This window comes from Callithrix jacchus, chromosome 1 (genome assembly GCF_049354715.1).
Source record: "Callithrix jacchus isolate 240 chromosome 1, calJac240_pri, whole genome shotgun sequence".
Taxonomy (NCBI): domain Eukaryota; kingdom Metazoa; phylum Chordata; class Mammalia; order Primates; family Cebidae; genus Callithrix; species Callithrix jacchus.
This window is the reverse complement of record NC_133502.1, coordinates 142,847,557-142,919,645: the sequence shown is the minus strand read 5'-3', so window position 1 is coordinate 142,919,645 and position 72,089 is coordinate 142,847,557. Positions and strand designations below refer to the sequence as shown.

Genomic DNA, 72,089 nt, shown 5'->3' with positions numbered 1-72,089 from the left:
TTATATTAGCCCAAACCGAAAATAGCCCAGATGTTTATTAAAAGGAAAATGGATAAACAAACTGGATGTTCAAACAATGGAATACTACTTAGTAATAAAAAGGAATTGCAGTGAATTCTTATAATTTTATGTTGTCTCAGCATCTATTTTAAATATATGTTTATCTTTCCCATACCAGAAACAGGGCTTAGCTTCTCATAACACAGTTTCCAATTCTCTGCCTACTCCTAGTTCTTTAATATGGTCAATCCAGATATCTTCTTTATACAGCTGCCTCCTGGTGACCACCTTCCCATGGGATAACTAGATATAATTGACTTGACTTTCTCTGCTTCCCCCCACACCCTGCATGGACTGCACAGAAATGCCACAGTAACCACATCTGTCACAGTGTGACTCCTAGAACTTGTGCTTGCTTTCTCTAAACCCATCAACTAGAACACCCCATTGAGGGACAGGCACGATGGCTCACACTTGTAATCCCAGCACTTTGGGAGGCCAAAGTGGGCAAATCACAAGGTCAGAAGATCAAGACCATGCTGGCCAACATGGTGAAACCTTGTCTCTACTAAAAATACAAAAGTTAGCTGCATGTGGTGGCACGTGCCTGTAATCCCAGCTACTCAGGAAGCTGAGGCAGGAGAATCTCTTGATCCAGGGAGTCAGAGGTTGCTGTGAGCTGAAACCAGCATGGGAATGACCTGGATACCAACAGGTCCCTCACTTGCCCTCTCTTGCTTTCCACCCACTGGTTCAGTGTGCATGTCCTGGATGGCTGCCTCTCTTCCTGTTGGCCTTATGAGGCTTGCTGCCCTCTCCTCTCTAGATCTGCAGTACACTGCTTCTGTTATTTCCTGTGCCTCCTCTGTGTCTCACTTGACTAACATACCCGAACGTAACTTCTTTCTAGGTCAGTGCCCTCCTAGAAAATTGCCATCTTGGTGGGAACAAGCTGGACACAGGTAAGACAAAACCCATAAAAATCTGCCAGTATAAACAAGTTTCCTGTGAGAGGGACACTTGGTTGTCACAGGTTGGACACAGGTTTTGGACCATCGGCTAGGATAAAGAAGTATCCCATGAAAGGCGCACTGTAAACATTCATGACTAAATTCCTAGAGCTAGGGCTACCGTTTATACGCACACTCCCAAGAGAGATCTCAAGACCAAACTAGGGGAAAATAAAACAGGGATATTCTGCTAAATCATGTAACAACATGGATGAATCTCAGAAACATTCTGAATCAAGACTTGCATGAAAGAATATGAATAATCCTATTAATATGATGTTTCTGAAAGGGTAGATATAAATGAAAGTGAAAAATATTGTAACAGTGGGGGTGCTCTGGGCAGAGTGGTATTGGGGATTGACTGGGAAGGGGCATGAGAAAACCCTTTGTGTTGACAGAAATGTTCTACAGCTGGATTGGGTTTGGATTAGGTGGGTCTGTACATTTGTCTAAACTCATTGGATGATGCACTTAAGAATTGAGCAATATGGGATCCAAGATGGCCGACCACTAACAGCTCAGGATTGTAGCTCCCAGTGAAAGCCCAGAGAACGAGACGACGCCACACTTTTAGACGAATTTTCGTCACTCACCGATTAGCCGATTCCCAGTGGAGGAGCCCCACGGGTCGCCAGCACGACTCTTGTGGCCGCCGCAGCGGTTTTGCTGGCGTCTCGGTGCAGCAGCTCTTCACGCAGAGCCAACGGGACTGCTTCCCCTACTGACCGGAGTGTGGAGCTCCGGGAAGTCAGAGCCGCTTGTTGCGGACTCAAGAGGGAAGCCAGACCAGAGATTCCCGGGCAGAAGAGCACCATCAGTCTTACCGCTGCTATTTAGGCTGCCACAGTGGGTTGCTCGGATCCCAGCACTGGGAATCAATAAGTCGGATGTCGACTCAGAAAACTAATTAGAAAGGCGGGTCATCTACAATGAAGGGAAGAAAACAGCCTAAGAAGGCCGAGTATACTCAAAATCAGAACCCATCAGCAACGGAACAAGCCCTGATGGAAAAGGACTCATTAGCAACCGAACAAGCCCTGATGGAAAAGGACTCATCAGTAACGGAACAAGCCCTGATGGAAAAGGACTGTGTTCCATTATCTGAAGTAGGCTTTAAAAGGTGGATGATAAGAAACTTCTGGGAGTTAAAGGAACTTGTTCTAACCCAATGTAAAGAAACTAAGAACTTGGAAAAAAGGTTCGATGAAATGTTGAAAAGAATAGACAATATAGAGAGGAATACAAATGAACTTATGGAGTTGAAAAATACAACACGAGAACTTAGTGAAATATGTACAAGCTTAAACAGCCGAATGGATCAAGCAGAAGAAAGGATATCAGAGGTCGAAGACCAACTTAATGAAACAAAACGACAAGACAAGAATAGAGAAAAAAGGATAAAAAGGAATGAGCAAAGTCTCCAAGCAATATGGGACTATGTGAAAAGACCTAATATACGCTTGATTGGTGTACCTGAATGTGACGGAGAGAATGAATTCAAGCTGGAAAATACTCTCCAGGACATTATCCAGGAAAATTTTCCTAATTTAGCAAAGCAGGTCACTATTCAACCCCAGGCAATACAGAGAACACCACAAAGATATTCCTCAAGAAGACCAACCCCAAGGCACATAATCGTTAGATTCACCAAGATCGAAATGAAGGAGAAAATATTAAGGGCAGCCAGAGAGAAAGATCAAGTTGCCCATAAAGGCAAGCCTATTAGGCTTACAGCAGATCTCTCAATGGAAACCCTACAAGCTAGAAGAGAGTGGGGGCCAATATTCAATATACTTAATCAACAGAACTTTCAGCCCAGAATTTTATATCCTGCCAATTTAAGCTTTACATTTGAAGGAAAAATAAAAATTTTTAGGAACAAGCAAGTACTCAGAGATTTTATTACCACCAGGCCTGCTTTACAAGAACTTCTAAAAGAAGCACTATACACAGAAAGGAACAACCAGTATGACCCTTTCTAAAAATACACCAAAAAGTAAAGAGCATTAACATAAAGAAGAATTTTTATCAACGAAAGGACAAAATAGCCAGTTAATATCAAACGGCAGCAACCCTAAATTTAAATCGGCCAAATCTCCCAATCAAAAGAGACAGACAAAATCTAACGGTATATCCAAAGATATACATAGACTCAAAATAAAGGGTTGGAAAAAAAATGTACCAACCAAATGGAGAGCAAAAATAAATAAGTAAGAAGCAGGAGTTGCAATTTTCACATTTGACAAAATAGATTTCAAAGCTACAAGGATACAAGGATAAAAGGATTAATGTAATAATAAGAGATCTTAACACTCAGATACATAAGACCCATAATGAGATTTAGATTCAACGAGACAGAAAATTGATAACAATATCCGGGACTGGAACTAAGATCCAGAACAAATAAACTCAATAGGGCTCTCCATTTTAAACACACAAAATACACATTATCCACAAAATCTAACGATATATCTAAAGATATACAAAGACTCAAAACAAGGGGATGGAAAAAAACTCACCAACCAAATGGAGAGCAAAAATAAATAAATAAAAAGCAGGAGTTGCAATTCTCACACTTAATAAAATAGATTTCAAAGCTACAAGGATGCAAGGGTAAAAGGATTAATGTGACAATAAGAGATTTTAACACCCAGATACATAAGACACATAATGAGATTTAGATTCAACGAGACAACAAATTGATAACGATATCCAGGACTTGAACTCAGAGCCAGAACAAATAAACACAATAGAGGTCTCCATTTTAAACACATAAAATATGCATTAACCACTTTAAACACTCAAAATATTGATCGGCCATTATTGAAACCCATTTTAGGAATGAAGTAATATTCCTTTTTCCCTCTTTTTCTTTTTTTCCCCTTCTTTTTCTCTTTTAAAAAAAAAAATAAGTGAAAATGACACTTACCTTAAGTTTCAACAAGGTAGAACTTAAAAAAAAAAAAAAAAAAAGAATTGAGCATTTCACTGTAAGTAAATTTTACCCCAAAAGTGAGTATATATCTATCTAAATGCACAAACTTGTTATAATGACTGCCATTGGCAAGCCACACATTTGTCTAATAAGTTTTCTAGAAGTCTCAATACAAAAGGACTTTATTTTTGCTTGTTGCCTGTTCTTATGTATGGTTACCTTGCTCCTAAATAGTAAACATCTCCTCTCTCCAGTAGGTCATCTGAGGGCCCGAGATTCTTTGTGCCTCTTGGACCCAGGGCAGAGATTGTTTTTCCTGGATGCCTTTCAGTCATAATTTTATCATATATTTATTAAGTTACTATCTATATGTGCTGCTGTCTCAATTGCTTTGGCAATTGATTAGCAACCATGACAGACAGTCTAAAACTAGTACACAAGGGTAAATAATATTTCACAACATGTTTGGTCCTTGGGATGTCCTTGAGTGGTGACATGGAGAACTTGGAGGACCCTTCATACTGCCTGGTGTATACCAGGCAGATGTCAAAGACTGAATAGATGGTAGGAGGGAAGTCAATGAACATGATATCCTGAAGGAAATGTTTCAGAGCTGGTAGTTCTAAGATTTCTGAGACCAAAAAAAAAAAAAAAAAAAAAGGTAGAGATCTAAAATTTCTTTCTATAAAAGATAAGCAAAACTCCAGCTGATCTGTCAATATCTGACATATTTGTCCTAATTGGAACAAGCTTTTTACCAACTCAGGAAGCTTGCAGGGAACAATGATCTCTATCACTGTAGCTCCTAAGTGGAGAGAGAGAACAGAAGGATGTTTTTCAAAGCTCCATTATTTTACAGGGATCATCCAAGATATTAGAATTTACTGTGAACCCAAGGGGTATGATTCTAGAGCCTCCCAACAGTACTCACAGGATGAAAAAAGGAAGTGAGGAAGAAGCTAACCATGACAACAATTTGTTTTCAGTTCAAGAATGACCTATGGAGTACATGAAACTGAGCTCACTAGTCATCATTTTGATTCCTGCTCTTCCACCATGATCATAAATACTAACTCTACTATGGAAAAATGAGGGACAGGGTTGAAAGAACTATTGACAAATAATTCCACCACTGAGTTCCCAGAAAGAATGAAAATAATGAATGCAGGTGAATTCTGGAGCATCGTTTAGACAAACTAAGGAAGATTTGAACATCAAGATTCAAGTTCATGATTCACCAGGAAGCTTATTGGCATTTCGTCTTGGAAATGAATACCACCAGATCCTTGAGGCTGAAGAGAAAAAGAATTACAAACCACCTATATGTGCACACACACATTATGCATATGGATGTGTGAATAGAACTATGCACATGGATACATCCAGAGAAAATAAATTATACAAGTTAATTTCCAGAGTATAGAACAAAGCTGGACATCCCAGGAAAGGAACCTTTTAAAGTTTAGAGGAAAGAATTCTGTGGGCAGGAATTGCTTTGGGAAATTTCCTAGAGGAGATGATTTTTTGCCAGGTAAGCCAAAGGGATCTCTGACACATTCACAGAAACACAGTGTTCACAGCAGGCAGTAGGAGTGATGTGCCTAGTTCAGGGCCATATCTTCAGTGAAGCTGCACATATCTGCAGTGATTTATTGTTCTCCTAACTCTAAAGATCTGATACACAAAAGAGGAAATGATCATGTTCCATGTAGCCAAAGGCTAAGCTAACACCCAGGATATAGGTGTAGTGAAATAAATAGACTGACCCAGAATGAGAAAAAAGCTGCTGACTACTGTCCTCTGGCAATAGGAAAGACTTTTGAGGAAATAGAGGAATCCCTTTCACTGACCACTGTTTTCTAGATATTTTCTAGATATTTCACCTCTTTCTTGCCCTGGATTCTTCCTCATAGTTTATAATCATCCTTCACATATTATTTATTTATTGTTGCATAACAAACTACTTCAAAACTAAGTGGCTTAAAATAACACACGTGTTGTCTCACAATTTCTGTGTGTCAAGATCTAATTACAGATTAACTGGATCCTTTGCTTCAGGGTCTTTCACAAGGCTGCAACTAAGGTTTTGACTAGGGGTGGGATCTCATCTGAAGGTTCAATTGGGGAAAGGTTTACTTCCAAGCTTACTTAGGTGGTTGGTAAGATTCAGTGCCTTGAGAGTTGTTGGGCTGAGGTCCTGAGTAAGTTGACCAGAGACCTCTCTCAGTTCCTTGTCACATTTGTCTCTCCAATCTGGAAGTTTGTTTCACTAAAGTCAGTAAGTGAGTGTATTCTCTTGGGTAAATGCAAGTTACTCAAGGAGAGAGGATGACACAAAGCCATGAATACCAGGAGGCAAGAATCACTAGGGCCATCTTAGACGCTGCCTATCATACTCCAGATTCCACTAACATAGAATATCTTCCCTGAACTCTGTGCTATCCCTCATATTCCATGATGCTGTTCAAACGCCTTGTTGAGGTTGTGGAAGAAACACACAAGCCCAAGAGCTGTGCCAAGCTTAGGGATGGTCTTCTCCTTCCTCCCATCCCTTGCCTGTCTCTTCATGTGTTAATTTTCCCCCATTGTTCAAGGACTTGCCAGAAACTGACTCCCCATTGAAGTCTCCCCAGGGTTTTACATGGAAGTTCCTCCAAAATGTCCACAGCCATGCCCCTGAGCACTTGATTTGGAATTATTGTGCCCACAGCTACTGGTCCCATAGTGCATGGATGGAGGGCATTCCAAAATAACATTTAGCTCTCCAGCTTCTTTTTGAGAATTTTTAGCATTTTGAAGTTTGCAGAAGTTCAAAAAGGACATGCAAATGCTTTCCCTAATGTCCCTCAATGGTCTAAGTGTGGAAAGTTCCAACAGGAACAAAGGAAGAAGGAAAAGAAGTCTTCCTGGAGTATTTTAGGCATAATTGGATCTTGGGGACATTGTCTCAGAAGGACAAAAAGTTTCCTGACTTTGTACAATTCTACTTCTAAACTTTTAATCACTTCAGGGAGCATAATAGTCCCAATGGCATCACTGATTTCAAATTGCCTTTTACATGTTCTGGTTATTCATTCGGAAATTTTGCTTAAAACATAAAACCAAGACTGAGTAGGAAGAACTAGCTTTCACTCTTTTCTTCAAATCATAGGTGGCCATCTCAACCTGAGTCTTTCAAGCTAGTGCTGCTATTTCTGGCCCACACACCATTCCTAAGCTATGGGCACATTTTCTCAGTAGGCTCCTGACAAAGGTAAGTTAGGGTTCTTATAGAGTAATACTTAACGTTTTTATTAGCACAGTCACATTCCTAACTTCTGACTTGATTTTCCAACTGGGTTGGGACTTGAGAAGGGAAGGAATGAAGCATTTTCAGTGCTATCACAAAGATCGAGGCCCATGTGAAACTCCTTGGGTCAGAAAATCTAGATGGCAAGAAGCCTATGAAACTTTTCAGTCTTAGGTCATGGACTCACCTAACTTCAGAGACTCCCCAGAAATAACATGGTCATACAGTTTCAGAGCCTCTTCTGTTGACTTTTTACAAACTCAGGAAATTCCACAAGAAGGTGAAACCACCATCACATGAATGAGAGAAAATTAGAAGGCTGCTGGCTTGGTTTAGAATAAAGAATGTTCTGATACTTGGGAGCTCTGTAAATAGGAAGCAGGCCGTTTGGGAATGTAGTGAGCTCTTCATCACTAGAAGAGATCAAGCTGAAAGCCCACGTATCAGTGTTCTGCAGAAGAGGGCAGAGGTTGGGACCAGATTTATTTGGGGGGCATAATCAGTGTGGCGGTCTACATCTGGGTGACATACTTAGGTTCAAGAACTCTTAATTCCTGTATGGACACTCACCTCAGTAGAATGATAAGAAACAAAGCACTGCATTAGTTACCAAAGAGAACTAGAGCCCCAGAAATGGTGAGCCACTATAGGTTTCTGGGGCCAGCCTTCTATTTACCTTAATGAAACATCAGATTCAAATACTAGGGACATATTGAAAATTCCAGAGCATGAAGTTACCTTGGAACCCTCTCCCCTTTCCCTTGCATCTCTCTTTTCCTGAAAGACCCAGCTGGGGCTGGTGTTGCCCATGAGAAAGATCTTGGACAACGACAGGAGTTTGCTTCATACAAAAATTGTCTAAAGAGAATAAATAGTTATAAGGTGAGGATTCACAACTAATTAAGTCACTAGTATCTGGTACAAACTTGAGGGACCATGGAAACTTTAAGTCACTTTTCTGATCAAAGTTTAATGAGGTCAATTGCCATGTAGGATGTAGCACCCTAAATGAATGTGCTGTGTGTCTTTGTCACTGATCACATGAGTTACATTATCAGAGTCATTTTAAACCTTGTGCATTTGGTGTCCTGTGGCCCCAAAATAATTTTTTATTTTGTTGTCTCTTTTTCTTGGAAATACATAAATATTGTAGACTTTCAAAACTGTTTTTTAATCTCTTAGTCAGACTGAAACTCTAGACCAGATGCACTGCTCCTATGCAAGGCAAAGAATGTTGAGTTTGGACCTTCAAGTATTTCCTTCAGTTGACAGAGGAGATACACCATGGGAAATGCCAACCAGACAGCCTCTGTGACAGAGTTTGTTCTCCTGGGCCTCTCTGCTCACCCAAAGCTGGAGAAAACGTTCTTCGTGCTCATCCTGCTGATGTACATGGTGATCCTGCTGGGCAACGGGGTCCTCATCCTGGTGACTGTGTCCAATTCTCACCTGCACACACCCATGTACTTCTTTCTGAGGAACCTCTCCTTCCTGGACATCTGCTACACAACCTCCTCAGTCCCCCTCATCCTTAACAGCTTCCTGACCCCCCGGAAAACCATCCCTTTCTCAGCCTGTGCAGTGCAGATGTTCCTCTCCTTTGCCATGGGAGCCACAGAGTGTGTGCTCCTGAGCATGATGGCATTTGATCGCTATGTGGCCATCTGCAACCCCCTTAGGTACCCTGTGATCATGAGCAAGGCTGCCTACATGCCCATGGCTGCCAGCTCCTTGGCAGCTGGAAGCACTGCCTCCATGGTGCAGACATCCCTTGCAATGAGGCTGCCCTTCTGTGGAGACAACATCATCAACCACTTCACCTGTGAGATTCTGGCTGTCCTGAAGTTGGCCTGTGCTGATATCTCTGTCAATGTGATCAGTATGGGAGTGACCAATGTGATCTTCCTGGGGGTCCCAGTTCTGTTCATCTCTTTCTCCTATGTCTTCATCCTTGCCACCATCCTGAGGATCCCCTCAGCAGAGGGGAGAAAAAAGGCCTTCTCCACCTGCTCTGCCCACCTCACAGTCGTGGTCATCTTCTATGGGACCATCCTCTTCATGTATGGGAAGCCCAAGTCTAAGGACCCGCTGGGGGCCGACAAGCAAGACATTGCAGACAAACTCATCTCCCTCTTCTACGGGGTGGTGACTCCCATGCTCAACCCCATCATCTACAGCCTGAGGAACAAGGATGTGAAGGCTGCTGTGAGGAACCTGGTATTTCAGAAATGCTTTCCCCAATGATGTCTGGGGGAACAGATTTCCACTAGCTCTTTGCTTCTTGGCTGCTTTCACCCACAAATCTCAGAAGAGAATGTTTTCCAAAGAAGAGACATGTGAAGAGTGATTACCAGAAAATTGAAGTACTCATGTAATAGATCACTTTAGCTGTGATTGAACCCAATGAAAAGGCCGAAACCTAGAACCCAGGGGGAGTGTGGCTTGAGGGGATGGAAGCAGGATGCTGCTGGTTACACAAGGAATGATTTTTTTTGTTTCTCCACTGTTCAAGTCTGAATTCAACCTTTCGTGAGCAGGTGGTTTCTCTGTTTTGGGAAAAACGCCCTAGTGCACCTTTGTGTTACAAAAATGTAAAGCCAAGATCCTACTCTTGAAAGGAGGCACTGAAGACACCATGGGACAGAACTTCATGACCCTGCCCACTTCCCTAGCACAGTGCTTCCCAATCTTTGTCTTGCCATGGAGCACACAGAAAATAATGGGATGCATATGGCACCCCAGGGTGAGTGGATGAATCTATTCATGGCTGAAGGCAATTCACCTGGGGGCTTAGGTCACTACAGGTTCTTCTTAGTAATCCCAGGAAGACTCTGAGCTTGGCACATCTGTAGCCTATAGCACATTAGCTGGAATATTCTGCCTGAAGCAGAATGTGTCTTCCCTTAGCCCCTACTGAGAGGACAGTCGTGCTCTCTCCTTTGGCTACAGATAATTGGAGAGTTGACCCAAACTGGGCTAGTCATATTTTCTCTCCAAGGCATTTGGAATTTGGACATAGAGTCACCTCTCAGTTGGCCCAAGGCTCTTGAACTGAGAGACCATGTAAAGCTGCGATGAATGTGACCCTGTATCTAGCAAGGAAGAGAAAGCTGTTCTGCAGAGAGAGAGATGATGAAGCAAATGTGCAAAGAGGACCAGAGCTACATGAAACAGAAATAAAGGCTGCAATACTTAGGCTAGGTACTTTTTTTTTTGCGGGAAATTTTAATCCTGTAGAAAGAATAAAACTTAGGTATTCATCTTCCAAATCCAAAGATGATCTGCTCATGGCAGATCGTGTGTGTGTGTGTGTGTGTGTGTGTGTGTGTGTGTAAAATCTTTAATTTTCAAAATTTTCCTGGGTACATAGCAGGTATATATATTTATGGAGTATATGGGATATTGCGATACAGTCATACAATGTATAATAATAACATCAGGATAAATGGGGTTCCATCACCTCAAGCATTTATCCTTTGTGTTACAAACAATCCAATTATACTCTTTAGTTATTTTAAAATGTACAGTTAAATTGTTTGTTACTATAGTCACCCTGCTATGCTATCAAATACCAGATCTTACTCATTCTGTTTTTTGTACCCATAAGCCATCTCTTCCCCTCTACTCTCTCATCACCATTCCCAGCCTCCGACAACTATCATTCTACTTTCCATCTCCATGGGTTCAATTGTGTTAAAATTTAGCTTCCACAAATAAGTGAGAACATGCAAAATTTGTCTTTCTGTGCTGCTTATGGCCAGTCTTGTTCTTCTGTAGCCCTGTGGATTATTTCTCCTTCTTCTTAATCATTCTAAAGCAAATCCCAAATGATAATAGCATTCCATCTTGAAAGATTTTAGTATTTATATCCAAAAAAGATTAGTACTCTTGTAAAAATATAGTCCCATTTAATATCTAACATACAAATAAATCACCTAAAACTCAATAATTCCTTGATATCATCAATTATCCAACGTTTATATTTCCAGAAATGTCTTATAAATTATTTATTTTAATTTTTAAATTCAATGAGGATCCAAATAACAGCATTATTGTGATTTGTCTCTGATATGGTTTGGCTGTGTCCTTACCCACATCTCATTTTGAATTGTAGTTCCTGTAATCTCCACGTGTTGTGGGATGTCGTGAGAGGGACGTGGTTGGAAGTAATTTAATCATGGGAGTGGTTACCCTCATGCTGTTCTCATGATAGTGAATGAGTTCTCATGAGATCTGATGGTTTTATAAGGGCTTTTCCCCTCTTTTGCTTGACACTTCTCCTTGTTGCTACCATGTGAAGAAGAACATGTTTGCTTCCCCTTCTGCCATGATTGTAAGTTTCCTGAAGCCTCTTCATCTATGCTGAACTGCGAGTCAATTAAACCTCTTTCCTTTATAAATTATGCAGTCTCAGGTATACCTTTACCAGCAGTGTGAGAATGGACTAACACAGCCTCTTTCAGTCTGTATTTCCCCCTCCCTTTTTCTATCTTTCCCTCTGCCTCTGTTCCTCCCACCACCACCCTGCTTTTAGGCTAGATTTTTTTTTTTTTGGAAAAAATAGTTTCCCTTAATGGTAAAGTATAAAGTTTACCACAGTCTGATTTTGCTGATTGCAGTTTTGTGGTGTCTGTCTTTGTGTTTCCCATAAATTGGTAATTATATCTAGTTATTAAGTTTTGTGTGTGTGTGTGTGTGTGTGTGTGTGTGTGTGTGTGTGTGTGGTGTTATGAGCTCATGGCTCCTGACACCTTCTGCATGAGAGTCAGTTGAGAGCAAGGCCCTATTTTTTGCTAAGGAAGCATCTGTGGACAACACAGAAAAAAACATGTGCCTGTGAAACTTATATTCTAACAGGAGAGGAATAAGCAATAAACAATTAGAAAAATAAACAGGATGTTAGAAATTTTATGGAATCAAGACTAAGGCATAAAGGATGACTGAATACATGCATCTAATTTCATTCCTCCTAAAAGCCATGAAAACTATAGTCTTTCTTTCTTTCTGATAAACTCCACAAGGTTAAGGAGAAGTAAGATAACAACAGCAAGAACACTGTGAAAGTTAGGAAGCAGATTAACTCGCGATGATTGCCATGGCAGATCTGACAGAGCCAAATCCCAAGCCAGAAACTTGGAAAGCTAGGTGTCTTACTCCATTTTCTGCTGCTTTAACAGAATATCTGAGACTAGGTAATTTATAAACAGTAGAAGTTTATTTGGCTCCCAGTTATGGAGGCTGTGAAGTCCAAGAGCATGGCGCTGGCATCTGGTGAAGGCCTTTGTGTTGTATCATCCCACGGCAGAAGGTGAAAGAGCAAGGAAGAACATAAAACAAGGAGAGAGAGGAGGCCAAACTCCTGCAATAACTCTCTTCTGCAATAGTGGCATTAATTCATTCATGAAGGCTGAGCCCTCTAGGCCTAATCACTTCTTGTAGGTTCCGCCTCTCAGCACTGTTATGATGGGAATTAAATTTCACCATGAATTTTTGAGGGGACATTTAAACCACAGTTATAGGCAACAACTAGATTTGTAGCACAGAGAAACTCACTGTACCAAGTACCTCTAGGACTGGGGCGTAAGAAGTACTGCTTAAAAGGAAGACTAGGTGACAAATGTATAAGAAACAGAGTCCCTATACCCCTTCATTCATTCCATGACATTAGTCAACTATTTCTTGCCCACCCCAACCAAAGTTTTATTCTCTGTAGAGGGAAAATCATGGCTCTCTGGACTGGCAGACAACAGCCACAGCAGAGAGCATGGGTACTTTATTCTTTCATGGAGGAAAAAAACAATTAGCATAAAAGATCAACAATCAAAATGGCTTCTGATTGTACCAGAATTACCTTCTAATTCCGAAGGAAGATGATTTCCAATAAGTTCCTAGAGTTCCACATACTATTACGATGATTGATTAATTTTATGTGTTAACTTGACTGGGTGATGGGGTACCCAGATATTTGGCCAAATATTATTCTGGAGATGTCTGTGAGGGAGTACCTTTTGAATGCATAGATTGAGGAAAGCATATTCTCCCTAATGTACTAAGCCTCATTCAATCAGTGAAAGGCTTGAATAGAACAAAAAGGATGAGTAAGAGGAAACTCCTCCTGCCTTTGAGCTGGGAAATTAGTTTTTCAGCAGCTCTCCTGGGCCACCAGCCTGCTGAGTATAAATCTTGTGACTTGTTAGCCTTCATAATCACATAAGCCGGTTCCTATGACACACACACATACATGATTAGTAATATTCCTCTGGAGAACCCTGGCAAATTCATCCACCAAATTATCGGTCATTTACGGAGGTTAAATAAAAATATGTTCAGACACATAAGATCTCAAAAATGTATATACAATACACTCTTTCTCAAGAAATTATTCAAGGCTGAGGGCCATGGCTCATGCACTTGAGGAGGCCGAGGTGGGTGCATCACCTGAGGTCAGGAGTTCGAGACCAGCCTGGCCAACATGGCAAAACCCCATCTCTACTAAAAATACAAAAATTAGCTGGATTATGGTGGTGTGTTCCTGTAATCTCAGCTACTCAGAAGGCTGAGGCAGGAGAGTCACTTGAACCCAGGAGGTGGAGGTTGCAGTGAGCCAATATTATGCCACTGTGCTCCAGGCTGGGCGACAAGAGTAAGATTCAATCTCAAAAGAAAAAAATAAAGGAACTTATTCAAGAATGTGCTCTATCAAAATAAGAGATTAAACCAAGAAATAGAAAGAAATTGACAAAAGAAACAGAAGTTCCAACGCATAAGAGAGGTGTAAGGAGTCCCCAGGATAGTAAAGGAGATCCTGGCATGACAGTTGTACATTCCACAGAGAAGGCAGCCAGCCCAGAGGGCAGCCCTGTGACTCCAGAGACAGGCATGTCAAGGGCTCTCATTCATAGACCCCTGCTGCCTATGGTGATTAACTTGAGGACAGAATGCCCCCCACAGCCTGGCCCACATTCTTTCCTGCACTGGCCTTATCTTGGCCATGCATGTATAAAATACCCTCTTATCTCTCCATGTCTTGCTGACTGGATTAGCAGAGGACACTCATTCCACTCCAGAGAGCGTTCTGCTTTGATCTGTTCCCAAGAGTGGGAAGAGGGCCATAGTCAGAGCTTAGAAGCAGAAAACATAAAACAATCCACTCTCTCTGATGATATTTCCGCCGGATGTCTGGTACCTGGCCACACTACAGCACTGTCTGACTTACCCAGAAGGGACTATTAAAACTGAGAGCTTAGATTCTCGGGTGAGTCTTCCCCAACATAGTGGCAATATTTTCTTTTCACCCGAAAGCTAGGTTTGCCAGTCAGAATGACTATTATTAAAAAGTCAAAAAATAGCAGATGTTAGTGAGGATGTGAAAAAGGGAAACATTTATATATTGTTTGTGGGAAGGCAAGTCAGTAAAACCTCAAGGGAAAACAGTATTGAGATTTCTCAGAGAACTAAAACTAGAACTACCAATCTACTTTTTTACATAATTAATTTTTTTTGAGACAGAATTTTGCTCTTGTTGCCCAGGCCAGAGTGCAATGGTGCGATCTCAACTCACTGCAACCTCTCCCTCCCAGGTTCAAGTAATTCTCCTGCCTCAGCCACCCAAGTAGCTGGGATTATAGGCATGTGCCGCCACACCAGGCTAATTTTTGTACTTTTAGTAGAGACTAAAAATGGGGTTTTGCCATTATATAATTCTTTTCCTTTATGTAGATACCCAGTAGTTGTATGTACATAAAGGAAAAGAATTAATTATGTAAAAAAGATACATTCATTGTCACATTTATCACAGCATTATTCACAATAGCAAAGATGGAATCAATCTAAGCATACATAGGCAGATGTCTATATACACAATGGAGTACTCTTTCAACATAGAAAAGAAGGAATTTTAGAGCAACATGGATGGAACTGGCCACGTTGGATGGCCAGTATCTTAAGTTATGCAACACAGAAACAGAAAGTCAAATACTGATGTGTCCACATGGACACAAAGTGTGGACTAATCGACACTGGAGACTTGGAAGTGTGGGATGTGAGGGGGGCTGAGGGCTGAGAAATTACTTAATTGGCATGATGTACATTATTTTGGGTAATGCTTGCACTAAAAACCTAGACTTCACCACAACTCCATATATCTGTGTAACAAAACTTCTCTTGTACCCCGTAAATGTATTGTTTTAAAAAGCTAGGTTTGCAATTGTTACTCCATTTTTCAAAGTGGAACAATACATTATAGACTAATACATTGCAGAAGGTAAAACTATGAAGGAAATAAAGGGAATACATATTAGCTTTCTCTTTCTGCATAATAAACCACCCCACCATCAGCAGGTTAAAACAACACCTAATTATTAGCTCACAGTTCCAGAAGTGAGAAGGCTGGGTGAGTTGTGCTGGACTCAGAAAAGGTCAGCTTTCAAGCTCATTGGTACTGGTGGCAGGATTCAATTCCTTGTGTTTTTTAGACTATGGTCCCAGTTTCCCGGCTAGCCACTGCCAGGGATCATGCTTAGCTCCTCGTGGCAGCTCTCTGGTTCTTGTTTGTGGCTCCCTCCAACTTATAAGAAAGAGCATGTGGAATTCTTCCCATACTTTGAATCTGGCTTCTTCTTCTGCTACTAACCAAAGAAAACTGTTTTTAAAGGGCTCACTTGATTAGGTCAGACCTCACTGGATAATCTTGTAATCTTAAAGCCAACTGATTTGGAACTTTAGCGACATTGACGAACTCCCTTCACAGCAGTACCTAGGTGAGTGTTTGATCACCATGGGAAGGGAGTTGTGCGATGATGTGGGGATCGTTAAGATTCTGCCTACCACAAAATTATTTCCACAGAAGTCAAAATGGTGGTCATTTCTTGGAAGGGAGGGAATAAGGAAATATAATTGGATAGGGAAATAAGAGGGGCTTCTAAGGTTCTGGAACATCCTACTTTTAACCTGGTTAGAGGGGGGGACATGGAAGTGTATTTTCTTTTTTTTCTTGAATGCTGTACATATACTTTTTATGCTCTTTTGTATGTATAATATATCTCACAAAAAGAAAAACACTTAACACAAGACAAAATGGCTTATGACTATTAATGTGGATGTATTTGATTCTTGGATTTTTAGAACCAGGCAGGCATGTTCATTTGTGAAAGAGGTGGGCAAGATTGCCCAAGTGTTTTTGCTGACACTGGGCAGGCTCTTCTTGCATACCAAGAACATCTGTGGAATAGAGCTCCTCACATGTGCCACCTACCATCGCTGGTGTTAGGATTACATGGGAGAGGGAAAACTGGAGCGTGATTAAGAAACTATAGTGTGGAGCCCAGAGAGGACTCAAGATGGCGCTGTGAGAACAACCCAGGATTGAAGCTCTCGCTGGATGCGCGAAGAGGGTGAGTCGGGGATGCATTTCCAGACGGATCTTAGTTGCCCACAGAACGGGGAAATTCCCAGGTATAAAAGAGACGTGGGACGCCAGGCAGAGGTTTTAGCTGGTGTAGCCAGCAGCTGGTGCGGCTGCAGCCTGCGCCAGAGTGCAGAGGCGCTCCACAGCGCTCCATACAAAAGCACACTGTTACGGGTGCCCTGTTGAACCGGCAAACTGAGACCTGAGAGGGCTGAACTTGAGACTGAACAGGACTTGGACAGTGAGCCAGCCCAAGAAATCCCAGGGACACAGAGTTTGGGGTAGCGCAGTGCGACAAACAAAACAGCCATTCCAAATGCTCCCGGTGAGGAGGTTCCCTTAAAATGCAGCTCCGTGGGGAAGGGGCATCCGCCATTACCGAGGCAATCAGCCCCTACTGAGGTACATGCCCATTGCTGACGCAGCCTGCCATTGCTGAGGCAACCCGGTACAACAGAGAGACTCTGCTGCAGGGCATAGCCCATGGCAGCAGGGCGGAGACCAGAGCAGAAGGGCAGAGCCTGCAGCAACAGGACGAACCTCACACCAGCAGGGCAAAGCCTCGGCAGGCAAATAGTGACTAGACTGCCGCCTAGCTGGGCAGGACAGCACAGCAGACACTCAAAAATAAAGCCCCAACCCCTTCAGAAAGAGCAGCTGGGAAAAAAAGGGTTTTTTAAAGAGTTCTGTTGCACCAGAATTGAACATAGCAGCCTAACAGCCCTGAATGAACAATAGAGCTCACAGCTCAGCAATTGAGCTCCTATAAAGTACAGACTGTCTCCTCAAGCAGCTCCCTGACCCCTCTATATCCAAAAGACTGACATTTGGCAGGCATCATTCTAGGACAAAGATAGCAGAAAAAGAAACTGGTAGCACCCCTCACTGTTCCGCAGCTGCTATAGGTGCACCCCAGACAAGCAGGGCCTGGAGTGGACTTCAGCAGTCATACAGTGAAGGGGCTAGACTGGTAGAAGGAAAACCAAGCAACAGAAATACTTCATCATCAACAATCTGGGTGTCCATTCAGAGACCCAATCAAAAAGTCAGCAACTACACAGACGACAGGTGGATAAATCCACAAAGATGGGAAGAAACCAGCGCAAAAAGGAGCAAAACACCCGAAACCAGAAAACCTCGCCTCCTAGAAAGGACCACAACTCCTCACCAGCAAGGGAACAAAGCTGGATGGAGAATGACTGTGATGAAATGATGAAATTAGACTTCAGAAGGTGGATAATGAGAAACTTTTGTGAGCTAAAAGAACATGTTTCAAATCAATGCAAAGAAACTAAGAACCTTGAAAAAAGATATGAAAAAAGATTCGAGGAAATGATAACAAAAATGGATAACTTAGAGAGGAATATGAATGAATTAAAGGAGCTGAAAAACACAATACGAGAACTTCGCGAAGCATGCACAAGTTTCAATAGCCGAATTGACCAAGCAGAAGAAAGAATATCAGAAGTCGAAGATCAACTCAATGAAATAAAACGAGAAACCAGGATCAGAGAAAAAAGCACAAAAAGGAATGAACAAAGTCTCCAAGAAATGCGGGACTATGTGAAGAGACCTAACCTACGTTTGATAGGTGTACCAGAATGTGACAAAGAGAATGAATCCCAGCTGGAAAATACTCTTCAGGACATTATCCAGGAAAATTTCCCCCACCTAGCAAGACAGGCCAACACTCAATTACAGGAAATACAGAGAACACCACAAAGATATTCCACAAGAAGAGCAACCCCAAGGCACATAATCGTCAGATTCAACAAGGTTGAAATAAAGGAGAAAATACTAAGGGCAGCCAGGGAGAAAGGTCGGGTCACCCACAAAGAGAAGCCCATCAGACTCACAGCAGATCTCTCGGCAGAAACTCTACAAGCCAGAAGAGAGTGGGGGCCAATATTCAACATCCTTAAAGAAAAGAACTTTCAACCCAGAATTTCATATCCAGCCAAACTGAGCTTCATCAGTGAAGAAAAAATAAAATCCTTTGTGAACAAGCAAGTACTCAGAGATTTTGTCACCACCAGGCCTGCTTTACAAGAGCTCCCGAAAGAGGCACTACACATAGAAAGGAATAACCAGTACCAGCCATTCCAAAATCACACTAAACGCTAAAGAGCATCAACATAATGAAGAATCTACAACAACTAACGGGCAAAACAGCCAGCTAGCAGCAAAATGGCAGTATCAAATTCACACATAACAATATTAACCCTAAATGTAAATGGACTAAATGCACCAATCAAAAGACACCGACTGGCAAATTGGATAAAAAGCCAAAACCCATCAGTGTGCTGTATCCAGGAAACCCATCTCACATGCAAGGATACACAAAGGCTCAAAATAAAGGGATGGAGGAAGATTTACCAAGCAAATGGAGAGCAAAAAAAAACAGGAGTTGCAATTCTCGTCTCTGATAAAGTAGACTTTAAAGCAACAAAGATCAAAAGAGACAAAGAAGGCCATTACATAATGGTAAAAGGATCGATACAACAAGAAGAGCTAATGATCCTAAACATATATGGACCCAATACAGGAGCACCCAGATACATAAGGCAAGTTCTTAACGACTTACAAAGAGACTTAGACTCCCACACAATAATAGTGGGAGACTTTAACACTCCACTGTCAATATTAGACAGATCAACCAGACAGAAAATCAACAAGGATATTCAGGGCTTGAACTCAGACCTGGAGCAAGCAAACCTGATAGACATTTACAGAACTCTCCACCCCAAATCCACAGAATATACATTCTTCTCAGCACCACATCACACCTACTCTAAAATTGACCACATAATTGGAAGTAAAGCACTGCTCAGCAAATGCAAAACAACTGAAATCATAACAAACAGCCTCTCAGACCATAGTGCAATCAAGTTAGAACTCAGAATTCAGAAACCGACCCAGAACCGCACAGCTTCATGGAAACTGAACAACTGGCTCTTGAATGTTGACTGGATAAACAACGAATTGAAGGCAGAAATAAAGAAGTTCTTCGAAACCAATGAGAACGAAGACACAACATGCCAGAATCTCTGGGACACATTTAAAGCAGTCTCTAGAGGAAAGTATATAGCAATAAGTGCCCACATGAGAAGAATGGAGAGATCCAAAATTGACACCCTATCGTCAAAATTGAAAGAGCTAGAGAAGCAAGACCAAAAAAACTCAAAACCCAGCAGAAGACAAGAAATAACTAAGATCAGAGCTGAACTGAAGGAGATTGAGACACGAAAAACCCTTCAAAAAATCAATAAATCCAAGAGCTGGTTTTTTGAAAAGATCAACAAAATAGAGAGACCACTAGCCAGATTGATTAAAAAGAAAAGAGAGAACAACCAAATAGATGCAATAAAAAATGATAAAGGGGAAATCATCACAGATTCCACAGAAATTCAAACCATCATCAGAGAATATTACAAACAACTCTATGCACATAACCTAATAAACCTGGAAGAAATGGATAAATTCCTGGACTCCTGTGTCCTCCCCAGCCTAAACCAGGAGGAAGCTGAAACTATGAATAGACCAATAACAAGGTCAGAAGTCGAGGCAGCAATTAAGAGCCTACCACACAAAAAAAGCCCAGGTCCAGACGGGTTCACAGCCAAATTCTACCAGACACACAAAGAGGAGCTGGTACCATTTCTTCTGAAACTATTTCAAATAATCCAAAAAGAAGGAATCCTTCCCAAATCATTTTATGAGACCAATATCATCCTGATACCAAAACCCGGCAGAGACCCAACAAGAAAAGAAAACTTCAGGCCAATATCCATGATGAACATAGATGCAAAAATCTTCAATAAAATATTGGCAAGCCGATTGCAACAGCAAATCAAAAAACTTATTCATCATGATCAAGGAGGATTCATCCCGGGGATGCAAGGCTGGTTCAGCATATGCAAGTCTATAAACATAATTCACCACATAAACAGAACCAAAAACAAAAACCACATGATTATCTCAATTGATGCAGAGAAGGTATTTGACAAAATTCAACAGCCCTTAATGCTAAAAACCCTCAATAAACTCGGTATCGATGGAACGTATCTCAAAGTAATAAAAGCTATTTATGACAAACCAACAGCCAATATCATACTGAATGGGCAAAAACTGGAAGCATTCCCTTTGAAATCCGGCACTAGACAAGGATGCCCTCTGTCACCACTCCTATTCAATATAGTACTGGAAGTTCTAGCCACAGCAATCAGGCAAGAAAAAGAAATAAAGGGTATTCAAATAGGAAAGGTGGAAGCCAAATTGTCTCTATTTGCAGACGACATGATAGTATACCTAGAAGACTCCATCACCTAAGCCCCAAAACTCCTGAAACTGATAAGCAACTTCAGCAAAGTCTCAGGATATAAAATCAATGTGCAAAAATCACAAGCCTTCCTCTACACCAATAACAGACTTAAAGAGAGCCAAATCAAGAACAAACTGCCATTCACAATTGCTACAAAAAGAATAAAATACCTTGGAATACAACTCACAAGGAACGTAAGGGACCTCTTCAAGGAAAACTACAAACCACTGCTCAACGAAATCAGAGAGGACACAAACAGATGGAGAAACATTCCATGTTCATGGTTAGGAAGAATTAATATCGTGAAAATGGCTATACTGCCCAAAGTAATTTACAGAATCAATGCTATCCCCATCAAGCTACCATTGACTTTCTTCACAGAACTGGAAAAAACCACCATGAACTTCATATGGAACCAAAAGAGAGCCCACATAGCCAAGTCAATTCTAAGCAAAAAGAACACAGCGGGGGGCATCACACTACCGGATTTTAAACTATACTACAAGGCTACAGTAATCAAAACAGCATGGTACTGGTACCAAAACAGAGATATAGACCAATGGAACAGAACAGAGGCATCAGAGGCAACACAACATATCTACAACCATACAATCTTTGATAAACCCAACAAAAACAAGCAATGGGGAAAGGATTCCCTGTTCAACAAATGGTGCTGGGAAAACTGGCTAGCCATGTGCAGAAAGCAGAAACTGGAGCCCTTCCTGACACCTTACACCAAAATTAACTCCAGATGGATTAAAGACTTAAACATAAGACCCGGCACGACAAAAACCCTAGAAGGAAATCTAGGCAAAACCATCCAGGACATAGGAGTAGGCAAGGACTTCAAGAACAAAACACCAAAAGCATTGGCAACAAAAGCCAAAATAGACAAATGGGGCCTAATGAAACTCCACAGCTTCTGCACAGCAAAAGAAACAGTCTCTAGAGTGAATCGGCAACCAACAGAATGGGAAAAAATTTTTGCAGTTTACCCATCTGACAAAGGGCTGATATCCAGAATTTACAAAGAACTCAAACAGATTTACAGGAAAAAAACAAGCCCATTCAAAAGTGGGCAAAGATATGAACAGACACTTTACAAAAGAAGACATATATGAGGCCAACAATCATATGAAAAAATGCTCATCGTCACTGGTCATCAGAGAGATGCAAATCAAAACCACATTGAGATACCATCTCACGCCAGTTAGAATGGCGATCATTAAAAAATCTGGAGACAACAGATGCTGGAGAGGATGTGGAGAAAAAGGAACACTTTTACACTGTTGGTGGGAGTGTAAATTAGTTCAACCATTGTGGAAGACAGTGTGGCGATTCCTCAAGGCCTTAGAAATAGAAATTCCATTTGACCCAGCAATCCCATTACTGGGTATATATCCAAAGGACTATAAATCGTTCTACTATAAGGACACATGCACACGAATGTTCATTGCAGCACTGTTTACAATAGCAAAGACCTGGAATCAACCCAAATGCCCATTGATGATAGACTGGATTGGGAAAATGTGGCACATATACACCATGGAATATTATGCAGCAATCAGAAATGATGAGTTTGTGTCGTTTGTAGGGACATGGATGAATCTGGAGAACGTCATTCTCAGCAAACTGACACAAGAACAGAAAATGAAACACCGCATATTCTCACTCATAGGCGGGTGATGAAAAATAAAAACACATGGACACAGGGAGGGGAGTACTAAACACTGGGGTCTATTGGGGGAAAAGGGGAGGGCCAGTGGGAGGGGGAGGAGGGGAGGGATAGCCTGGGGAGAAATGCCAAATGCGGGTGAAGGGGAGAAAGCAAACAAAACACACTGCCATGTGTGTACCTATGCAACTGTATTGCATGCTCTGCACATGTACCCCAAAACCTAAAATGCAATAAAAAATAAAAATAAATAAAAAAAAAAAGAAACTATAGTGTGTCAGAAAACAGCAGTCCATGTTGAAGATGCTTCTGGCTGCTGCCTGGGCAGTCATGGCTCTCAGTTTTGGATCTTAGAAGTGGAGGTTACCAGATCCCCATGGTAAACCAGCAGTGCTCTCACAACTGCACCGATATAGGATTCTCATGCACCTATACACAGGAAAAGACTCAGCCGAACACAACAGGACACCACTCTGTGAGCAGCTGCTCTTTTTCAAGTTCATAGCTGCCTTGCCTCTGAGACTCTCCGGTAGAAGTCATGACCAGATTCAATTATGATCCTTTAAAGGCCTGGTCTGGTCAGAGGTGCCTAGCAGAACCTATTTGGTGAGATATAGACAAGAGATCTAGGTCATTGACTTTCACTCAAACCTGAGATCCTCAATTCTGAATTTATAAATGGCCAAGGGGACTAACCCACAAGGATTTGTCCTGTTGGTTTCATATTCCCCAAGATCTATCATGGACTTTGGTGAGAGTTATCATTGACTGGGGATTCTTGTTAATTTGGAGAGGACCAAGATAATCCTTCCTCTCTAATACTTTCCAGTAGCCCAGCAGGATGGGTAGGAAGAGGGAAGGAGGGAAGAAAGTATTTCTGGAGAGACTTCAGAATAATTGGATCATGGGGACTTAATCCCAGATGTATAAAAAGTTTCTTGACTTTGTACCTTGAATTTCTAAACTTTAAATTACTTCGGGGACTAGAATAATCCCAGTAGCAGGGTGGGATTTAAGTGGCTTTGTATGAGCAACAAATGGTCTTTTGTAGGCCTTACCAAAACACAGAACAAAGACAAGAAAAATTCCACCCATTTCAGGCACTAACTCATCTGACTGCTGCTTTCCGACCAGATTGGCTATTTTTGACTTCTGGACCATTCCCAGATCCCAGAGAAGTGATTTGAATCAACACATTTGTTGTAAAGGTAAGAGAGCACTTTAAAAAGAATATAGAAACTCTTGTGGGCCCAGCTCTATCCCCAGTGGCATACCTGGTGACCAAGTGGCATTGGGGGAATGTTGAATGACATAGAAAAGGATGTCTCTGTGGTCCAACAGTCCAAGAACGAGAAATTCATGAGATCATTTAGTCCCTGGGATTGAATATCTCTGATAATAATCTATTCCAAAGTAATCATCTGGGAAATGAAGTTCCAGAGAAGAAAAGGGACTTCATGATTCCCATGCACTGATTGGTTGGTGAATGCCAGTCCTGTTAGTACATGTTCCAGAAGAGTCTGGCAAGTGAGTGAATGAATTCATAAGTGGACAAATAGCCCAAGGTTCTGTGATCTCGGGAGCGAGCTAGAAAAGAGGAGGCAGAGAGCATCTGAAAGTGCTCACAGGCCAGGTGCCATGGCTCATGCCTGTAATCCCAGCACTTTGGGAGGCCAGGGCAGTAGGATTGCTTGAGCCTGGGGAATTTGAGACTAGCCTGGGCAACAAAGTGAGACTTCATCTCTACAAAAAATTAAAAATTAGCCAGGTATGCTGGCATGTGTATGTGGTCTCAGCTACCTGGGAGACTGAGGCAGGAGGATCGCTTGAGCCCTGGAGGTTGAGGCTGCAATGAGCTATGTCTGCCCTACTGCACACCAGCCAAGGTAATGAAGTGAGACTCTGTCTCAAATAATAATAATAAGTTTTTTAAAGTGCTCACAGGACAGAATGGTCAGGAATTGAGGATGAGGAGCACCAGTTTTTTCTACCAATCCTAGATCCCAAGGGAAAAAATCATACAAATGGAATATAATATTTCTTGCTAAAATTAAACAAAGTGAATCATCCACACATGTAACATGAAGTAAATGTGCGATGTCTGTCTTAAATGTGACGAGAAAATTTAAATCTAATCAGGTGACATTTTAAACCTCTCTATGGAGTGGCCAAATATCACCAAGTAGATTTTGATAAAATTTCCTGCATTTTATTTAGAGCCATATAGACAATGCTTTGAATTGTCAGAGCTGTTCTCCAATTGCTCAGCGAGTCTGGACTTCCTCACTTGCTGTCTGGGCACTTTAGGCATCAGAGAATCATGGAGCTGGCCCTGTGAGTTCATGCAAGTGACACAGAGACACCATGGTCAGTTCCAATGAGACCTCCCCTGTGATAGGGTTCATCCTCCTGGGCCTCTCTGCCCATCCAAAGCTGGAGAAGACATTCTTCGTGCTCATCCTGCTGATGTACCTCGTGATCCTGCTGGGCAACGGGGTCCTCATCCTGGTGACTGTCCTTGACTCCCGCCTGCACACACCCATGTACTTCTTCCTGGGGAACCTCTCCTTCCTGGACATCTGCTACACGACCTCCTCAGTCCCCCTCATCCTTGACAGCTTCCTGACCCCCAGAAAAACCATCTCCTTCTCAGCCTGTGCAGTGCAGATGTTCCTCTCCTTTGCCATGGGGGCCACAGAGTGTGTGCTCCTGAGCGTGATGGCGTTTGATCGCTACGTGGCCATCTGCAACCCCCTTAGGTACCCAGTAGTCATGAGCACAGCTACTTCTGTCCCCATGGCTGTCAGCTCCTGGGTAGCTGGAAGCGTCACTGCCACGGTGCAGACATCCCTTGCAATGAGGCTGCCTTTCTGTGGAGACAACATCATCGACCACTTCACCTGTGAGATTCTGGCTGTCCTGAAGTTGGCCTGTGCTGATATCTCTGTCAATGTGATCAGTATGGGAGTGGCCAATGTGATCTTCCTGGGGGTCCCAGTTCTGTTCATCTCTTTCTCCTATGTCTTCATCATTGCCACCATCCTGAGGATCCCCTCAGCTGAGGGGAGGAGAAAGGCCTTCTCCACCTGCTCTGCCCACCTCACAGTTGTGGTCATCTTCTATGGGACCATCCTTTTCATGTATGGGAAGCCCAAGTCTAAGGATCCACTGGGGGCTGACAAGCAAGACCTTGCAGACAAACTCATCTCCCTCTTCTATGGGGTGGTGACCCCCATGCTCAACCCCATCATCTACAGCCTGAGGAACAAGGATGTTAAGGCTGCTGTGAGGAGCATGGTATTTCAGAAACGTTTCCCCCAGTGATGGTGGAGGGGTCATGATGGCTGGCTGCTTCCTAACTGCTCCCACTGGAGAGTCCCAGAGGACAAGATGAAAGGCCAAGTTGATCAAAGTTTACACAGGTAAATCTCATTACACAGAATCTCTTTACATAGAAGGGCTCTGTAGGAACAGGAAACATTTAATGCAACTCCACACAAGTATGTTCTGGTTTGTCTAGCTTTGTAGTTCTCATTCTCCATGATGGATACTGAATAAAGTGATGTCAAGGAAAACTAACTCTTCACATTTTTATTGTTGGACTAATGAAAAGCTCTAGTCTGTAGGTCTTGGATTCAATTGCTCCTTGGCTTCTTTCTTTGAACATATTTGAATAGGTCCTTACTTTTATGTTACCTTTCAAGCTCTTCCTACTTCATATTATATAACAGTTAGCTTTATTTTTCTCATTGTTTTTTTTCTCCTTGTCAAATAAATTCTTAAAACTGTTTCCTCAATTTTTCTGTCTCCATATCTTCACAATTAACCTGTAGCTTTGTCTCTGTCTTTTGTGCTCACTCAGAGTCCTCACCAGAAAGACATTCATGCTCTTGAAGAAGAGAGGGGAGTAAGGAAGTCGTGGCAAAACTGATGCAAGGGTCAAGGGCACAGACCTCTTTTCTTTTCCCTTTTGGAAGATAGTGTTCATCCCTGGGCTCTATCCCAGATGCCAGTGACCTCTCATGAGCCATCAGTGTAATGCGAAAACTGAGATAAGTCCAGGAGGATCAAATAAATGCTATTAACCACCTTCCCTGGCTTAACCATTCCTGAGTTACTTCACTTAGAATAATAGTCTCCAATCTCATCCAGGTAGTTGTGAATGTCATTAATTTGTTCCTTTTTATGGCTGAGTAGTATTCCATTGTATATATATATACCACGGTTTCTTTATCCACTCATTGATTGATGGACATTTGGGTTGATTCCATGATTTTGCAATTGTGAATTGTGCTGCTAGAAACGTATGTGTGCAAGTATCTTTTTTTGTATGACTAAAAGACCTAAAACTCCTGTTTGGTGAAATGTTTCTTTTTTTCTTTTAAAATATTATTTGTTTTCATCTACTCTATTTTCTCCTTATGAATTTCATAATGGATTCCCCTGGTCTATCTTCCATGCCTCTCATCTTCTCTCAAACAATTTAAATCTCCTTGTCTTTTTTTTCCCCTTAAGTCTGGGAGACCAACCTATGTAATGAACTTGCACCTCCTGCACATGTACCCCTGAACTTAAAATAAAAGTTTAAAACAAAAACAAGTTATTTTTAATTTTAAAATTCCTTTTGATATTTGTCTTAAATGCCATCTATTGAGTTGTATTTAATTTGTCTTAAATACTATTTGTATTTGTTTGATAATGGTGAACTTTTTTCTAAGAAAATGTTCTTATCTTCCAGATATCTTTTCTCCTAGCCTCTTTTTTATAGAGAGCTCTTGTTTTACTGATTCAAAAGTCTCTTGAATTCCACTGACAAAACTACAGAGAAATCACATTTGAGTAAGTTTAGGGAATGTAATTACTGCAATGTATTATTCACCAGCTCACTTTCTCTGCCCTAGCTCTTTTCACTTCAGTAGATTTACTCGTGATCTCCAACACTGATAAATCGTGAATATGCCCAAGACTTTACGAGATGCAATGGTAGAATAATTACATTAGAAGTTAAGCTTGGATGCTGAACCTGGCTTTTCCTCAAAAAGGCTGCATTCTCCCAGGCAAGTCCCTTCCTCCCTGACTCACAGTCTCCACAATTGTACAATGATCTCAGATTATTCTCAGCTCTTAAATTATCTGATTCTCATACAATATCAATATTCTCTTCAACCATGGGAGAATCACCAAGAAGCACTGGGAGGGCTAAAGGAAACTGAGCCAGGCAATGTTTTGCTGTAAAACTGTAGCACAGACGACACCTTCCTCCTTAACAGTCTGTGGGGCACTCTTATTTGCATCCTGCACACCTTCCCGCAAGCCTGAGGTCTACCTGTGCCAGCACTATGGCCACCACGGTGCTTACTTGGGCACAGACAAAACTGGCATCTGATGATCTAATTCTCCTTGAAAAAAGCAAAAGGTATTACTTTTGTCATCCAAAGTACTCATCCTCAGGGCATCTGGAGGGAAACCCACAGTCTTTAGTTGAAACTTTAAGATCTTCCAAAATCTTCATAGACCACTAAATTCCTTCTTACATCCTGTCCTCTGATTATACTACCCCAGCCCTTATTATCTACATCAATGACCAGCCCTACATTTTTTAAACACCTTGCCTTTGAGCTGTTTTCTTGAGTTTAGAATGTCCTCCCCTTCTCCATTTATTACCAGTGAAAATGCTATTAAATATCACTTTTTCTGAGAAGACTTCCTTGACTCTAAGTGAGGGTTAATGACTCCTTCCTTTGCTGCCTAAAACATGTTACTTCTAACACAAATGTAGCACTGACCTTACTCAGCCTTATTTGCATTATGGGCATACCAGTCTCCTCCTCTAAACTCCGAACTCCTTAAAGACAGGTTACATGTCTGGTACACATCTATGCAGTCACCCCAATTGCCCACCATAGAGCTCGGCAGAAGTAAGAACTCAACAAATGCTTATTAAAATGAAAGAAAGGTATCTCAGAAATCCCAGTTCTTGCTATATAAGCAAGAGACATAAGGGTAAATTTCTACCAAAAAGAAAAACCACATATAAGAATGTTTATAACAACTTTATTCATAATAGCCAGAAATTGGAAATAACACAGAAGTCTATCAACTGTAGAATGAATACATAAATTACGTTATACTTATTTAATGGGGTGCTGCACTGCAATTAAAGAATGAGCTACTGATTTCTGCAGCAAAACTCGCAGTACATGTGAAAATGTGACACATGCAAATACGTGAATGTATCTCACATGTTATGCTGTATAAAAAGATATACACAAAGGGTTATATACTGTATAAATCCGTTTACATAAAGTTTAAAAAAAACAAAACTAATAGATGTTAACAGAAGTCACAATAGTGGCCTCCCGTAGAAGAGAGGGAAGAGAGGGGAATGTAATTGAGGAGGAAAATAAGAGGGGTTTCTAAGGTACTGGAATATTCTAATTTTTAACCTGGTAAGGGGTACATGGTGTGTATTTTCTTATTTTTCCCTGAATTGTATGCATATGCTTTTTATACTCTTTTGCATATGTAATATATCTTACAAAAAAAATTCAATGCAAGGCATAATGACTTATGACTATGAATGTGGCATGAATATGATTTTAGGACTTTTAGAGCTGGCGTACGAGGCAGACATATCATTTGTGGAAGAGGTGGAAGGGATTGCCCAAGTCTTATTGCTAACACTGGGCAAGTTCCTCTTATATAGCAAGGACATCCATGGAACGAGAGCTCAACACACCACCCCCAGTATTAGAATTAAATGGGAAAGGGAAAACTGGAATGTGATCAAGAAACTGTAGTGTATCGGAAAACAGTGGTCCACGTTGAAGATGCTTCTGGCTGCTGCATGGGCAGTCACAGCTCTCAGTTTTGGATCTTAGAAGTGGAGGTTACCCAATCCCAGTGGTAAACCAGCCATGCTCTTACAAATATGCAAATATAGGATTCTCATGCACACACACACACACACACACACACAGGAAAAGACTCAGCTGTGCACAAAAGGATACCCCTTCTTTGACTGACTGCTCTTTTTGAAGTCCACAGCTGCTGTGCCTCTGAAACTCTCTGGTAGGAGGCATGACCAGGTTTATTTGTGACCCTTTAAAAGGCTGGCCTGGATCGCAGCTGCCTAATAGACCCATTTGGTGGGATACAGACAAGAGATCTTCTAGTTTGCTGGCTTTCATCCAATCCTAAGTCCTGAATTCCGAAATGGTCAAAGGGACCGAGCTACAAGGATTTTTCCAGTGTGGTGGGTTTCACATTCTCCCAGGTCTAGCATGGGCTAGTGAGAGTTCTTATTAACAGGGGTTCATGTTAATCCAGGCAAGGCCAGGATGATCCTTCCTCCCTGATGCTTCCCAACAGTACTGCAGAAGGGTAGGAAGAAAGGGAAGGAGGGAAGAAAGTATTTCTGGAGAGACTTCAGAATAATTGGATCATGGGGGCATAATCCCAGATGTATAAGAAGTTTCTTAACTTCGTGACTTGAATTTGTAAGTTTTAAATCACTTCAGAGACTAGAAAAGACCCCATAACAGAGTGGAATTTAAATTGCTTCATATATGTAATGTGTGATCCTTTGTAGCCTTTACTTAAACACAGAACAAAGACAAGAAATGTGACTTTCACCTATTTCAGGTGCTAACTCTTCTGGCAGACGCTTTCAGACGAGATTGGATATTTATGGCCACTTATCAACGTATGTTGTGATAAAAACAAAGGGGGCAACTTTTTAAAGATTTGTAACTCTTTTTTTGTTCACAACTCCAACTCTTCTTGACTCAGCCCCATCCCTGGCTTCAGATCTAGTGGCACAGGAGGAAGGAAAAGAAAAAAAAAAAAAAAGACTTCTCAGTGCTGTAAAAGGAAGTCCAAGAGAGAAATGTATGAGATCATTTAGTCCCTGGGATGAAATATTCTGTAAAATAATACATTCCAAAGTGAGAAGTATGGAAATTTGGGGCCCAGAGAGGAAAAGGGACTTAACAATTTCCATGCATTGAGTGATTGGTGAATGCCAGTTTCCCGAGTGCCTAAGTCTGATATCTTCCTATAACTCAACATCCCTGAGTGAAGCTGAATCATCATCACATTCATAGGGGCAAACCTAGAGATTTCCCTGCCTGTGTCAATATGAGGAAACACTTTCTGGCAGTCAGAACTGTGCAAAGAGAAAAGATGAACCTGGGCAGGCAATGAGATGCCTTCCCGGGAGATCAAACAGATAATGGGGAGGCAAGTGGGTTACAAGCTGGGATGTAGTCAGAGGGTCAGAGTAAATGACAGAAGTTGCCTTCCCTGCAGGTAAGACATGAGGAGCAACTAGAAATAAATGAAAAGAAACAAAGATAAGCTCTCCTGGGAAAGAGCCAGCTCCAGGAACAGGTGACCAACATACCAGACTTAGCATGGATGAGAGTTGAGAAAAAACATGGCTCCAGGCACACAGAGGGCCAGACTCTCCCAAGCTGGGCTTTGTGGTGTTCTCTCAGGTGAAGCTACAAACTATTATTACCAAGGCAGACCAACCCTAAACTTACAGGAATGGCACCTGTGTTTCCAGGGGAGGGGGGCAGCTTCCCATTTTCATTTCCTCCCATATAGCCCTTCAAGTCATTCCCTGAAAAGTCTTCCTGATCCCATTTACCACCCAAGGCACTGTATATAATTTTTTGGGTCACCCATCTCCCTCCCCAAGCACCTAGGAGCCTTCCACACTCTGATCAGGTTGAAGCCATCTCAGTCCCTTAAAAACACTGTCATGGCTCCACACACTGAGTGCTGCAGAAGAGTTGGCTGATGAATGGACAAATGGTTAAATACTCCTGATTTCAGTGCAAATTGTGAGAGAGAACCAAGGAAGAAGAATAGTTCAGTATGTAAAAGTCACTGGAGCCAAATGTAGTGCCTCATGCCTATAATCCCAGCACTTTGGAAGGCCAAGGCAGGAGGATTGCTTGAGGCCAGGAGTTTAAGACTAGCCTGGGCAACATAGTGAGACCCCATCTCCACAAAAAATAAAAAATTAGCTGGCCACAGTGGCATGTACTTATAGTCCTAGACTTCTGGAAGCTGAAGTGGAAAGATCACTAGAGCTCAGGAGGTCAAGTTTGCAGTAAGCTATTGTCACACCATTCTACTCCATCCTGGATGACAGAGTGAGACCCTGTCTATCAAAAATAAACAAGAAAAAAAAAAAGAAAATCTGAAATTGAATGATAAAAGACAATTGATAGATGCTATTACTTAGAATCATCTGAAAATGATTTTTAAAGGAGTGCTCATGCCTGTAATCCCAGCACTTTGGGAGGCCGAGGCAGGTGGATCACGAGGTCAAGAGATTGAGACCATCCTGGTCAACAAGGTGAAACCCCATCTCTACTAAAAATACAAAAAAATTAGCTGGGCATGGTGGCGTGTGCCTGTAATCCCAGCTACTCAGGAGGCTGAGGCAGGAGAATTGCCTGAACCTGGTAGGTGGAGGTTGCGGTGAGCAGAGATCGCGCCATTGCACTCCAGCCTGGGTAACAAGAGCGAAACTCCGTCTCAAAAAAAAAAAATAAATAATAATTCCTCAACAAGCAATTACAAACATGTTTGAGACAAATGAAAAAAAGAGTAAATCTCAGCAAATAAATGGAAAATATAAAGACAAAACCAAATGGACATTTTAGAATGGAAAAAAATACAATAACCTATTTTTAAAACTCATTAGATAAGCTTAACAACAGAATAGAGGGAAAGGATTAAAGAATCAGTGAACTTGAGAACAAAACTTCAGAAATTCCCCCATTCCCAACAACACTGAAAAAATCCACTGATTAAAAAAAGAAAGGAGCCATGAGACCTGTAGGATTATAACAAAAGATCTAATGCGTGTTTTCATCATAGTATGGAAAGGAGATGAGAAAAGTGGAGCTAAAACAGTATTTGAAAAAATAATGGCTGAAAATTTACCAAATTTGGCAAAATATATAAATCTCTCAGTCCAAAAAGCTGAGTAAACTCCAAATTGGATAAACCCAAAAAAATCCATACCAAGATACATCACAGTCAAACTCTTGAAAACTAAAAGATGAAGAAAAAATTTTGAAGCAGTGGAAGAGGAAGAACACCTCATCCACAGGGAAAAAAGCAATTCAAAGAGCAATTAATTTCTCACAAGAAACAAAATGGGCCTAAAAGGAGGGGTGCAACATTTTTCAAGTGCTGAAAGTAAAGAGGTGTCAACCCATAATTCTATATCTAGTGACATGAGAATTCAATACTTCAGGAGTGGAACTGTAATGAAGACTTTCTGTGATGAGGGAAAAGTAAGAGAATTTGTAATTAACAACTCTACCCTAAAATAATAGCTAAATAAGTTCTCTAACAGAAAAAAAAAAACTAAAAAAGTAACTTAAAACACCATAAAGAAAGAAAGAACAATGGCAAGAATAAAACATGAGTAAATATAACAGATTTTCCATCTTCCCTTGAGTTTTCAAGCTTACATTTGATGATCAAAGCAAAATTATAACACTTCCTAATGTAGTTCTCAATGTATACAGAGGAAATATTTAAGACACTTATCACTGGAGGATAGTAAAGGTATATACAGGGAGATAGGATTTCTGCACTTCACTTGAACTGATGAAATGCGGCTACCACTAGAACACAATAATTTATACATGTATAATATAATACCTAGATTAACCACTAAAAAAATCTTTACACAGCAGTGCATTCAAATCCACTGTATCTATATCAAAATGGAACTCTAAAGTATATTTAAGTGGCTCACAGAAAGGCAAAAAAAAGGAAGCAGGGTAACAAAAAACAGACGTGTCTTAATCTGTTCAGGCTGCTCTAACGAAATACCATAAACTGAGTAATTCTCACAAATCTGGAGGGTGGGAAGTTCAAGATCAAGGCATTGGCAGATTCAATGTCTGGTGAGAGCTCACTTCCTCATACACAGGCACATTTTCACTGTGTCCTCACATGGTGTAAGAGGGGAAGGGTCCTTCTAGGGAATCTTTCGTAAGGGTGCTTATCCCATTAAAATGAGATCCTGGCCTTTATGTCCTAATCACCTCCCAAATGTTTCTCCTCATTATGCCATTATATTGCGTATTAGTTTTAAGCAAATGAATTTGTTGGTGAGGGGGACATAAATATATACTCATTTCAAGAGGGAACAAAAAACCAAAAATAAAATGGTAGACTCAGACACTAAAATATCAATAATTACATTAAATGTAAATCATCTAAATATGCCTATTAAAAGACATATTTGAAGAGTAGATTAAAAATTGATCCAACTACATAGAGTTTATAAGAAACTTGTTTCAAATGTAAAAATACAGGTAAACCAAAAGTAAAAGGATGGAAATTATATCAACTGAAGCAGAAAAAAAAGCACTTTTTAAAAATAACACCTATTAATGACAAAAAGCTTTCAGAAAACTAGAAATAGATGGGAAACTTATTCAATTTGATAAATAATATCTATCAAAAAAGCATAGTTAACATCATATTTTGTGATGAATCACCGACTTTGTTCTCCCAAAGATTGGAATAGGCAAGGATGTTCATTCTCACCATTGCTATTTAACATTGTACTGGAAGATCTAGACAGCACAGTAAGGCAAGAAAATGACAAAAAAAATGAACACAAAAAAGAAAGGAAGAAATAAAGTGCTCCTATTTGCAGATGACATAATTGTCTTCATAGAAAATCCTAAGGGTCTACAAGGAAATTTCTAGAACTAATAAAATGAGTTAAGCAAGGTCATAGGATACAGGGTCAATACACAAAGATCAATGATACCTCTACATACTAGCAATGAACATGTGGAACTAAAATAAAAAAATACAATACTATGTATTTTCACTGCATAAAATAAAATATTTAGGTACAAATATAACAAAACATATAGGATGTGTATGCTGAAAACTACAAAATGCTGAAATCAAGCATCTAAATAAATGGAGAGACAGACTGTGTTCATGGGTTGGAACACTCACTGTAGTGAAGATATAAACTCTACTCAAATTGATGTGCAGACTTAACACAATTTCTATCAAAATCTCAGAAAGACTTTTTGTATATGTAGATAAGATTATTCTAAAATGTACAAAGAAAGGTAAAAGAACTTACACAGCTAAAATAATTTTGTACAAGTAAAAATAAAGTGGGAAAGAATCACTCCTTCTGGCTTTAAGACTTCTTACATAGCTACAATAATCTTGTGAGGGGTAAAAAAAAAAAAGACCATGTAGTTTTGGCAGAGGGACAGACATGTAGATCAATGAAACAGAAATAATTATTTCCTAATTCAATGACATAAAGATAGTCTTTGCAACAAATGGCACTGGAGCAATTGACTATCCATAGGAAAAAGAAAACCAAAAACTTTAATCAAAGTCTCATACATTGTGTAAAAATTAACTCACAAGAAACCCAGATCAACATGGCTGACTAGGGATGCCAAACACTCATCTCCTGCACAAAGAAGAAGCAAAACAACAAATAACTGTACTATGAGTAGAGCAACTAAAGGATAACACAGAAATACAGCAAGAAAGTGATGAAAGTCCTCTGAGGCATGGAAACTTGTGATGACAGTATAGACAGAGAGGTGAAACACTCAGCTGGGGTCAGCTCAGAGTCAAGAGGGACTTCTCATTGTGGGGAAAAGGTAAGCAGGAGATTCTCAGCAGTTCCCATTTCAACTGTGGACATCTGCAATCTTAGCTGCTGGCATGCCTCACAATCTTCACAAGCCTTGAATCCATAATAGGGAACTGCCTGGAGTCTACACAACCTCATTGCTGTAGAGAAGGAACACACACAAAGTCCCTCCTCACTCCCCAGGACCAAAGCTGCTACAGCATGGTGGCCATTTTTGGAATGCTGTTGCTGTTAGTGTGCATCTTGACCTGGGAGCCAACAGCCCCTACATCCCTACATTTTTGGAGACCAGCCATCATCCCCTCATACATATATGGAAAACTGCAGATGCCACCACCCCAGCTAGATCCAGAAGTACAGCCTTAACCCCAGCTCCTGAGCCTATTCATTTCCCTACATTCCAGGGAGCAGGCATTTCAGGACAGCGTGGAGGCCACCCCCAGGACTGGAAGAACAGATGTACACATTTCTTAGAGCCATAAAACAAACTGCCTGATACCCACCACCACCAGTGACCCTGTCCCTCCAATGGCAGAACTGTCATACATTACAAACATATTCCAGGAACCCAGAACTGGTGCACCTGGCACCCACCACTGCCAGTCACCCTGCCCTTTCCCTATGGAAGCTACTCCATAAAATTGAAAGGGCTGACTGTTCCATTAGATGCACAAATATCAATGTAGGGACACAAGAAACATGAAAAACAAGAAAACATGACACCTTAAAAGGAACACAATAATTCTCCCATAACAAAACCAAAGGAAAGGAGATCTATGAAGTCCATGAGAAGGAATTTAAAATAATGATCCTAGGAAACTCAGTGAGATGCAAAAGAATACAGATAGATAATTCAATAAAATCAAGAAAATAATCATAATCACAATGAGAAATTCGAAAAAGAGAAGAATTCATAAAAAAGAGCTAAACCAACCTTGGTGCTGAATAATTCAAAGAATAAATAAAAATACAATTGAGAGCTTCAACAATAGAGAAATAATTTTTCCACTATTTGAAGACAGGCCTTTTGAAATAACTCAGTGGATCTAAAAAAAGGAATGACAAAGGAATTTAAAAGAATGAAGAAAACCTATATGATTTATGCACACCATTAAGCAAACATTCATATTATGGGAATTCCAGAATGAACAGAGATTGGAAAGGCATAAAAAAATCCTACTTAAGGAAATATTAACTGAAAACTCCTCAAGTCTTTGGAGAGATACAGACATCCAGATCCAGGAATTTCAAAGATCCCCAGATAAAATCAACTCAAAAAGGTCCTTTCCAGGGCACATTATAGTTAAACTGCCGAGAGTCAAAGACAAAGAGAAAAATTTAAAGACAGCCAGAGAAAAATTTAAAGACAGCCAGAGAAAAGATTCAAGTCACATAAAAGGGAATACCTATTAGACTAATAGCAGATTTCTCAGCAGAAACCTTATGGCCCAGGGGAATGATATAGTCAAAGTACTGAAAGAAAAAAACTAGCAGCCAAGATTACTATTATTACTATTACTACTATTACCCAGCAAAGCTATCCTTCAGAAATTGAGGAAAAAATGGCATCTTTTTAAGACAAACAAAAACTGAGAAAATTAATGACTAGACCAGACTTGCAAGAAATGCTCAAGGGAGTTTTACATCTGAAATGAAAGGATAATAACTACTATTATGAAAACGTGTGAAAGTATAAAACTCACTGCTAGAGCAGATAAACAAATGAGAAAAAGAAAAGAATCAAACTGTATCAACTACACAGAACCACCAAACCACAAAGATAAGCGATAAAAGAATAGCAAAGAAATAAACGATATATAAAACAACCAGAAATTAGCTGGGCATGGTGGCGCATGCCTGTAATCCCAGCTACTCAGGAGGCGGAGGCAGGAGAATTGCCTGAACCCAGGAGGCGGAGGTTTGCAGTGAGCCGAGATCGCGCCATTGCACTCCAGCCTGGGTAACAAGAGCGAAACTCCGTCTCAAAAGAAAAAAAAAAAAAAAAAAAAAACAAACAGAAAACAAGTAACGAAATGACAGGAGTAAGTACTCAGCTACAATAATAACCTTGAATTGAAACAGATTAAACTATCCATTTAAAAGATATTGATGGGCTGAATGGATAAAAAGAACATGACTCAACTACATGCTGCCTACAAGAAACTCATTTTACCTGTGAAGACAAACACAGACAGAAAGTGAAGGGATAGAAAAAGATATTCCACCCAAATGGAAACTAAAAATGAGCAGGAATAGGTATATTTATACTAGATAAAATAGACTTTAAATTAAAAACTGTAAAAAGAGACAAAAGGGTCACTATACAATGATTAAGGGATTAATTAAGCAAGAGGATTAAATAACAGTTATAAATATTTATACACCCAACACTGGAGAACCCAGATATATAAAGCAATCATTAGATCTAAAGAGTGAGAGAAATCCTAATCCAATAATGGTTAAGGACTTTACCATCCATTGTCAGGATTGGACAGATCATCTAGACAGAAAATCAAAAAGAAACATTGGATTTAAGCTGCATATGAACCAAATAAATCTAACAGACATTTGCAGAATCCTTCATCCACAAGCTGCAGCACACACGTTTTTCACATCAGCACAGGAGCATTCTCCAGGATAGACTGTATGTTAAACCAAAAAATAACTCTCAACAAATTTTTAAAAATTGAAATCATATCAAATATCCATTATTTACCACAATGGAATAAAACTATAAATCAATAACAAGAGGAACTTTAGAAACATAACGAATATGTGGAAATTGGAAAACATGCTTCTGAATGACCAATGGGTCAATAAAGAAATTCAGAAGGAAATATAAAATTTTCCTGAAATAAATGAAAATGGAAAAGCAACATGCCAAAACCAATGCGACACAGCAAAAGCAGTACTATGAGGGAAGCTTACAGCAATAAGCATCTACATTTTAAAAATAAAAAGAATACAAATAAACAACCTATTGGGGCACCTCAAGGAAATAGAAAAGGAAGAAAAAACCAAACCCCAAATCAGTAGGAGGAAAGAAATGATGAAGATTAGAGCATAAATAAATGAAATAGTGTTTTAAAAGTATATAAAAGATCAAGGAAACAAAAATTTGGTCTTTTGAAAAAATAGATAAAATTGACAAACATTTACCTATACAGAAAAAAAGAAACGGCCCAAGTAAATAAAACCATAAATAAAAAAGAGACCTTACAACAGATGCAACAAAAATCCAAAGGATTATTAGAAACGATTACAAACAAGTACACAACGACATGTGGAAAACCTAGATGAAATAGGTAAATTCCTGGACACATGCAACCTATCAAGATAGAAACAGGAAGAAATAGAAAACCTGCACTAACTAATAATGAGTAACAAGATTGAAGCAGTAAAAAACTCTTTCAACAAATAAAAGCTTAAGTCCAGTGGCTTTACTGTTGAATTTTGCTTAACATTTAAAGAAGAGTTAATACCAATTCTTCACAAACCATTCCAAATAAATTTAAGGGGAGGAAATTTTTCCAAACTTCCTCTATGAGGTCAGCATTACCCTGATACCAAAAGCAGGAAAGGACACAACAAAAAGAGAAATGCATGCCAATATTCCTAATGCACATATATGCAAAGTCTTCAACAAAATACCAGCAAATCAAACCTGACAGCACATCAAAAAATACACCATGATCGACTGGGATTTATGTCAGGATGCAAGGATGGTTCAACAGACGCAAATGAATGAATGTGATATATCACATCAACAGAATGCAGAAGAAAATACCATAGGATCATCTCAATAGCTAGAGAAAAATGATGTGATAAAATTCAACATTGTTTCATGATAAAAATTCTCAACAAAATAGGTATAGAAGAAATGTACCTCAACACAATAAAGGCCACATATGACAAACCTGTAGCTAACATCATACTAAGTGACAAAAAGTTGAATGCTTTTTCTCAAAGAACTGGAAGAAGACAAGGATGCCTACTTTTACCACACTTATTCAACATTGTACTGAAAGTCCTAGCCAGAGCAAGCAGGCAAGAGAAAGAAATAAAGGGCATTCAAGTTACACAGGAGGAAGTAAAATTGTTCTTGTTTACGGAAGACATGACCTCATAAAGAGAGAAACCTAAAGATTCCCCCAGGGGGGAAAAAAAGCCACTTAGAATCAATAAATGAAATCAGTAAAGTAACAGGATACAAAAATTAATACACAAAAATCAGTAGTGTTTCTATCCACCAATAACAAAGTAGCTGAAAAAGAAATCAAGAATGCCATTTTATTTACAATAGTCACACCAAAAATACCTAGAAATAAATTTAACTGAGGATATAAATTTTCTACCAGGAAAATTATAAAATTCTGATGAAAGAAATTAAAGAGGATGCAAAACATCTCATGTTGATGGGTTGGAAGAATTCATACTGTTAAAATAAATGACCATACTACCAAAAGCTATCTACAGCTTCCGTGTCCTCCCTATCAAAATATCAATGACATTCTTAGCAGAAATTTTTTAAAGTCCTAAAATTCTTATGGAACTACAAAAGTGCCTAAATAGCCAAAGTAATCCTGAGGAAAAAAACGAAGTTGGAGATATCACACTATGTGACCTCATACTGTAGCTTTTATAGCCAAAACAGCATGGCACTGGCATAAAAAGAAAGATATAGAACAATGAAACCAGCTGGGTGTGGTGGCTCACGCCTGTAGTCCTAGCACTTTGGGAGGCTGAGGTGGGTGGATCCCCTGAGGTCAGGAGATTGAGACCAGCCTTGCCAATATGGTGAAACCCCAACTCTACTAAAAAATACAATAATTAGCCAGGTGCGATGGTGGGCACCTGTAATCCCAGTTTCTCAGGAGGCTGAGGCAGGAGAATCACTTGAACCTGGGAGACGGAGGTTGCAGTGAGCCAAGATCACTCCATTACACTCCAGGCTGGGTGACACAGTGAGACTCTGTCTCAAAAAGAAAAAAGAAAAAGAAGAAGAACACTGAAACAAATACAGAACCCAGAAATAAATTCACATATTTAAGGCCAACTGATTTTTGATAGAGGTGCCAAAAGCATTCACTGGGGAAAGGACAGTCTCTTCAAAAAATGGTGTTGGTAAAACTGGATACCTATATGCAGAATAATGAAACTAAGACACCCGTCTCTCACCATATACAAAAATAAGACCCAAAATTATGAAACTACTAGAAGAAAACATAGGGAAAACACTTTAGGACACTGGTCTGGGAAAGATTTTTATGAAGAATGCACAGGCAACAAAACCAAAAATAAACAGAGGATTATATACAACTAAAAAGCTTTTGCACAGCAAAAGAAGCAATCAATAGAGTGAAGAGACAATCCGCAAGGAATTAATATCTAGAATATACAAATAACTCAACGCAATGGCCAACAACAACAAAAATATAGTTGGCCCTTGAATAGCAGTTTGAAATGTACAGCTTCACTTACACATAATCTTTCTTCTGCCTCTGCCACCCCTGAGACAGCAAGACCAACCCTCCCTCCTCTACTTTCCTCACCATCTACTCAACATAAAGACAATAAGGATGAAAAACTTTATGATGATCCACTTCTACTTAATGAATAGCAAATATATTTCTCTTCCTTATGATTTTCTTAATAGCATTTTCTTTTTCTAACTTACTTTATTGTTAGAATACAGTATGTAACACATATAACATATAAAATATGTGTTAATTGACTGCTTCTGACATTGGTAAGGCTTCCAGTCAAGAGTAGGCTAATAAGTTTTTGAGAAGTCAAAAGTTGTACATGGATTTTCAACTGTGCTGGGGGTTAGAGCCCCTAACCCTCACATTGTTCAAAGGTCAACTATAATATGATTTAAAAATTGGCAAATAGCCGGGTGCAGTGGCTCACACCTGTAATCCCAGCACTTTGGGAGGCCAAGGCGAGTGGATCACAAAGTCAGGAGTTTGAGACCAGCTTGACCAACATGGAGAAACCCCGTCTCCACTAAAAGTACAAAAATTAGCTGGGCATGGTGGCATGCACCTGTAATCCCAGGAGACTGAGGCAGGAGAATCACTTGAACCCACGAGGTGGAGGCTGCAGTGAGCCAAGGCCATTGCACTCCAGCCTGGGCAACAGAGCAAGACTCTGTCTCAAAAAAAAAAAAAAAGGAAATGATCTGAATAGACATTTCTCAAAAGAAGACATACAAACGACCAATGAATATACGAAAAAATGCTCAATATCATTAATCATCAGGGAAATGCAAATCAAAATTGCAATGAGACACCATCTCATCCCAGTTAAAATGACTACTATCAAAAGAGAAAAATAACAAATGCTAGCAAGGATGAAGAAGAGAAGAGAAGCACATGTTGTTGTTCAGAATATAAACTACTACAGCTGTTATGAAAAACAGTATGGAGGTTCCTCAGAAAGTTAAAAATAGAATTACCACATGATTCAGCAATCCCACTACTGGGTCTATATCCAAAGGAAAGGAAATTACTATGGTGAGGAGCTACCTGCACGCCCATGTTCACTGCAGCACTATTGACAATAGCAAAGATAGGGAATCAACCTAAGTGTCCACCAAGAGATGAATGGATGAAAAAAATGTGGTTTATGTACAAAATAGAATACTATTTGGCCATAAACAAGAATAAAACCCGTTATTTGCAGCAATATGGATGAGCCTAGAGTACATGTTAAGTGAAATAAGCCAGGCAGAGAAAGATAGATAGCATATGTTTTCACTCATATGTGGAAGTGAAATAAGCTGATCTCATAAAAGTAGAGAACAGAGTAGTGATAATTATAGGCTGGGAAGTGGGGGTGGGGGAGGAGGGAGAATTTGGCTAATGCATACAAAATCATAGCTAGAGAGAAGGAATAAGTTCCAGTATTCTTTAGCCCTGTAGGGCAACTACAGGTAATAATAATTTATGCTGTATTTTCAAACAGAAGAGAGTATTTTGAATGTTTCCAACACAAAGAAATGCTAAATGTTCAAGGTGATGGATATGCTTTAAAAAAAAAAAACCTTGATTTTATCTGTGTACATTGCATACAGATATTTGAATGTCACCTTGAACCCCAGGTGACAAATAAAAATTAACTTACAATGGATCACAGATTTAAAGTGCAAAACTATAAATCTTCTAGCACAAAAAAATATAGGAGAGAAATCTTTGAAACATTGAGCACAGTGGAGAGTTCTTAGGCATAACAACAAAAGGCACAATTCATGAAAAAAAGATAAATTTGGATGTCACCAAAACAACTTTCAAAATCTGACAGTATACAACAACAATAACAATAATCCAATTAGAAAAGGGAAAAAATACATGAAGATATATCTTGTCCAAACAGAATCTACAGCAGCAAATAGCAATGAAAAGATGTTCAACATCACTAACTTTTATGGAAATGTAAATTAAGACCATAAGGAATCACTTCACACCTCTTGGAACAGGTAAAATAAAACATGTTCACAGCACTGAAGTTGGCAAGCATTCAGAGAAACTAGATCTCTCACACATTATTGGTGGGAGGTGTATATGAAACACCTACTCTGGAAAACAGGCAGTTCCTAAAAACACTAAATACATGCTTGCCATATAACTCAGCAATTACACAAAACTAAATAACACTCTGGTATTTATCCCGGGAAATCAACATTTATGTCCACACTAAAAAATCTACTATACAATTAATTGTTCGCGGTAGCTTTATTTTCAATAGCCAAAAATTGGGACAACCAAAATGTCCTCAAAAGGGTCAATGGATAAACAAACTTTGGTACATCCATGCCATAGAATACCATTCAGCAATAAACAGAAATTAGCTACTGATATATGCAGCAACACGAATAGACCTCACAGCATTACACTGAGTGAGAAAAAGTCAGTATCAAGAGATTATATACTGTATTACTCCATTTCTACACCATTCTCAAATGACAAAATTGTGGGGATGGAAAACAAATTAGTGGCTGCCAGGCATTATAGATGGTGTGGGGAGGAGATTAGGTATGACTAGAAAGGGATAGCATGGGGGACACCTTCGTGGTGATAGAATAGTGCCACATCTTGATTGCGCTGGTGGTTGTATGAATCCACACATGCAATAAAATGAGATGAAACTACACATACACATTGCACTAATGTCGATTTCTTAGTATGCTATTGCATATTGAATATTGTGTATTCAGGCAAGGTGTAACAAACAGGCAAAACTAGCAGAAGGATACAAGAGACATCTTTGTACCATCTTTGCCACTTTCTATGAATCTATAATTAATTTTAAAGTTTAGAGGTTTTAAAAACAGGTAACAATAATTCAATGCCTTTTTGTGATAAATATTCTTAGCCAACCAGGAACAAAAGAGAACATTCTTTACAGGAGAAAAATTATCTATGAAAACCTATGGCAAATATCATATTAAACGGTGAAAATAGTGAAAGTATTTGCTCTGAGATGGGAATGAGATAAGGAAGTTTGCTATTGCTACTTTTCATTCAGTATTGAACTGGAGCAACAGCTTGTGCAACAAGGCAAGAAAAAGAAACAAGAAGTCTAAAATTTTTGAAGCAAGGAAAAAAACTGTCATTATTCACAGATAATATTATTGTGACCTATGAGAAAATCTAAAATAATTTACAGATATAGTATAAGAATTGAAAAGGGTTTATGAGACTAGACTGTGAGGACAGATTTTTAAAAATGAAAATAAATTTTAAAGGAAATAGAAAATAAAAATTTTATTATATTTTTTTTAAGAAAAGACAGTTTAGTTTAGCCAGGTCACTAGAACTAAATTAAAAGCAAAAAGAAATCTATTGCATTTCTACATTTCAGCAAGAGATAATGAAATTTTTAAAAAAGATACCAAGAAATATAAATTAACTAGGGGTAAACCTGGCAAAGAGTTCTAAGATCTTTAGGCATGAACGTATAAATTATAAAAAATTTTGAATAATATTAAAATAAAGAGAGGACTGTTTATCAATCACGGTTTGGAAAACTCAATGTTATAAAGATGTTAGATCTCTTTAAATTGATCTATAGAGTCAGTGTTATCCCTATTTATTTATTTAATGACAGAGTCTCACTCTGTTGCCCAGGTTGGAATGCAGTGGCGTGATCTCAGCTCACTGTAGACTCCACCTCCTGGGTTCAAGCAATTCTCTTGCCTCAGCCACCCAAGTAGCTGAGATTACAGGCACATGCCACCATGCCTGGCTAATTTTTATATTTTTAGTAGAGATGGGGTTTCACCATATTGGCCAGGCTGGTCTGGATTTCCTGACGTCAAGTGATCCACATACCTTGGCCTCCCAAAGTGCTGGGATTACAGACATGAGCCACCACACTTGGCCTTATCCCAATTTTTAATCACAGAAAGAAATATTGTAGAATGTAATAAGCTGGTTGTATAGTTTATATAGAACAAAAGGACCAACAAAAGCTATGACATATCTGCAGAAGTATTGGATGGAGGTGAAGGAATGTGCCCTATGAGAAATGAAGACACACTATAAAGCAATCAAGGAGGGAAGTGTCGTGATGACACAGGAATAGACAAGTAAACCAATGGAAACGATTAGCAACGCCACCCACAGATCCATTTCTGTTACAAGACCTGATGCATGGCAGAGATGGTATTGCAGATGGGTGGAGAAAGGATGGGTTGTAAATTCAATTAGGAAAACCAGGAATATGTATGTATACCAGGATAAATATATAAAATATTCATAGTAGCATTTGTTGGGAAGCAACCCAATTATTCATCAAAGTAGAATGTATACATAAGCTGTGTTACATTCATTTGATGGATTTTAACAATATAAATTAACAAACTTAGCTACATTCATAAATATAGATCATCTCACAAACATAATAATATTGAGTGAAGAAACAAGTCAAAAAAAAAATACCTACGACTGATATAATTTATCCAGAGATTAGAAAGAGGCAAACCTAAATTATACTGCTTAAGGATGCATACATAGACAATAAAATTTAAGAAAAGCAAGGAAATTATTATAACTAAAACCAGGAGTGTAGTTATCTCTGGAAGGAGGGGAAGAGGACTAGGATCAGGAAGGGATACCCCAGGAGCCTCAAAGGTACTGGCAATGTTCTGTCTCTTAAATTAGGTGGTAATTACTAATATTCTCTAGATTAAAGATATGTTTTATATACTTTTATATTAATATGTATATGTGTGCTATATTTCACATTTAAAATTATTACAAATATCAAAAATTTTAAGTACCAAGTTTTAAATACTATAGTGCCATATAACTTCTCACCTATCAGATTGGCTAAGACCAAAAGACCAACATACTATGCTGGCAGAATGTGGGAACACAGACATTCTCATTCACTGTTAAGAGGAATGTGTGAATTTGACAATCTCTATCAAAATTACAAATGAGCATAAAACAGATATATTTTCACCACATGTGCTGAATTATGAATATGCAATGGTATTTGTTGTAGCATTGATTGTAACAGCCCAAGGTTGGAAAATCAGTGACCATCAATGGCTGGGCACAGTGGCTCAGCCTGTAATCCAGCACTTTGGGAGGCCGAGGCAGGTGGATCACTTGAGGTCAGTGGTTTGAGACCATCCTGGCCAACATGGTGAAACCCTGGCTCAACTAAAAAATACAAAAAATTAGCTATGTGTGGTGGCACATGCCTGTAATCCCAGCTACTCTGGTGGCTGAGGCAGGAGAATCACTTGAACCCAGGAGGCAGAGGTTGCAGTGAGCCGAATTGTGCCACTGCACTCCAGCCTGGGCGACAGAGCAAGATTCTGTCTCAAAAAATAAAATAAAATTAGCTGGCGTAGTGGTGCACATCGGTAATCCCAGCTACTTGGAGGCTGAGGCGCGAGAATCGCTTGAACCCAGGAGGCAGAGGTTGTAGTGAGCCAAGATCTGTACTCCAGCCTGGGTCACAGACCAAGACTCTGTCTAAAAAAAAAAAAAAAAGACCACCAGTAGCTGACTGGTTAAAGGATGGTACACCCATACAATGGAGTATATGCAGCCATTTAAAGGAATGAGGCAGCAATTATTTTTTAGGAAAACTCTCCAATATATATTTTTAAATGAGAAAAGGAAGATCATAAAACAATGTATATTTCTGCTTAGTCTCAAAAATATTTATTAGTATATGCATAGAATATCTTGGGAAAAATTTCACACAAGAAATGCTAATACTGCTTGCCACAGAGAGAATGACTGGGTGATTGGAGAGTGAGGCTTAATTTTTAATATATACACTTCTGTATCTTAATTTTGTTCCAAGTCAAGTAATATCTACTAATAATGATGATGATCGTGGTGGTGATCCCAGCTACATGATGACAACTACAAGTGATGGAAAAGAGAATCGGATGTATTGAGACTGAAATCTCAGCTCTGCCACTCACAAGTGATCACTGGTAAATTGCTTAACTTTTGGAATGCTGTCCCTCAAATGAAAACATCAGGGGATAATACGAAGCTTCTGGGCAGACTGGAGTAGGCACTCAACACACATGCATCATGTACATATCATATATGTACGGCGTCTGTCGTGTGCCCAGCACATGATGGCGCTCAATAGATGGAGCTTGGACTGCTGCTGCTGTTGGAAGGCATCTATCTTGTCACCCACTCTGGATCTCTAGGACTTCAACTTGGGGACAAGGTGCTCTTCCCTGAAGTGAGCAGTGTCTTTGCTTCTCTGACACCTGAGGGAAAGCTCACGGGGGAGCCAGCATTTTTGAGGTCTCCTCTCTATGTCCAGTAGGCTGGGCCCCTTTCACCGCCTCTGATTGGGATGGAGTGTGGTCCCTGGAGCTCCCAGGTATGCATCGACCTGTGCCCTGTGCAAATGTGGCACTCCAAACTTCAAATTACTTGTGGGATTAGCAGGTCCCTGGAGTAACTAAGGTGTCAGGGGCCCCCTGGAGTCCACGGTGCAGCTTGAGGATTCCTTAGGCTGCTGGGGAAAACCTACCTTCAGGATTTCTGGGCCTGAGACCCAGTTGCCAGATCTTCTTCATGAAGAGTCTGGAGCTGGGACACCAGCATCTAGCCGGCACAGCTGGAAGGAAGGGAGGGAGCACCACCAGAGGCTAAAGTCCTCACACGATTTAGAAGGAAAAAGAAGAAAGAGGGTCTCCCAGGTAAGTTAGGGGTATGCCAGGGGTCGTTCTCTGGCACAGTGTCTGGCTGGGGCCCAGGGAGGAACTGAGAATTGTGTGTGGGATCAGGAGACTCCGAAGTGGCCGCCACCGGGCAGGAAGCAGATGGGGAGAGCTGGGCTGGGGCGGGGGCAGAGGTGGGGCAGTGCCTCCTGCAGGACATTTCCCTCTGATGCACTTTTCTCCTCACCCAGCCTCTGCTACCAGAAACCTTCCAGCTGCCACTGGTCCTAGGCAGCTGCTGCTGGGGCAGAGAGGAGCTGTTGGGCTCCCAGCGCCCTCCAGGGACCCCATGAGCCAAGTCCCCTCCCTGTCCTTGCTGCTCTGTCCCCACACAAGCCCTGAAGGAGGCAGGCAGGGCTTCCATCCCACTCCACAGGTGAGGAAGGGAGGCTCAGAGGAAAAGCAGACTCCCTCAGGGTCAGGGGACATGAGGCAGGTGGACCTGCACGCAGCCCTGTCTTACAGAGCCCACTCTGTGACTAGCGCTTTCTGTTTCTCTCACCCTCCACTCAGAAATGCTGAGATTTTTTCTGAATACAAAATAATTTGTACCCATCCTATTCAGAGAAAATTTGCCCTGCCCCTATGGATTTTGCTATCTTTTCTTTCCAGTCATTTTTCTTTATTGTCCTTTTCTTTTTTGGGGGAGGGGTGGAGTCTCACTCTATCACCAAAGCTGGAGTGCAATGGTACGATCTCAGCTCACTGCAACCTCCGCCTCCCAGGTTCAAACAATTCTCCCACCTCGGCCTCCCAAGTGGTTGGGATTACAAGCACGCGCCACCATGCCTGCTAACTTTTTTTTTTTTTTGTAGTTTTAGTAGAGACGGGTTTCATCATGTTGACTAGGCTGGTCTTAAACTCCTGACCTCAAGTGATCCTCCCGCCTCAACCTCCCAAAGTGCTTGGATTACAGGTGTGAGCCACCGCCCCTGGCCTCCAGTCACTTTTTATCCACGTGACTGTTTACCTAACTGAGATCATAACAGCGTGTACAAGTTTGACTTCGCCCTTTTAATTTATCATTATGCTATAGTAATATAAGCATGGAGAAAATCACAAATAGAACTGTAAGGTCTGTCTAATATTAATTCCATTATGTGAAAAGCATGGTTTACTTAAGCATTTATTGGTGGAGAGCGGTATTGTTTCCTATTTTCACTCACAAATATTGCTGTGATAAATACCTTTATTGAGAGATCCTGGCCTTTAGGCTCACTGATTCTTTAAAACATTTTCTCACTGATTCTTTAAAATATTTCCTGGAAGGACAATGGCTGAGGTGAGGGATAGGCAGGTTTTTTGAATTTTTCCTTTTTCTAGACAAATTCCCCTCCAGAAAGGCTGCCTGAGAATGTATGGGGCTCTTTTTACAGCGCCGCGTTGCCTCCTGCTTCTCATCTGCCTGCTGGCTCCAGAACAGGTAGAGATGAGACCATGAGCCAAATCGGGTCCCTTGGACAAACTGAGACTTCATGCCTGCAGGAACTGGCCACAGAGCCCAAAGCTTCCCCTCCTCCCCTTGCTCTCCCTGGCTGCCTCCCACCTCCCTGCTTCTCTCCCTCCTCTCATGGGGCTGCAAGTGCCAGACCTCTTGGTTTGCTTTCATTCTGAGTCCCTTCCAAAACCTGACCCAGCCCTACTAACTGTTGAATGTTTCTTGGTGGACAACCAGGAATTTGGATCTCCCCTTCACACACACACAGACACACACACACCCCTCACACCCATCAGTGTGGGCAGCCACCTTCACCAAGGACTGCTCCCTGCCTACAGAGGTCAGCACTCGAGAGTCCTGGACAACCCTCAGAGCTGGGATGCCCTGGAAAGCAATTGTTCAGCCTTCTCATGAAGCACATGGAAAACTGAGGCCTAGGGAGGCAAAGAGACTTGCTCCAGCTTGACTGAATATCCATCTCCCAGGCAGGTGTAGTTCCACTAGCTCTGATCTCAGAGTGCAAAATCTTCCTAGCTGTACAGTTCATTTCAATTAAACAAATGTACTCAGCAACTTTTCATGACAGGCACTGAGGCTTCCACGGAGGCAGCTCCGAAGGAGGCCAAATCCCATGCATCATTCATGCCCAGAGGATATTATTCACGGATAGAAACCTCTGTGTGCATAGACTTATTTTGTGGAATGGGCAGTGTGGCTTCCCTAGCATCTGCTTGTCGCTTTGGAATCTGGTTTGTCGCACCGAATGTAATGTTTACTTTTCTTCATTTTCTGGAGGGGGTGAGAGATGCACTAGGAGGAACGGGAGATCAGCTGGGGGGAAGTTCATGGTGGGGCTCACAGGGAGTCGGCTTGTACTGAGCAACCAGGAACATCCTCCTGTGCTGTACTAAAGGATGTGGAGAGGGAAACAGGATTGCACAGGAAATACCTTGAGACCCTGGTTGCATAATGGGGAAAGTTTCTCCTGGGTTAGACTAATGATTCCCTCCTTGGCACAGTTTTGCATCACCTACCCCCACCCCCACACCTTTCTCCTGGAAGCATGTGGCAGTGTCTGGAAACATTTTGGCTGTTATAACTCAGAGTAGAAGGTGCTACTGGCAACTGATCAGTGGAGGTCAGAGACTGCTGAACATCCTATAATGCGCAGGACAGTCCTCACACCAAAAGATTATCCAGCACAAAATGTCAATCGTAAAGAATTTGAGAAACCCTGAGTTCCATTTAGGGTGGGAGCTGCACTGCCTGACAACACATCTGACATAAGCCTCCCGCATGAGTGAAGAGAGAGGGTGTTGGACAGTGAGACCGGCCAGAGAACACACAGAGCTGAGATCATAACGTGTCTATAAGTTTGACTTTGCCCTTTTAATTTATCATTATGCTATAGTAATATTAGCATAGAGAAAATTATATAAACAGGACTGTAAGGTCTGTCTGGTATTGGAGCGACAGGATCTTTTGCAAAGCTGTGCACCAAAAGAGAAAAGCAGCTGTTTCATGAGAGGACTCAGGACTAGGGCATGGGACCTGACTCCAGCTCTGCCCTTCAACCCCAAGGGGCAAATGTATCTTCTGAGTTCCAGTTACTTCATCTGTAAAACCTGAATGATGATATCTCCTCCATGAGCTGTTTGAAGGAATATGGCACAGGGTGGAGTCTCACTAATATTAAAATTAACCACTCATCTTGCATCATCCACCCACTCTTATACACACTCCTAGAGCCGTTGTCATTAAGAAGGAGCTACAGAAATATTATCTATGAGTATTTTGAATTTAGAGTCAGGGAAATTGCAGGCAAGAGACTAGATATCCTCAACACAAAGGCATATAGATATTCCTATAAGCCAGCTTCTTGCACAGAACTCAAGAATGGAGTCAGGGAGTCAGAAGGTAACACAAGAATAAAATGCTAACATAAAAGGATGAAGAGAAAACATCCTTAGTCTCTCACAGTTAGGAATTTCACACACGTCCTAATGACATGGATCAGAAGTTAATGCTGTATACTATCTGATAACTGAGGCTAGAGTGTGCTTATTAACATGACATTAACTAGTTGGTAAAAGCTGCACCGTTGTCTCATGATGTGAGTTCAGTCACACCAACAAATCCATTTGTTGGCTTCATAAATTTCCCAGCTAAAGGACCTCTCCATATCTTACAATAAATCCATATTTCAAATAGGCAGACCCATTGCTGGCAATGCTCAAGCCCGTGTCACTAGAGTGAAGGAGTAACCCTCTTTATGGCTGACCATTAACTAGGCTTGTTTCTGTATGAATATGGCTGAACAATTTTGCACAATTTCCTCCCACGTGTAATCAAAGTTTAAAGAAACTTCATCATTTGTTAGGTCTAGGAATCGCATCTGCTTGGGAATTTTCCTCTCTGAGAATCTAAGAAAGCCCAGATCAAATGAAATTGCTATGGATTTGCATTAAAGAGAAATAAGTCATAGCATTGCCTAGCACTTAATCACAAAGCAGAGGAAAAGCCCTCCTTGGGCCAGGGACATGCCCTGCTGGGTTCAAGTCTTGTCTCTATCACCAACTTGCTCAGAAGACTTGGATGGGTCACTCCTCCTCCCTAGGCCTCTATCACCTTTGTGGACACCGAGAGGGTTCAGCAACATCAGAAAAAATCCTCAAGCACAGCTGGACATTTGAGGCCCTCACCCACTGCAGGTCCAGCTCTGACCTTCTGTCTTCTAGGACACCCCCTCCTGTCTCTTTCCATCATTTTTCTCTTGCACAGATATGTTCTCCTATTATGCAGTGGGAACTTCACCACATATTAGATGCCTAGGACTCTTCCCAAAAAGCCTAATGTGCTGCTCAGTACTTTGCTGATGGCAGAGGGGATATCACATGGAAAAAGCCAATGAGACCTCCCCTGTGATGGGGTTCATCCTCCTGGGCCTCTCTGCCCATCCAGAGCTGGCAAAGACATTCTTCGTGCTCATCCTGCTGATGTACCTGGTGATCCTGCTAGGCAACGGTGTCCTCATCCTGGTGACTATCCTTGACTCCCGCCTGCACACGCCCATGTACTTCTTCCTGGGGAACCTCTCCTTCCTGGACATCTGCTACACAACCTCCTCAGTCCCACTGGTCCTGAACAGCTTTTTGACTCCCCAGGAGATCATCTCCTTCTCAGCCTGTGCTGTGCAGATGGCACTCTCCTATGCCATGGCAGGAACAGAGTGCCTGCTCCTGAGCATCATGGCATTTGATCGCTACGTGGCCATCTGCAACCCCCTTAGGTACCCTGTGGTCATGAGCAAGGCTACCTACGTGCCCATGGCTGCCAGCTTCTGGGCAGCTGGAAGCACTGCCTCCATGGTGCAGACATCCCTTGCAATGAGGCTGCCCTTCTGTGGAGACAACATCATTGACCACTTCACCTGTGAGATTCTGGCTGTCCTGAAGTTGGCCTGTGCTGATATCTCTGTCAATGTGATCAGTATGGGAGTGACCAATGTGATCTTCCTGGGGGTCCCAGTTCTGTTCATCTCTTTCTCCTATGTCTTCATCCTTGCCACCATCCTGAGGATCCCCTCAGCAGAGGGGAGAAAAAAGGCCTTCTCCACCTGCTCTGCCCACCTCACTGTGGTGGTCATCTTTTATGGGACCTTATTCTTCACGTATGGGAAGCCCAAGTCTAAGGACTCCGTGGGAGCAGACAAAGAGGATCTTTCAGACAAACTCATCCCCCTCTTCTATGGGGTGGTGACCCCCATGCTCAACCCCATCATTTACAGCCTGAGGAACAAGGATGTGAAGGCCGCTGTGAGGAGCCTGCTGAGACCAAAAGGCTTCACTCAGTGATGGCGGAGGGGTCCTCTGTGTTTGTCACCCACTTGGATGTAAGGAATCACAATCACATCAGCTGCCATTCAAAAGTCAAGTCATGTGACCTAAGTCCATTTGCAGGAAATGTTAAACTTTTCAGACAATATCTCCTGAGCTTTAGTGACGTGACTGACAGCTTCAACAGACACCATACCCAATAAATAATCGACTGTGATGAAGACATTCTGAACACATGGTAAAACCACATAAAGCAGGATGGATGGCCCTTCGAGTGTCTCCACTCTAAAGTTAGAACAGGGACGTGAGAAGGTTCTCAGCAACTTACCGACCCTACTGGATTCATCAAATAAATCAGGAGTAAGGAGGGAGTGGACACTTTCATTGAGGCTTTAGTTTATTACATTCAGTTTGCCTGAGTGGCTAAGAGAAGATAAGTTCTTCACTTAGAGAGCTTTTAGTTGTGAACCATCTATTTTGATGACTGAATATCTTTTTTTTTAAGATGGAGTCTCGCTCTGTCGCCCAGACTGGAGTGCAATGGTGTGATCTCAGCTCACCGCAACCTCTGCCTCCTGAGTTCAAGCAATTCTCCTGCCTCAGCCTCTTGAGTAGCTGGGATTATAAGCACAAGCCACCATGCCTGGCTAATTTTTGTATTTTTAGTAGACATGGGGTTTCACTGACCTTGTGATCTGCCCGCCTCGGCCTTCCAAAGTGCTGAGATGACAGGCATGAGCCACCGCACCTGGCCAACTGAATATCTTTGTAGTTGTGAGAAAATTTTGCTCTTTTCTTCTTGATGCACTGCAGCTCATTAAACATCACCCAGTATATTAAATAAAATTCAAGGAGTAATGAATTCAACTTTGACATTCTTCACTTATGGAATTTCACAACAGGAAAGCTTATATTCTGATAGACACCAAATCATGTTCTAGAAAAAAGACGATAAATAGATAGAGTTAGAAGTAGACAGATGGTGGCTATATATGTTTGAAGACTTTGGGGCTAATTTTTGTTTTTGTTATTGTTTTTGAGAAAGAGTCTCGCTGTATCACCCAGACTAGAGTACAGTGTCGTCATCCCCGCTCACTGCAACCTCTGCCTCCTGGGTTCAAGCAAGTCTCCACCCTCAGCCTCCTGAGTAGCTAGGGCTACAGGCATGCACCACCATGCCTGGCTAATTCTTGTATTTTTAGTAGAGGCAAGTGCTGGGATTACAGGCGTGAGCCACAGTGTTCCAGCCTACGGGGCTAAATTTTCATAGGTTTCTTTGTTCCAAGAATTCCCAGAGCCTTTATTATGCAAAGGTTCACTGTGAATGTCCCACAGAGAATAAAGTTGTAGCATTTCCTGAGCCTCCAAAGTTCAGCGCAATAAAAACTGGGAAGCATTTTTTTTACCCAAGTGTTTGGGCAGATTCCTTACCCTCTTTTGCCTGTCTATTCATAGATACAGAAGACAGACAAGATGTTCAGAAATTGGTGTGGATGAAAAGCAGCAGTTTTATAGCAAGTTATATCAAAGTCGAGAATATTATAAAAATTATTTAAAAGGAAACTTTAGAAAGTGAATCCGATTTTAAGAATAGGTGTTGAAATATTTTTGCTTCCAGTGATATATTTTTCTTATATTTGTTAAGAATTAACTGGATCATTTGAGCTCAGAAATTTAAGACCAGCCTGAGCAACATAGTGAGACCTAATCTCTATTTAAAAAAGAAAGAATTGCATAAGATAAGGATGCATATTTTGCTACTAAAATTTCACTGTATTGTGTTAGTCTAAGGTTCTGATTTCTACTTGCCCTGGAAGAGAAACAATCCTGCTACTGCAGATACACGAGAGTGACATCTAGTGGCCATACAAGGCAACTTCAGACATTTACAGAGCCGTGCTGTGCTTTTACAAGCAGCTGCACAGGTCTCTTTCTTCACCCGTGACTACATAGTCCATGGAATTTCTCTCCAATATTCCTGACCCCATTCATTCAGCATCTGCTTGGATACCTCCAGTGATAGAGAATTAACACTTTCAGGTTCTAGCTGTTTCATTCAGTCCCACTAGCAAATTCTTCCTTGAATTGTACTAACATATATGTGTCTCCATTAGCATCTATCTTTGTTAGCATCTTTCAGTCTTAATTTAGCTTCATGCCTTTACATGAAATATACCTTATCTCTTCTTTCTTCTGATATATAAAGATTGTTCTCCTGGTTCCTGGGTCTTTTTTCCCTCCAGCATAAACAGCCCCCATACTTCTACCTGTGCCAAAATCACCCAGTTTACCCAACTGACAAGTACTAAATTGTGTCCACAGTATCAAGTTTAATTCCAACAGTGTGTGATATTTCTGAAAATACCTTGGGAATAATAGTGATAGTGCTAATCTAACTCTGTTTCCCCAGGGCAGTGGAGATCTGCCTGGGAGAGAGAGACACTTGAATGAACCTGCCTCCTGGTGAAGCTGTCCTTACTCACTTTCTCTTCCTTGAGGAATGGCGGTCATATTCTTTTATATTATAAATTACAGTATTACAGTGTAACTGCTGAGTCAGAAATGCATCGCTTCCTCTAGGAACACTGTCACCTTTCACTCCCACTCTCTTTTGGACATCAAGGGAGGGCAAAACTATTATGTTATTATACTTAATCATACAGACAAATGTATGATTTTTAAAATCTCAGTTCTGGGTTAGTGGGTGTTTTAGGCTTTTATCCTAGTGACCAAATCCCCAATTAATCTTTAAGTTAAAACTCCAAATATAAAGTATATCTGCTTTGGTTGAAATGGAGGTGGGGGGTAGAATAGAGGTGGGGGCAGAATAGAGGTGGGGGTAGGGGAGGGAGTTGGGCTCCATCTGCTCAGCCCACCCTTCATCCCCATCTCCAGGTTCCCCAGTCCACAGGCATCACCAAACACTAATCTGATCTAAACCACTGGTGCCAAGAAAATTAGACATTTTGTGAGGATATTTTGTTCCACTCCCAAAAATAAATGTGAAAATCAAGGGGGAAAATTTATATTCTAAGAAAAATAGATACCCAATTAACCATTAAAGAGATAGACAACTTAAAATACCAATTAATACCAATTACCTAAAAAGAAGTTGAGAAATTGTCAGAGTTACCACCTCAAGATGTTCCAAGCCATCTGTTTCACAGATGAGTGGTAATAAACATTCAAGGAACAAAAGATTTTAATATGGTTTAAACAATTGTAGGGAATAAAGTGAGAAAGAGATCTTCCAAATTGCTTTAACCAAACCAGAATTACATTGATGCTACATCATTCAAAACTTAACAAGGAAGTACAGAAAAGGAAAATAACACCTTTTCCCTTCCTCTCTCACCTATTTACATATGTGTGTGTGTATGCAGATGCATGCATACATATAAAATAGAACTCAGCAGCATGTAGAAAGAATACTAAACCATAACCTAATGGATTTTTTTTTAATAAAGCTAGAACAATTTAAGGATATGTATTGGTATAATTCACTACGTTTATAGGTTAAGGGTGGAAATAATCATCTCAACAAATCCTCAAAACTATCTGAAAAAGTTAAAAATCAATTTCTTAGTTTTAAATTCCTTCTAATAGTAATGGGTGTGTTCTTCAACAAGATAAAATTTATGTCTCTAATGAAAAGTATGTGCCATGCCTAATGGTGAATCAAATCAAATCAAACCCGTCACAATTTAACACTTTTCTGGATATACCAACCATTGAATTAGAGAGTAGAGATAAATAACAGGTGAAACTAGAAGAAAGGTAAGGAATAATGTTATTATTATTGTTAGCTGATACATGCATAATTTTATACCTGGACAAAACAGTAAAATCAATCAAAAAGCAATTTTGAAAAACAGTAGGAGAATTCAACAAGGAAGTTGCATACAAAATTAATATGCAAAAATCCAGGTTCTAGAGGAGAAATGGGGAAAAGGGAAGGGAGAGGGAGAGAGTGGGAAAGATGGGGAGGAGAGAGGGGAAGAGAAAAAAGAGAGAAGAGAGAGAGAAGGAGAAAGAGAGGGGAGGAGATTTGGGGGAAGAGAAAGGAGGAAAGAGAGAGGGAGAGACAGGGAAAGAGGAAGAGAGGGAGAGGGAGAGAGGAGAGAGACAGAGGGAAACTGGTTGTCTTGGACTCTGAGTCTCCAGCAGCAGTCATCAGCTTCCTCCCCACCAGCTAAACAGGCCTTTTCTCGTCTTCTAGCTTGAGGCAAAATCTGCTTTTTTCTCCATATTGATGTCATAAGAAAAGATCATGGTTGCATAACTTGTCCCCTTTCTAGCAATAAGAACCCACATATTTCTTTCAGGGGGAAAGGTAAATGGAAGAATTTTTATAGAGACTATGCAGCAAGATTTTGAAATAGAAAATTCAAGTGGTTTATCATAGAAGGTATCTAGAACACAATCCTATTGGGATTTCATGGATCACTATCAATGCTCTCTCTGTCCCTAATCAGATTAAACTGTGTTGTTGAGAGAAGGAGGGTATGGGTTATGCCACAGCGTTTAGACAAGAGAAAATAAACAGGCAGAAATTTATACTGTTCCGAGCAATTCAATTGGAAAGGAAAGAAACACAAGAGGAGCTCAAGGTTGGCTGATGACACTGACGGCTCTTGGTATAACTGAGATGGAGCAGGGACTCTTTCTAGGGACTTGCGGGCACCAAAGCATGGAAACAAGGGAAAATCCTGAGTTCCTTTGGAGGAAATTCCAGGCACCTCACTAGCCTTAAAAAGTAAATGAGCAATTCCATAAGTTAGAAGGTAATATAGCTACAAACAATGGCCAAGGAAGTTAGCGTCAGGAGAATGCTTGGTTCCCTATAGAAACTAGAGCTAACATCTTAACATGTGTCCCTGAGTTGTTTTTTAGAAATCCAGATTCTCACCAAAGGAATCCTCTGGCACACAGACCTCAGATAAGCGGGAACTGAAGACTGAACTCTGATGACTGTCCTTTGTTCTAGATTTCTTCCTGAGGGGCCTGGAAGAGGTCACACCCACAAGCCAGAGCTAACCTTCTTTTCTGTTGATAACAAATTTTTAGACAAAGCCTCACTTCCTTAAGCAGGTCAGAAAAATCTTCGAATCCATGCGATGGCTCATGCTTATAATCCCAGCACTTTGGGAGACCAAGGTCAGGAGATCGAGACCAGCCTGCCAACATGTGACACCCCATCTCTACTAAAAATACAAAAATTAGCTGGGTGTGGTGGCGTATGCCTGTAGTCCCAGCCACTCAGGAGGCTGAGACAGGAGAATCACTTGAACTTGGGAGGTAGAGGTTGCGAGTGAACAGAAATGGCACCACTGCACTCCAGCCTGGGCGACAGAGGGAGACCCCATCTCAAAAAACAACAACAACAACAAAAAAGAATATCTTCGAATCCTCCTATGGCCTGTGGGCCCCTCCTAACTACCCCCAACACACATACGCATGCTTTGAGATGTCCTGCCTTTTAGGTTAAACCAATATATTGATTCATGACTCTGCCTCCTCACCTTTATTTTTTTATTTTTTATTTTTTTGAGACGTAGTTTCACTCTTGTTGCCCAGGCTGGAGTGCAATGGAGGGATCTTGGCTCACTGCAACCTCCGCCAACTGGGTTCAAGCAATTCTCCTGCCTCAGCCTCCCTAGTAGCTGGGATTATAGGCGCACCACCAGGCCTAGCTAATTTTTTTGTATTTTTAGTAGAGACAGGGTTTCACCATATTAGCCAGGCTGGTCTCAAACTCTTGACCTCATGTGATCCACTCACCTTGGCCTCCCAAACTGCTGGGATTACAGACATGAGCCACTGTGCCCGGCCTGATGTTGTATTTCAATAATATAATAACAACACTTTTAATGCCATTGTCAGTAAATGATATGCTCCACTAACAACACATTTCCTTATGTCATTCAGCTCAGATAAGCTGTTTTGTTTTTTTCTTTTGAGATGGAATCTCACTCTGTCGCCCAGGCTGGAGTGCAATGGCACAATCTTGGTTTACTGCAACCTCTGCCTCCCGGGTTCAAGTAATTCTCCTGCCTCAGCCTCCTGAGTAGCCAGGATTACAGATACCTGCCACCACACCTGGTTAATTTTCATATTGTTAGTAGAGACAGGGCTGCACCATATTGGCCAGGCTCATCGTGAACTCCTGAGCTCAAGAGATTCACCCTCCTCGGCCTCCCAAAGTACTGGGATTACAGGTGTGAGCCGCTGTGCTTGGCCAAAAAAGTTTTTTATTATTACAGTTTGGATGGTGCACATTCAAAAATGATCAATTTCCCTGCTTTCTTAAACAGAGCTTACTGGTTATAATGCTACATTGTGAGTGAGTCAGAGTCATCATTTATGACTATTATAAGGTAATTGTGCAGGATAAAAGTGGCATCTCCCAAGGGACACACTTGGGGATCCAAAAGATAGCTTCTTGGAGTTGGCACCACCAGGGGTCAGGATGGCTAAGACAGAACCCATCTCAGTTCAGGTGGTGTAGTGATACAAGCCCACAACAGGATGGAGGAGAGGCTCCTCAGTGCCATCCTGCCGAAAAACAGAGTCCAAGAGTCAGCTCCCCTTCTCTGGGACCAGATAGTGTTTTGGCCTAAATAATAATAATAATAATTGCTTTGGAGAGATGTGTTTGCTCACAGATAATTTGCATGGTTACGATTCTTGCTGGTAGAGCTAGGATCTATTTCTCCCACTTCTAGAAATAAGAGTTGACAGACTTGGGCAGAGGGGAGTCTCCATTAACTTTTGGGCAAAGCCTGAGCTCTGGAGTTTTCCACTGAGAGGTGGAAAGGATAGAGTTCCCATAGGAAGGGATGTGTGGCTTCTGGGCATGTGACCTGCAGAGGAGCTGTTAGGAGCAGAAAGGGTGTGAGGAGGAGAGAGAAAGAAGTCAGGAGAGAGGAAGCCTCCAAAGGTCTCAGCACAGACGTTCCTCTCCTTAGCTGCAAAGACCAAGGCTCTTGTCCTTCCGCTGCTGTGCTCTGAGATACTCAGCAGGCCCTTCAGTCATTCAGCTGGTCTAGGGAGGCTGGGAGGTTTGCAACCGGAAGTTATTTGTCTCCTGATTGCCACAGGCTGAAATGGAGCTCAGAGTTAACCACCTTCTCTCCCCTCCTCCATCCACATTTTTAAAATCTCTGTGGCAGTGCCACCCCTGAGCATAGTGGCCATGGACAGGAGATATTCCAGGCCTAAAGACTGAGTGGCTTATTTCTGATGGTCCTCAACCTCCCTGCCCTACACACTCACCCCATGACCTAGTAAAGACCATTTCCCACGGCTGCCAGGGAGGGACCCACCTCCACACCCACACTAGAGTCTATCTGTTTTCCGTTTCTAGTTTCCTCCCTCATTGTCAAACTGTCAGCAGTACATTCCAACTTGTTTTTATTAAAAAGGAATGAAGGCTGGGCACAGTGGCTCACGCCTGTAATCCCAGCACTTTGGGAGGCCGACGCGGTCGATCACCTGAGGTCAGTAGTATGAGACCAGCCTGGCCAACATAGTGAAACCCCGTCTCTACTAAAAAAATACAAATATTAGCTAGACATGGTGGCAGGTGCCTGTAATCCCAGCTACTCCAGAGGCTGAGGCAGGAGAATTGCTTGAACCCAGGAGGCGGAGGTTGCAGTGAGCCAAGATCACACCATTGCACTCCAGCCTGGGTAATGAGAGTGAAATTCCATCTCAAAAAACAAACAAAAAAAGGAATAGGGACACTTCTGTGGTTATCGGTTATTTTAGCCAAGATGCATATTCTAAATCTAATCATAATGAGATGTGGCACAAACCCGAATTTTATAAAACACCTGGCCTGTATTCCTCAAAAATGCCGATATTATAAAAGGCAAACTGTGGGTGAGGAACTGTTCCAGATTAAAGGGACCGAAGAGATGTCGTAAAAACCTGCAATAGCAACACATGATCCTGGGCTGGATACTACATTTGAAAGTGTTGCTTTAACTTTTTTGGCTACAACTGTGGCAACCAATGACATTTGAATGTGAGCTGTGGATAAGATAACTGAATTGTACAGTGCTGAATTTCCTGAGTTTGATCACTGTAGTGGGGTACAGTGAAAGAATATACTTGTTTCCATGGAATACACATGATATACACAACCTACCTCAAAATTGTCTGGAGAATGTACACACACACACCCACACACACATGATGAAGCCTAGCAAATGCAGTGAACTGTTAACAAGTTGATAGACGGCATATGGTTTTTATAAATATAATTATTGCAACTCTTCTTTAAGTTTGAAGTTCTTTGAAAGAAAAACAAATGTCAAAAAGAAACTGATGAGGAACTCCCAGAAAAACTGTGTTAGGACTATCTAAATATAAGCAATTCAAATACACATAAAAAGTTCAACATCACTCACAACCCAAGTAGTGCAAAAATGGTACTATTAAAATGAAATTCCATTAACCTACTGCAGAAAAGGATAAGATAATATCCATGTTTGGTCATGGGTCAGGGACAGGAGCCCTTGTCCCTTCTAGTAAGTGGACACTGTTTCTGAAAAACAATTTCAGACTTTAAAATGCTCTTATAAGTCCAGGTATGGTGGCTCACACCTGCCATCCAGATGCTTATAAGGAGGTCAAGGTAGGAGGATCATTTGAAGCCAGGAATTGGAGACCAGCCTGGGCAATAGAGCAAGACGCCATCCCTTAAAAAAAAAAAATTTTTTTTGTTTTTGTTTTTAAGGGCCAGTGCAATGGCTCATGCCTGTAATCCCAGCACTTTGGGAGGCTGAGGCAGGCAGATCACTTGAGCCCAGGAGATTGAGACCAACTTGGGCAATATGGCAAAACCCCATCTCTACAAACAAAATTAAAAAAAAAAATTAGCCAGATGTGAGGGCAAGCACCTTTAGTCCCAGCTATTGAAGAGCCTGAAGTGGGAGGATCACTTGAGCCCAGGAGTTTGAGGCTGCAGTGATCCATGATGTCACTGCATTCCAGCCTGGGTGACAGAGTGAGAATCTGTCTCATGAATAAATAAATAAATACTCTTCTTCTTCTTTTTGAGACAGGGTCTCACTCTGTCGCCCAGGCTGGAGTGCAGTGGTGCAGTCATGGCTCACTGCAGCTTTGACTACCTGTGCTCAAGCAATTCTCCCACCTCAGCCTCTGGAGGAGCTGTGACTACAGGCGCACAGCACCAAAAAAATGCTCTTATACTTTGACCGCACAATGGAATTCTTAAAAATGTAACCTAAAGAAAAAACTCAGAGATAGAGATAGAGGTTTTATATAAGAATAGTCTCTATGATGTCATTTATCATGGAGAAAAACAGCATTATCTAAATGACCCAAAATAGCATAATGGTTAAATAGATGATAGTATACTTACACATGAAAAAAGCCAGTTTTTCATACAGACCCTTACCAAGAAGAAAATATAGGGAAAAATTGTTCTTCTATTTAGCAATGAAATAGAGGGAAAATGCTTTAGAATAAGGTTAAGAATTCACATAATACTCTATTGAGATAACTCAAAGAAATATTTTAACAAATTGAAAGATACAGGCTCATATCTGTAATCCCAGCACTTTGGAAGGTGAGGTGGGAAGGATCACTTGAGGCCAGGAGTTTGAGACCAGCCTGGCCAAGATGATGAAACCCTGTCTCTACTAAAAATACAAAAATTAGCTGGGTGTGCTGGCACATGCTCATAATCCCAGCTACTCGGGAGGCTGAGGCAGGAGAATTGCTTGGACCTGGGAGGCAGAAGTTGCAGTGAGCTGAGATTGCGCCATTGCATTTCAGCCTGGGTGACAGAGCAAGATTCTGCCTCCAGAAAAACAAACAAAAAACATCTAAAAATTGTAAACTTTTCAAGTCTTCTAAATTAATATATAAATTCAACACAACCTCAATCACTAACAAGGTAATTCTAATTCACATAAACAACCACATATAAATTAATTCATACAGAAAACTTGCCTTGGAAAATAATCAAGAAGGGAAAACTAGTCCCACTAGATGTCAACATGTATAAAAGGTACAGTGATAAAATTTGGTATTGGTAAAGAATAGATAGATCAATCATTGGAACAGAATAAAGTCTATATCTAGACCCAAGGACATATGGCCATTTAATCTGTGATAAAGTTAATGTGCTAATCGTTAAGCTATTGTCCCCCCTGCTTCTGAAGTATGCCTCTATACTCAATTTGTGACTTGGCTGAGACTCAAAATCACATTTCTACTTTGGCAGGTGACTCTCTGTAGACAGACCCACAGGGGGCGCAAGAGGGAGCGTGGAGGACCAGATGAAGGAAAAGATTCTTTTTTACTCTCTCTTTTGGGAAAAGAGGGAAGAACTTCCTGCTCTTTCCAGTTTACTTCCTGTCTTGTCCACTTAGCCTCTCAGTGTTCTATATCCTACGTTCTCCACACTTTCAGAACCAGGCTTATTGTTCAGGATCTCAGTTCCAGAATGCCCTTCTCAAACACCAAAATGAATTCCAAAGAGACCAAAGACTAAAATATAAAAAATAAAATACTATGGGTTATAGATGAGCGGGAGAGGTGAGGAGGAATCTGGGAAAATGGCAGTTTTTTCTGTGACATCCATGATGCATCCCAACCCAGCTGCAGCCCAGTTGCTCTGTTCTCCTAAGCTAGGGAGCTGCTGAGGCTGAAAGGTGTGGGCAGTGCCAGGGGCTTGGGTGGGAGCATACAAGCCTGGAGTGGAACCGGAATTTTCACCTCCGTGCCAGAGATCCTGGAAACAAGCCTCAAAGAGTCTTGGGGCAAGAAAAAGGAGGACTTCTGTGGTATCCAGGAGTCAGGTTGAACAGGCCACGGGCTACAAAGGGGCAGGGCTGTGGCTCCCACGTCAGTGTTGTCAAAAGAGCTGGACGACCAAGAGGAGTCTCTCTGGCCTCAAGGAGGAGCTGAGTTCTCTCTGTTCCCCAGCAGGGGACATCCCAGGTGTTATCAGCCTTTGCAATTTGGGGCCTATTAAGGGATTGATAACTGGCCAGTGGCTGACACTCCTATCCCCATGGGCAGACTATGGTGTCCTCCCTCGCTCAGGACGGCGGCTCCCTAAAGACCTTTAGCAGCTGGGAACCCAGCAGCCAGACACAAGAGCAAGCAGAACCAAAGAAACATGTCTCCTAGTGTAACTGAACTGCTGGAGGAACCAGAACACTCCAGGAGCACTCAAGGAGCTCTAAGTTCAGTACAAAAAAAGGTTTCTCTGATAAGGCAGCCAGTTGAACACTTGCATGTAGTGAAGTTAGCTAAGAAGAGAAGATGCTATGCGGTGTAGTTCACCGGGAATGCAAGGGCAGACGAGGACTTCCTCTGGGCGGTGGGGTTGCAGATAAGAAAGGCTTAAAAGTGTTGAGAGAAGGAAATGCGGGGATTTGAATCCAACTCTAACTCCAAAGCCCATGCTGGCAGCACTTTGCTAGGATCTGGTAGGGCCCAGAGACAAATAAGAATGGAGCTTGCTCTCCTGGTATTTTAGAACAGACAGACAGAGCATGCAGGTGAAATCAGTTTTCCCATTCTTCCCCAGAGGGGCTTTCACTGCTCAACACAGCTCAGTTCCTTCGTCACAAAACAAACCCTCAGGTGGACTCTGGCTGGCACAGGCATAGCTCAGTCCTATTCTTAAAAATCAACAGCATTTCGGTAATTCCTACAGCAGCTTCGTGGAAGCACCGAAACTCTTCTCTACACACACCCTGTGTCCCTCAGCTCTGGCTGAAAGAAAACAGGAGAGATTTGAGACCCTGGGGCCTTGGCCAAAAGCCTATGTGTGACAACAGTTCATCTGCAGCCTCCCTGACTTTCTCCATACCTACCTCATAAGGACTTAACTCACTGTCTCAGAGTAAGAGCCTAAAAAGAGAATTTGAGGTGTTGCCTCTTTCTAACCCGTCGTCTGAGCTACATACTTATCCAGATAATAAAACTCAGTGACAACTTCTTGCCATTATGGCTTTGAAAGCTTCTACGATGTCCCAGACAAGGACTCCTTTTCTCCCCTGGGTACAACAATGTTTTTACCCAATGACATACGCTGCAAGAAAATTCTGACTTTCTGATTTCAGGCAAAGATATACTTGCCAAATTATTGCGTAACATGGCAAGTCTGAGTCAGAGAATATCAAATGAAACAAATAGGAATTATTTGCAAGAATCCAAAACATAGGCTGCATCCCAAGCCCACTGCCATGGCTGCCTACAAGCTGGTGCTGATCTGGCATGGTGAGAGCACGTGGAATGTGGAGAACCGCTTCAGCAGCTGGCACAATGCCAACCTAATCCCGGTAGGCCATGAGGAAGGGAAGTGCGGTGGGCAGGCTCTGTGAGATGCCGGCTATGAGTTTGACATTTGCTTCCCCTCGGTGTGGAAGAGAGCAGTCGGACCCTCTGGACAGTGCTAGATGCCATTGGCCAGATGTGGCTACCAGTAGTGAGGACATGGCGCCTCAAGGAGTGGCATTTTGGGGGTCTGACTAGCCTCAATAAGGCAGAAACTTCTGCAAAGCATGCTGAAGCCCAGGTAAAGATCTGGAGGCCCTCTGTTCTCATGGTGGTTGACACAGTCCCACTTGTGGTCATCAGAAAATAAGCCATTCCTTACACCAAGATGGGATAGCTCTGAGGGGTAGGAGTGCCTCCTACTGTGTGTTTTAGAATCCTTCCCCTGCCTTGTTTCATGGCAGTGAAATGCCTCTTCATCCTATTGAACTGTGTCTTTCCCTGACTGATTTTTGGATCATGCTCTCGTTGCTTGGTCCTCCACAAGAGCCCAGTGTTCATTTGAGCATACTTGTACTAAATCCTTTTTCCAGATCAGCAGAATAAAGGAGTGATGGCTGGCTGCAATGGCCATATTTCTTAGCTTGGGCTGATTATAGGCTTAAACAACAGACACTTCTCACAGTTCTGGAGGCCTGGGAAGTCAAATCAAGGTGTCAGCTGTTTCCGTTTCTGGTGAGGGCTCTCTTCCTGGCTTGTAGATTTTGAGCTTCTTGCTGCATGCCTTCCCTAGGTGTGGAGGTGTGGGAGGAGAGAGAGAATGACCTTGATCAGAGAAAAAGAACGTGATCAGTTCATTCTTTGCCCTTGAGTCTCACTCAGGTTCTGACGAAGTGGACAACATAATTGTAATTTGGATTATGGGTAGAATTTTCTTATGTGCATCTGAAATAATAAATTATGTATTTGTATGTAGACTTGGATTCTTTGACTGTTTCCAGACAACAAGAATGTCTTTCACCTTTTGTGACATGTTCCCGAAAAGTATGACAATAAAATCTTCACTTTTATATCTCTTGGGGAAGATGAGATGCTTTTATAATTGTTATCACAATTCTCTGTCCTAGGAAACCGGCTCTCTAAGATTTCACTGTGTGTTGTGCTGCAGCCAGATGGCCCATGGCCTTAGCAATAAGTCAGTATGCAGCTTTCATCCCCCTTCTGCAAGCTAAGGACCGACAGCTATGACATACATTTGCACATTCATGTTTCAACTCAGGCCCAAAAGCATCACTGCAGAATTCACACATTATTAATTTTGTAAAGTCTAAACACATAACAAATTCCCATGAGAGAAATAGCGCAGGTACCAGTGAAAAGACACAGGCTGCCATCACACAGACAGAGAGGCATGACCAACTCTCCGTAGCTGAAGCAGTCAGAATTCTCAGAAAACCTGAGTACAACGAACAACTGCCTTTCCTCATAACTCTGTCAGCCCTTTGAGGGACAAACTGCCTCTTTGCAGTTGAGCAGTGCACCCAAGGACAAAGAGAGACCATCTGCAGGTTTTGTTTTTATACACCCTGCTTTTACCTTTTTCTGAGGAGATGATCTGGGCAATCCTTGTCTTCTCCATACACAATTATCAGCTGTAGTCTAACTAGATGTCTGAGTTGCTCTCCTCCTCAGAATGTTGCTGTTGCAATAGCATAAAAAACACTTTGGAGCAGAATCAAGTTCCCCGCTACTGAAACACTTGCATTCCTCCACTTCAGCAACCTCACAAACAGTCTTTCTTCAAAGTGTACATTATGGCTCGACTGAATCTTCTGATAGAAAATCCTGTCACAAGAGACAGCTGGGACTGAGGCTTTAATTAACCCCATTTCACCAAACTCAGTGGGCCAGGGTGATACAGGAACTACCAAGTGGTGGTTTTTGCTTGGACCATACAACTATCATCTGCATGAACCACCCTCATATTTTTTTTATGACTGTGACAGTTAACCTGAACAGTACAACTCCAGCAAAAACCCTGCAACACTGGGCCAGACAGCCACAGGCCCACATAATACACATGGTGGTACAAATTAACACCATCCATTTGAAAATACTGAGGACTGGGAAGAGGTTGACTCATCCCACAGGTGTTGAATGTCTGTAGTTACGGTCCACTGGCCTTACTAAGAGCTCCTATTTTATCTAGATTTACAATCCAGACTTAGTTTTAAAATCCCTAACCCTAAAGTACCTCCTAGATCTCTCCCAATTCCTCACCTCTAAGGGAACACAAAGTTCCCACCAAAAGTTTCCAGTGACTTCACCTTCCTGGATTGTAACAGAGATACTTGGGGCCAACCTCTGTTTCTGTTGGATGATCACAGGTTTTAATGACCAAGTGACAGGCCCTGGAAAGTGCCGCGCCCTCCAAAATTCTTCTGTGGGTTGACCACACCTGAGGATTTGACCTGTGGGGCAGGCAGACACTGTGTTGCAACTGGAGGTGTGAGATAAGAGCCCAGGCCTGTTTGCAGCCTGCTGCTTTTTATCAGAGCCGTTGACACTCCTTGCTTGTGTGTTCTGTTTTTAACCATTCTGAACTGAATGAAATTTTCAAAGTTTTTAGTAGCCACCGTCATCCTTGTTTAAATTAGTTTAAGGAAGTAGCTTTACAGTTTTAGAGGATGTTTTTTAACTCAGAGGAGGTCATGCGCTTTAAAAAAAAACAAACAGGTTTTCAGATACATAATGAGAAAGTCACTTTATTTTCTGGCTAAAATTTTCAGACAGTTTAAAGGAAAACTTTGAATTCTGTGGGTGAGTTTCATTGAAAAATGAGGCTTGGGAGGTTATCCGGTCCCCAAGGTCTTTTGTTTTGTTTGTTGTTTGCTTCTACATAGAGATTAGTCATAGGAAGAAGCTTAATTTTTTAAACAATTTATCTTGCTAAAATTTCCAAAGTTGGTGAAAAATTTTTTATTCATAGTCTTGTTACGTTGACATCTGGGGCCAAAGTAGACAGTCCAAGGCATGTAGGCTGCACTGCTCCCCAAGGAGACTTGGGCCCCGTTTTTTCTTCCTGCTCCACCCTCCCCTATAGTGTTGTCCTCATGCAAATGATCCAATATGGCTCACCACTTTCCTTCAAACTGTCCAGCCCAAGGAGAGGGGACAGAGAGGGAATGGATAGTTTCTCCTAAGGACTTGACTTGGAAGTTGAACACATTGTTTTTGCGAACATCTCGTTACCCAGAACTGAGTCATATGGCCATACCCAGATGCAAAAGATCACACGAGATATCATATCTATCTATGAGGTCATGTGCTTAGCTAACATGTAGAGGTTTTTATTAGTGAAATGAGGAAATGAAAAATGGATATTGAAAGATTAGCGGTCTCTGCCACAATGACATTTGTTTCATGGATGATTGGTGGATCATGGCTATTGGTTAACTTGGCGATTGGGAATGCTTAGGGGAAGGTGTATGATCAGTTTTGGGGGAATTGATAACTTTGGAGGATGTATTGGTTTCTAGGGGTTTAATTAGGTTTAGGGCTGTGTGTTAGTCCATTTTGCAATGCTATAAAGGAACATCCGAGACTGGGTAGTAGTCTATTTTTAAAAAGACATTTATTTGCCTCATGGTTCTGCAGGCTGTATAAGCTTGGTACCAGTATCAGCTCAGCTTCTGGTGAGGCCTCAGGAAGTTCCCACTCATGGCAGAAGACAAAGGGGAGACAGGCATGGCCATGGCAGGAAAGGGCGTGAGAGAGAGGAGATGGAGGTGCCAGGCTCCCAGCTCTCCTGTGAACTGACACAGCAAGAACTCATTACTATGGGGATGGCACTAAGCCATTCATAAGGGATCTTCTCCCATGAGCCAAACACCTCCCACTAGGCCACACCTCCAACATTGGTAATCACATTTCAACATGAGATTTGGAAAGGACAAAACACCCAAACCATTTCAGGCTGATTAGGCCCGAGGAAGGGAAAACTGTTGAGTCTGGATTGAAAGTGATTGTATTAATATGTAGTGAGGTTGATTAAATTACATGATTATATGAGACTTTTAATAAGATATAACTCCCAGATTAATATCAAAATACAACAGAAATGGTTCAGCTATAGTAAGTTTGGTGATTTTGAGACGTGACTTTTTGCTTTGCCAAATACTAAAACTTCTGTGTAGAAATTGGCTAAGTATAACCAATTAGTTTTTTTTTCTAAATAAAAGTATCTAACTCTCCTACTTCTCCTTGTGCACTGTACTGCAGAGTCAATATTCATTCCATTTACGGCCCATTTGGTCTCCTGGAAAGCTAGCCACAAATAGCTTTCAATAGCACCTCTGGGCATATACCAAAGAAGTAAATCTGACTCTAAGTAAGATCTTGTAGCTTGCCAATATTTTCACCAGTTAGGAATTATAGGAATTCAGCCATAGAATTTGAAAATAAATTGAAGTCTCTTTTTAGCTATTTTTTGTTTTTAGTAGAGACCAAGATCCCATTCATTGCAAAACGTTTTCATAGGCATGAATGCTTGTGTTTGATCCAGGAATAATAAATGATTGACTGTTACCCAGCAGCAGGGTGGGGTGGGATTCCTGGTACTTTTTTATTTTTTAAGCAAAGGAAAAAACAACTGAGCAGACATTTGCTCTTTCAACAGTGTTTTGTGAAAATGTAGATTAAAGAGATTAGTTTTTTTTAAATTATTGCCATAATTACAAATATGATTGTGCAAAGTCAAGGGCAATGCTGTTTTAAGTCAATATAAGTTATCTGACCTAGACATTTCCATTAGGGCTATCAGCTAACAAGCCATCTTTAGTTTGCTAACTTTTTTATCTTAATGAATTCTAAATTCAAACGTTTCCTTTTTAAATATAAATATTTGCTTTTGCTAAAGGTGAGCTGAAATTTTTGAGTGTTGACTTGAGTATGTACAGAGAAGATCAGTTTCACTGCCAGTAGCTGGGAAATCCACCACTGGAATTTAAAAACAGCCAATGCATTAGACATCATTACGTTTCATCATACAAATTTCTATCATATAGATTAAAATGTAAAATTCTTTTTGAATAAAACCTTGATTCTAGGAATCACAAGAGAACAGTTTGCCTCATTTAAGAAGTGCTCTAAACTAATAGCTCTCAAACATTTCGCCCTGCAACTTAGCAAAAATGAAAAGACTAATCATACCTGATGTTGCTAAGCGTAGAAGAAAATAAGTAGAGTTATGCATTGCTTAGATCGAGATACCTTCTGAGAAATGCGTCATTAGACAATTTCATCATTGTGGGAACCTCCCAGAGTGGACTTGCACAAACCTAGACGGTATAGCCCAATATACACCTAAGCAATATGGTATGGCCTATGGCTGCCAAGCTAGAAATCTGTCCAGCATGTTACTGTACCGAACACTGTAGGCAGTTGTAACACAATGGTAAGTATTCATGTATCTAAACATAGAAAAGTTACAGTAAAAATATGGAATCATAAACTATGGACCATTGTCATATATGCAGACCATACATCATTGGCCAAAACATACACACTGACCAAAATATCATCGTGAAGTGTATGACTATACACTTATATTTGGTGCTAATGTAAACTGGGCCAATTTTTAAAATATAATGCTATAATGTTAGATAGACATACAAGACAAGCAGACTGAATAAAGAAAACTCAACCACATTCCAAAAAAAGAAAACTAAGAGCATAAAGGCCAAATAGTCCTCAGTTTATAAGTTGAATCACCATGCATTTAATATTTTTTTATTATTTGTTTATGTGTGTTTATTTATTTATTGAGATGCAGTCTCGCTCTGTCTCCCAGGCTGGAGTGCAATGGCATGATCTTGGCTCACTGCAACCTCTGCCTCCCGGGTTCAGATGATTCTCCTGCCTCAGCCTCCCAAGTAGCTGGGATTACAGACACTCGCCATCATGCCTGGCTAATTTTTTGTACTTTTGTAGAGAAAAGGTTTCACTGTGTTGGCCAGGCTGGTCTTGAACTCTCGACCTCAGGTGATCTGCCCGCCTCGGCCTCCCAAAGTGCTGGGATTACAGGCAAGAGCCTCCGTGCCTGGCCACCATGTGTTTAATATTAACTTGCTAGATTCATGAAATAAGAATACAGGCTGCTCAATTAAATTTCAATTTCCAATAAATAATACTCTTTTTAGTATAAGCATGTCTATATACTTTGGGTCATAGCTATACTTTAAAAAGTATTCATTGTTTACCCAAAATTCAGATTTTACTAAGCATCCTGTGCTTTATCTGGTGACTCTAATTTAACATAAAACAATAATGATAACAAGATAGGAAAGTTTTCTCTTAGATTGATTGTTGGTAAAATTCCTGCCCTGAATCTCCTCTTTCATGTTGTCCTTTACTCAGGCTATGATTTTCCAACTTTTGTCCTAGAAATTCCCTGGATAATTCTTGTTATTTTATCCTTATTCTTAGATCTGTTTTCCAATGTCCTCTAGTACCTCACATTCATTTTCTTTTTCTTTCTTTTTTTGTCATAAGTCTTTTCACTTTCAAGTTGCAATTAATAGTTCCAGGTACATTCAAGAGGCAATCCTCTTACCCCTCTCAAAACTAGGTACTACTCAATTTTCCTGGAGAAGGGTAAGAAGAAGCCAAATCCAGAACCGAGAGTACAAATAATGAACAGGCTTAATCTTTGGAGGGTCTCAACTGCAAAGAAGCAATTGTTTCACTACTATTGTTGCTTTTACAGGTGAGCAGACAAGCTGGAACAGATAGGCAAGGAAAAGATTGTTTCAAGTACGTGAAATGTAATTGGAGTCTGATTTGTACAAATTCCATTTACCTTGGTTTAGAACTACCCCTCTCTACCACCACTTAGATCTTTTGAAGTGTAAATGGCTAGTTACATTTAAAAAATATAATCAAATTAAAAAACTATACAGGAATTTAGACACTGACTTGAGAGTTATACTACAGTTAAAAACATTGTGAAATGTTTTGGG

The 72,089-nt window shown here is 41.0% G+C and overlaps 3 protein-coding genes across 3 annotated transcripts; all 3 read left to right on the top strand.

The window, feature by feature from the left end:
* The first annotated feature begins 8,518 nt into the window (after nt 1–8,518).
* On the top strand, nt 8,519–12,121 carry LOC100406879 (olfactory receptor 13C7). The gene has a single exon (XM_002743126.5). The coding sequence runs from the start codon at nt 8,519–8,521 to the stop codon at nt 9,476–9,478; it is 960 nt and encodes a 319-aa protein (XP_002743172.2). The 3' UTR covers nt 9,479–12,121.
* A 12,518-nt stretch (nt 12,122–24,639) lies between these two features.
* Nucleotides 24,640–27,198, top strand: LOC100406515 (olfactory receptor 13C7). The gene has a single exon (XM_002743125.6). It carries the CDS (start codon nt 25,001–25,003, stop codon nt 25,958–25,960), a length of 960 nt encoding a protein of 319 aa, XP_002743171.3. The 5' UTR covers nt 24,640–25,000; the 3' UTR covers nt 25,961–27,198.
* A 24,605-nt stretch (nt 27,199–51,803) lies between these two features.
* LOC100412773 (olfactory receptor 2S2) lies at nt 51,804–53,652 on the top strand. Its single transcript, XM_002743072.6, has one exon. It carries the CDS (start codon nt 51,865–51,867, stop codon nt 52,822–52,824), a length of 960 nt encoding a protein of 319 aa, XP_002743118.4. The 5' UTR covers nt 51,804–51,864; the 3' UTR covers nt 52,825–53,652.
* Nucleotides 53,653–72,089: the final 18,437 nt, after the last annotated feature.

What these genes read in the sequence shown, in the direction of transcription:
- LOC100406879 (XM_002743126.5), top strand. Translation starts at nt 8,519, where the DNA reads ATGGGAAATGCCAACCAGACAGCCTCTGTGACAGAGTTTGTTCTCCTG.
- LOC100406515 (XM_002743125.6), top strand. Translation starts at nt 25,001, where the DNA reads ATGGTCAGTTCCAATGAGACCTCCCCTGTGATAGGGTTCATCCTCCTG.
- LOC100412773 (XM_002743072.6), top strand. Translation starts at nt 51,865, where the DNA reads ATGGAAAAAGCCAATGAGACCTCCCCTGTGATGGGGTTCATCCTCCTG.